This window comes from Moschus berezovskii, chromosome 8 (assembly GCF_049115385.1).
Source record: "Moschus berezovskii isolate FMDL1 chromosome 8, NW_MosBer_1.0, whole genome shotgun sequence".
Lineage (NCBI taxonomy): Eukaryota > Metazoa > Chordata > Mammalia > Artiodactyla > Moschidae > Moschus > Moschus berezovskii.
The window spans coordinates 88,321,839-88,393,927 of record NC_142467.1 but is presented as its reverse complement, the minus strand read 5'-3'; positions in this window follow the sequence as shown (position 1 = coordinate 88,393,927).

Here is a 72,089-nt window from a genome sequence, read left to right as displayed (position 1 = left end):
CTGGAGACTTGGTCTTTTGGAATCAACATCAAGACAAAAACAGCCTTTGAACACTTTGGAAAGAACGTAATTAGCTACTTTGAACAACTGATGCAAGGGTAAGTCTTTAAGATATTGACTCACAGATCTGTGAGTCTGAAATAAAGAGACAAATATCATCTTTGGACTGTTGGAGGGCCAAGTTAAGAGCTCAGTCTTAGACAGGGGAATGAAACAGTCTGTTTCGTGTTTTCACACGAACACTTACGTTATTGGCTGGAAAATAACTTGAAGAGAGGAAAAAGTAGGAAAAGGAAAATTATTATTAAATGGCATTGCAACTGTCTAGGAAGAATTATGTTTTGGATTGGTCACATTCCTTTGTATTCAAGATGGGATAGATTTGAGACATATTATGAAGTGTAGACTCAGATTTAATTGGACCATTATCAAGCAAAATATGATGAAAAAGAAAATTACAGAAGACCAGTAATCATTAAAGAACCTAAATCTCAGTTTCCAAAGTCACAAAGCCTACATTTTGGAAGTGACAGGCTTGACCAAACTCTTAAGGAAGAAGCTGTCTCTGTTGAGTGCAGACTATAGAGAAGCGATACCAACTTCATTTTATAAAAGTTCTAGAACATCTATATGAAAATAGAGCAAAGACTGTCCACGAAGTAGGTGGTTGAATGTTATCCATTAACCCATGTATAAATTTGACATCAACTATTCCCAAATAGATTCCTGAAGATTATGGAAAAAAGACATTATGGCCAAGCAGTGTTTATGCAAGGTATATAAAGACATCTAATGTAATTTATCACCTAAGAAGATTAAAGGAAAAAAATTTACATGATTTTCTCAAAAGGCTTTTTATACATTTGTTTATTTTTTGCTAAGACTTACATAGCCATCACAATAGGTCTTGAAATTATCTCAATGCTTTTGAAATAACTTTCATCAGCAGCTCTTCTCGGCTATATGTGTTTACATGTGAATACATGTTGATAGGTAAAAGTCAAAAGACAGAACACGATGTAAACATTAAATGGCTGAAATGGAGTTACAAGTATTGTCTTTTATATTTTTATTACCTTCTACAGATTGAAATGTGGTCTTGGTGCAGAAGAGTCAGCTTGTGGGATGCAATTAAGGAGAACATCTCCTTAACTGAGAGTTGATAGAATAGTAATAAGGGAAAATTATTTTTCTTGGGCATCTTTTTGTCTTAGAGCCATCTATTTGCCGAAGACCAGTCACCAAATTTTGGATAATTATTGAGAAAAATATAAACTTCTATTTTGTTTGAGCCACTATATTTTTAGTTGCTCCTTTATAGAAGTTTGGCTTTATCTGGAAGCTTAAATTGAAGTGAAAGTCACTCAGTCGTGTCCGACTCTTTGAAACCCCATGGATTATACAGTCCATGGAATTCTCCAGGCCAGAACACTGGAGTGGGTAGCCTATCCCTTCTCCAGGGGATCTTCCCAACCCAGGAATCGGACTGGGGTCTCCCACATTGCAGGCGGGTTCTTTATCAACTGAGCTATTGGGGAAGAAGCTTAGCTTTCTTTAGAAAGTAGCTCCTGAAATGTATGGCTACAGGACAACCTGTGACACTGATTTATTTGTTCTGTGATGGGCAGCAAGAAAATGGATGGTACATCCTGGAAAACTGATGCTCCATGTTACATTATGACAAACATTGGCAAATCTCTACCTGTGGGAGCTCTGAAGGTAAAATTATATGCAAATGGAGGTTGTACCTATAAGACAAGCATTTTTTAAAGATGAAAATATTGATAGGTTGACTGCTCCTTTTATTAAGATGCTACACTATAGGAAATAATTAGCTAGTTTGCAAATAAGTACCACTTTTCTCCTATATAATTATTATAGATGATGGGGTACAATATTGTAAGGCTGTAGTAACACAGAAAGAAGCAAGAGCTCTACTTAGGTTACCTGTGGCCCCAAATCTAAACTGATTGAAGCTTCAATAATTTAGGAAAACGCCAACTGCTTCAATAGCTACAAACAAAAGGATGTAAGAAGATTACTCACAGGAATTCCCATTATTTTTCTCTGTCAGATGTTAGGAACCAGCTCAGCAGTAAAACCCTGACATATCATCCTGATCTACACATTTAGGAAGAGTGAGGAGAATGGTTCAAACACAAAAGGTAAGCAAGGAAACAGGTTAAGGCTTCAAAATAATGAGCAGTCATAATGAGCTATCATTTCACACTCAGTAGGATGGCATTAATCAAAAAATAGATAATAACAAGTGTTGACAAGAATGGTAAAAAAAAAATCAGAATTTTCATGCATTGCAATTCCATGGTTGGAATATAAATTGGAACAGTTATTTGGGGATACAGTTTGGCATTTCTTCAAAATGTTAAATATGGAATTAATATATGATCTATGTGTGTTTGTTAAGTTGCTTCAGTCATGTCCGACTCTTAGAGATCCTATGGACTATTGCCTGCCAGGCTCCTCTGTCCATGGGGATTCTCCAGGCAAGAATACTAGAGTAGGTTGCCATGCCCTCCTCCAGGGGGTATCTTCCCCACCGAGAGATTGAACCCATGTCTCCTGCAGCTCCTGCATTGTAGGTGGATTCTTTACCGTATATTCTAAGACATACATAAGATATATATCCTAGGTATATCAGTGCAGTTCAGTTCAGTCACTCAGTCATGTCCAACTCTTTGAGACCCCATGAATCACAGCACGCCAGGCCTCCCTGTCCACCACCAACTCCCAGAGTTCACGCAAACTCATGTCCATTGAGTCAGTGATGCCATCCAGCCATCTCATTCTCTGTTGTCCCCGTCTCCTCCCGCCCCCAATCCCTCCCAGCATCAGAGTCTTTTCCAGTGAGTCAACTCATCGTATGAGGTGGCCAAAGTATTGGAGTTTCAGCTTTAGCATTAGTCCTTCCAATGAACACCCAGGACTGATCTCATTTAGAATGGACTGGTTGGATCTCCTTGCAGTACAAGGGACTCTCAAGAGTCTTCTCCAGTACCACAGTTCAAAAGCATCAATTCTTCAGCGATCAGCTTTCTTCACAGTCCAACTCTCACATCCATACATTACCACTGGAAAAACCATAGCCTTGACTAGACAGACCTTTGTTGGCAAAGTAATGTCTCTGCTTTTTTATATGCTATCTAGGTTGGTCATAACTTTCTTTCCAAGGAGTAAGCATCTTTTAATTTCATGGCTGCAGTCAGCATCTGCAGTGATTTTGGAGCCCAAATAAATAAAGTCTGACACTGTTTCCACTGTTTCCCCATCTATTTCCCATGAAGTGATGGGACCAGATGCCATGATCTTTGTTTTTTGAATGTTGAGCTTCAAGCCAACCTTGTCACTCTCCTCTTTTACTTTCATCAAGAGGCTTTTGAGTTCCTCTTCACTTTCTGCCATAAGGGTGGTGTCATCTGCATATCTGAGGTTACTGATATTTCTCCCAGCAATCTTGATTCCAGCTTGTGCTTCTTCCAGCCCAGTGCTCCTCATGATGTACTCTGCATAGAAGTTAAATAAGCACGGTGACAATATACAACCTTGACGTACTCCTTTTCCTATTTGGAACCAGTCTGTTGTTCCATGTCCAGTTCTAACTGTTGCTTCCTGACCTGCATACAGGTTTCTCAAGAGGCAGGTCAGGTGGTCTGGTATTTCCATCTCTTTCAGAATTTTCCACAGTTTATTGTGATCCACACAGTCAAAGGCTTTGGCATAGTCCATGAAGCAGAAATAGATGTTTTTCTGGAACTCTCTTGCTTTCTCCATGATCCAGCGGATGTTGGCAATTTGATCTCTGGTGCCTCTGCCTTTTCTAAAACCTGCTTGTACATCTGGAAGTTCACGGTTCACATATTGCTGAAGCCCGGCTTGGAGAACTTTGAGCATGACTTTGCTAGCGTGTGAGATGAGTACAATTGTGCAGTAGTTTGAGCATTCTTTGGCATTGTCTTTCTTTGGGATTGGAATGAAGACTGACCTTTTCCAGTCCTATGGCCACTGCTGAGTTTTCCAAATTTGCTGGCATATTGAGTGCAGCACTTTCACAGCATCATCTTTCAGGATTTGAAATAGCTCAATTGGAATTCCATCACCTCCACTAGCCTAGGTATATACCCAAGAGAAATAATGTATCTACAAAATCTTGTCCTCAGATGTTTACAGTGGCATTGTTCATGGTAACCAAAATCTAGAAACAACCCAAATACCCTTCAAGTGATGAATGGATAAATAAAATGTGTTATACCCATACAATTGAATATATTAAGCAGTGAAAAAGAAATGAGGCACTATTATATCTCATGACACAGATGAACCTTGAAGACAGTATGGTCAGTGAAGGAAAAACAGTCTCAAAAGATCAGAAAGTGAACAATTTCATTTATGTAAAATGCCAGAACAGGCAAATACAGAGAGATAAAAAATAGATTAGTGGTTGCCCAGGACTGGCGGTGTGTGGTGGGAGAGGGGGTTGATGAGAGTGAGGAGAGTGTGTAAAGGGTGTCTTTTGGGTCATTAAAATGCTCTATTGATTATCATGATAGTTGCTCAGCTTTCCGAATATTTTGCATGCATGCATGCTCAGTCGCTTCAATGGTGTCCGACTCTTTGCGATCCTGTGGACTGTAGCTCCCAGCCTCCTCAGTCCATGAGATTTTCCAGGCAAGAACACTGGAGTGGGTTGTCATGTCCTCCTCCAGGGTCTGATTTTGCTAAAAACCATTAAATATTTTTAATACTCTAAAGTGTTTTAAACACTTTACATAAGTCAATTATTTGATATGTGAATTATATCTCCATGAAGCTGTTAAAAAGTATAGCCAGATGGGATGTTAGCTATGCACTCAGTGTGTGCTCAGTCGCTCAGTTGTGTCTGACTCTTTGTGACCCCATAGACTGTAGCCCACCAGGCTCCCTGTCCATGGAATTTTCCAGGCAAGAATACTGGAGTGGGTTGCCATTTCTTCCTCTAGATGATCTTCCCAACCCAAGGATAAAAACCGCATCTCTTGCATTGGCAAATGGATTCTTTACCACTGCTCCACCTGGAAGGTGATAGTAGCTGTAGTTGGTTTCATATGAAGCTCACTGTGAATAAATAGATGGCAACCTACCTGTTTTTTTTTTTTAAAGAATAGTATTGCCAAAGAAATCACAAGCTTGACCTGCAATGCCTGTGATTGCTCAAACCTTATGGCAAACTCCAGGCTTCTAAACCTGCAGAGAGCTAAACTCAAAAGACAAGAAGCCCCAAAGAAGGTATACCTTTCAGTAGCTTCTTCATATTCAAGCAAAAGTCTGTAAGAGAACAAAATCAAGAGCTCAGGAGATTAAGGATGTTCACACAAGCGTGTAGAACCAGGCTCTCAATGAGGAACTTACTCTGTTACCAGGTCTGGGAGGTCTTCACAATTCCTGCCTGCCATGACTTGCTTGGTATGGATCAGCGACTGTGGTGTGTTTCCTATTGCTGACTGACCAATTTCCTTTGCTGACTGAGGCTTTTTTTTTTTTGCTGTTAATCTGCTCCCATCCCAATTCACGTGTGTGTGTGTGTGTGTGTGTGGCCTGCCAATGCAGGAGATGTGGGTTTTCAATCCCTGGGTTGAGAAGATCCCCTGGAGGAGGAAATGGCAATCTACTCCAGTATTCTTGACTGAAGAAGTCCATGGACAGAGGAGAATGGTGGGCTACAGTCTATAGTGTTGCAAAGAGTCTGATATTACTGAAGCAACTTAACACACACACAATGGGGAGGCATATGTGACTTTTAAGAGAGGACTACACCATACCCAGAAATACCAGATTCTGAACTCTGGAAAGAGTAAAAAGGTTTGCCTCCCTTGCGGCTGAAGCAAACGATCACTGTTTATGGCTAAAAATGATATTAATGTTAAAGATGGCATGTAGCTTCCTTCCCATTCTGGGAAGACACGAGGGTTGCAAGAGAAAAAAAAGGACATAATTAAGTTGGCCAGCTGGGAAGAGGCTAATTGCTCAGACTAACCAGACTAAAATCAATGATCACAGAAACACTGATGATTCTAGACTGATCACCCTGAACCCATATCATGCTTGAGACACTGATCACTCCTCCATTTCTTTTAAAATATCGTGTTAGTTAGAACACTATCTCCTTACATTTTAAATAAATTTTATTTCTTTTCTATTTTATAGTTCTTTTTAATTGTCAGTTTTCTTACTTTTGATTTTGCTAGGTATATTTTTTATAACAACTTGAGTTTAGTGTTTAGATTTATTTTTTCTGTGTTATAAATACATGTATACATTATTCTATGTGTTGTTCTCATCAGTGTATACCATACATACCTGTCCTTGGGATTTAGAGAATCTTGGGCTATGCTTTTCCTTTCTTGCCTTTGCACAGACCTCATGCTGATTTCTTTCTGGTTATTACTCATCTGTGAAAGGAAAACCTTTTTCTTGGCCAGGTGTTTGTTAAAAGATGGTGTGAGAAACAGATCATGCAGAGGAACAAGCTGGATCAGTAAACAGCTCACCTATGGACCCAAAACGTCCTATCACTTTTCTACCATATACCTGGGGGCAGTCTGAATCTAACTTAGCTTGGCAAGAAAATGCTGGGCATCCTGGGAAGATGGTGTTTGGTGTGATGGTCGTGTTTGGTGTGATGGTCGTGTTTGGTGTGATGGTCGTGTTTGGCAGATTTGGTAGTAACTTCTCTTGCTTTAATCAAAATCAGCAGCTATAAACTGTTCACCCTGAGTTATTAAAGCATTTGCCCGCAATGAGGGCGACCCTGGTTCGATCCCTGGGTTGGGAAGATCCCCTGGAGAAGGAAATGGCAACCCACTCCAGCATTCTTGTCTGGAAAATCCCATGGACAGAGGAGCCTGGTAGGTTACAGTCCATGGGGTCGCAAAGAGTCAGACAAGACTTCACTTTCACTTTCTGACATATTGTTAACCAGCCCATCGCCCCACTCATCCTTGTCTCATCTTCCACATCTGTATGTCAATTGGGAGTCTGGAGGCTTCCCTCAAGTGCCATTCTAAGCAAGGGGTCATTAGATCAGATACTCAGAGTGTGGAACATGTTGTGAAGGGTTTCATGTGATAATAACAATCTGCAAGTGTTACTGAATTCATATTATACAATGATCCCATTTTTCATTACATTTATAGGTTTTCTTCAATGAGTGTGGCTCCTAACTGTGGCAGATTTCCAGTTTCATCAGAAATGATAATTGTTTTATTATTACAACATATTCAGTTCAGTCACTCAGTCGTGTCCGACTCTGTGCAGAACTGTGGACTGCAGCATACCAGGCTTCCCTGTCTATCACCAACTCCCGGAGTTGGCTCAAATTCATGTCCATCAAATCAGTTATGCCTTCCAACCATCTCTTCCTCTGTCATCCCCTTCTCCTCCTGCCTTCAATCTCTCCCAGCATCAGAGTCTCTTCCAATGAGTCAGTTCTTCACATCAGGTGGTTAAAGTATTGGAATTTCAGCTTCAGCATCGGTCGTACCAAAGAATATTCAGGACTGATTTCATTTAGGAGTGACTGGCTGGATCTCCTTGCAGTCCAAGGGACTCTCAAGAGTGTTCTCTTACACCACAGTTCAAAAGCATCAATTTTTTGGTGCTTAGCTTTCTTTATGGTTCAACTCTCACATCCGTACATGACTACTGGAAAAAACATAGCTTTGACTAGACAGACATTTGATGGCAAATAAAACCCTGGTGGCTCAGAGGTTAAAGCGTCTGCCTCCAATGCGGGAGACCCGGGTTTGATCCCTGGGTCGGGAAGATCCCCTGGAGAAGGAAATGGTAACCCACTCCGGTATTCTTGCCTGGAGAATCCCATCGACGGAGAAGCCTGGTAGGCTACAGTCCACAGGGTCGCAAAGAGTCGGACATGACTGAGCGACGGAACGGAATGTCTCTGCTTTTTAATGTGCTGTCTAGGTTTGTCAGAGCTTTTCTTCCTAGGAACAAGTGGCTTTTAATGTCATGGCTGCAGTCACCATCTGCACTGATTTTGGAGACTAAGAAAATAAAGTCTCTCACTGTTTCTATTGTTTCCCTATATATTTGCCATGAAGTGCTGGGACAAGATGCCATGATCTTGGTTTTTTGAATGTTGAGTTTTAAGCCAACTTTTTCACTGTCTTCTTTCATTTTCATCAAGAGGCTGTTTAGTTTCTCTTTGCTTTCTGCCGTAAGGGTGGTGTCATCTGTATATCTGAGATTATTGATATTTCTCCTGGCACTCTTGATTCCAGCTTGTGCTTCATCCATCCTGGTATTTTGCATGAAGTACTCTGTACATAAGTTAAATAAGCAGGGTGACAGTATACAGCCTTGACATACTCCTTTCCCAATTTGGAACCAGTCTGTTGTTCCATGTCTGGTTCTAACTGTTGCTTCTTGACCTGCATACAAATTTCTCAGGAGGCAGATATGGTGGCCTGGTATTCTCATTTCTTTAAGAATTTTCCACAGTTTGTTGCGATCCACATAGTCTTAGGTTTTGGTGTAATCAGTAAAGAAGATGTAAATGTTTTTCTGGAATTCTCTTGCTTTTTTCTATGATCCAATGGATGTTGGCAATTTGATCTCTGGTTCCTCTGCCTTTTCTAAATCCAGATTGAACATCTGAAAGTTCTCAGTTCATCTACTGTTGAAGCCTCTCTTGGAGAATTTTGAGCATTACTTTGCTACTGTGTGAGATAAGTGTAATTGTTTGGTAGTTTGAACATACTTTTGCATTGCCTTTCTTAAGGATTGGGGTGAAAACTGACATTTTCCAGTCCTGTGGCCACTGCTGAGTTTTCCAAATGTGCCGGCATATTGACTGCAGCACTTTCACAGCATCAGTTTTTAGGACTTGAAATAGTTCAGCTGGAATTCCATCGCCTCACTACTTTATTCATAGTGATGCTTCCTAATGCCCACTTGACTTCACATTCCAGGATGTCTGACTCTAGGTGAGTGATCACACCATCGTGATTATCTGGGACATTAAGATTTTTTTTGTAAAGTTCTTCTGTGTATTCTTGCCACCTATTCTGAATATCTTCTGCTTCTGTTAGGTCCATACTGTTTCTCTCCTTTTTGTGCCCATCTTTGCATGAAATGTTCCCTTGGTATCTCTAATTTTCTTGAAGAGATCTCTAGTCTTTTCCATTCTATTGTTTTCCTCTCCTTCTTTGCATTGATCACTTAGGAAGGCTTTCTTATCTCTCCTTCTTGTTTTTGGAACTCTGCATTCAAATGGTATATCTTTCTTTTTCTCCTTTGCCTTTTGCTTCTCTTCTTTTCTCAGCTACTTGTAAGGCCTCCTCAGACAACCATTTTGCCTTTTTGCATTTCTTTTTCTTGGGATGGTCTTGATCACCACCTCCTATACAATGTCACGAACCTCCGTCCATAGTTCTTCAGGCACTCTATCAGATCTAATCCCTTGAATCTATTTGTCACTTCCGCTGTACAATCATAGGGGATTTGATTTAGGTCATACCTGAATAGTCTAGTGGTTTTCCCTACTTTCTTCAATCTAAGTCTGAATTTTGCAATAAGGAGTTCATAACTGCTCATATAATATCAAGTCAATCTTCTGAGCTTTAAGAAAAACCTCTATAAGGTAAAGACATAGTCAGTCTCAATTTACAAATGAACGCAATAAGATACAGAGAGATTAAGGAATCTGCTAAAGATCATACAGCTAGTAAAGGATGAATTCAGAAATTAAACTCGGGCAGTCTGGTTCAAGAGCCCCTGATTTTAACAACTATAGCTTTCATATAGTTTCACTTGCTGCTGTTTGTTAATTTCAAATGGAAGACCAGGACATACATGTCTTTACTTCAGACAATGTTATTGGAAATCTCTATGTTTCAATGAATGAAAGTGTTTTGAAAGTGACTGGGTAAGAACAAACATATAAGACATTTATAATTTTGTTCAGAATTATATTCTACTTATTTACACAACCCTGGGAGCTGAGTCTGAGGGTAAACTCTAGACTATGAAGATTTCAGTAGTTCTGTGACATTTAGTTATTTTTTTAGCTCTAAAATTTTTAATATTTTCTTTATTTTATAAAAGAACTGGATAGTTTCATAATGACAATTCAACTATAAAAGTCAAAAAAAGATTACGAAAAAGAAAAGAAGTTAAAAATACACACACAACTTAAATATATATATATATATATTTTTTTTTTTTTTACTAAATCATAATATTAACAGAGGGCTTCCTTGGTGGCTCAATGGTAAAGAATCTGCCTGTTAAGCAGGGGACACGGGTTCAATCTCTGGGTCAGGAATATCCCCTGGAGAAGGAAATGGAAACCCACTGTAGTATTCTTGCCTGGGAAATCCCATTGACAGAGAAGCCTTGTGGACTACAGCCCATGGGGTCGCAGAAGAGTTGGACATGACTTAGTGACTAAACAAGATGGATAGAGGATTAAAAAGATGAATTATGGCCCTTTTATGAACTGGGATATAGTATACCTTTGAAAAAAGTCTTTCTATATTCATTAATAGACAAAATCTCTAAGAATTGTTGTGACATTAAAGAAATCATTTACAAAAATATATGGGTAGTACGATCTTATCTGTATAAAATTGCACAGATATAATACAGCCAAATGACAAATATATTCATAGAAAAACTTTGAGAATTGTGTGCAATATTGATTGTAGTTACCTGGGAGAGATTTCATAATATTTTCAGCTCTGATATTTAATATATTTAATTTTTTTCTGTGAATTATGAGATATCTATGTTAGCAGAAAATACAGATGTAATAATTTGAAAATATTGTGTTTAACTCAAGTCACAAAGAAAACTCACTATATCAAACAGGAAAGTCCCACCTATTCATAAAAATGGAGTAAATGGAAATATCTCCAAGGGCAATAAAACAGAGCTGTCCAGAGAGAGAAATGTGAGGAGTGAACCATCAGCTCAAACCAGACTGAAAATCTGGTTTGAGAGAGGGTAATGGTTGGGAAAAAACAAAAAACTTAAGACAGTCCCAAGCAGTGAGTCTTATTTTGGCTTGCTTAAGTACTGAGTGGAAAAATTTAAATCTGTTTAATGAAGTCTGTGTACAACATGTGCTACCAGATAGCGAGTTATGAATGGTTGAGAGAGAGTTTGCCTACCAATTTCTCAGAAATTTTCATGTGTTTTCAGTAGGAAGAAAAGACAGATGAGGACTGGGCCAGCAGTTCTGCCATAAGCCTGCTGGGATGAGGGATACGGGCATTCAATTTCATTTGCCCCTTGAAATTTCAGGTAAAATCTAGGGGTGGTCTGTTTTAAGAGACAGAACCAAGCTGGGTCAAAGGTGTGCATGAAGGACCAGTGAAATCCATACAAGTGAACTGGTCTGGAGTTTATCAGCAGCACACATCAACAGGAAGTGTCAGTAGGGTGTCCAGTGGTGTAGCAGAGAGGAAAGTGCCACAGAGAACAATGTAGATCCTGAAGTTCGCACAAGATGAAAAATAATTACAGAAATTAGTAAAACATGCTTTATTCATAAGCAAATAGTAGGAAATAAATGAATTATTGACAATGGTGCAATCTTAGAAAACCATCTCTTGTTAAGAGAATATTCAAGCCATGGGTGATTGAGCAAGTCTGGTCATCTGAAGTTAAATCCTTTCAAATTAGTTTAGAGTTTTAAGTATCTCAGAGGTAAAGATCATTGACATTCTAAAAAATGACCATAGGCTTTGAAATAGGAAGGAATTAGAGTCAGTCTCTGGTTTCCTGGAAGACCTAATCAAGAATGGTTAGCATCTTGGTCCATTCTGGCTGCTATAATAAAACACCATTGAGTAGGTGGCTTCATAAAAAGAGAAATTTACTGATCATAGTCCTAGAGACTGGCACTTAAAGATCAAGGTGCCAACATGATGTGTTCTGGTGAGGGATTCTCTTCCCAGTTCACAGATGATATCTTTGTCCTGTATCTTTCCATAGTGGAAGGGACCAGGATCCCCCTGGAACCTCTTTCATAAGTCACTAATCCCATTCGGAAGAGCTCTGCCTTCAAGGCACCTCCCAAAGGCCCCATTTCCTGATACTGACATCTATGGAGGTTAGGATTTTAAAATATGAATTTTGAGGTGACACAAACATTCAGATCTCAGTAGTCAGCTCTAGAAAATGATGATGCTTGTCAGGGAGAACTAAGTAGTCCTATGGCTATAGAGAAGAGTTAGAGAAAATCATTTCACCAGGCCTCAAAACTGGGTAATCAGCAATTTCAGAGGCTGTAATATGACTGAGCGTCATAGCTAGGACTCACAGTAAGTCTTCAGAAAACAAAGACCAGAAGATCTCAAACAAACAAAAAAGAAGAAATTCAGGTTAACAAAGGAACAGGTTAAAATAATGTATAGAACTTCCCTGGTGGTCCAGAGGTTAAGAATTCACCTGCCAATGCAGGGGACATGGGTTTGATCCCTCGTCCAGGAAGATTCCACATGCCGCATGGCAAGTAAGCCTGTATGCCACAACTACTGAAGCTTGTGCACCTAGAGCCTGTGCTTTGCAGCAAAAGAAGACACAACGAGAAGCCCACAGTTGTCCTTGCTTACCACAAACTAGAGACAGCCTGTGGGCAGCAACAGAGACCCAGCGCAGCCAAAAATTTAAAAATGAATAAAAATTTAAAAATAATATACAGAAAAATATTTGTGGGGGGAACCCAGAAATAAGGATAGGCTTCTTAAGTTTAAAAAAAAATCAGCAAAAGAGTCAAGATATAACCAGAGTTCCCAGGGATGTAAGAACAGAAATATGGTGAATTTGCACAAGATTTAACTAAGAAAATTCATAGTTTCTCAGATGGAATGATGTTTCTAGTAGACCTAAACACTGTGTACTCTGAATTTGGATTTATATCTTTATCTAACATCAAGGCCAATTAAGGAATATTTGTCCAGTCAAACTCTCCTTTGCTTGTTTCATGTTATTTGATCTACCTCATTTTCAACTCTCTAAATGCTTCCATTGTTTTGTTTGGTTTTACTGAAATTCCTCTTTCAATTAGTTCTTTAGAGTATATTTCAATTTGTCCATGCTGTTTTGAAAATGTTAGTATAGAGAAGAGCCACAAGTCAAGGCAGCCATGGCCATCTGTTTGTTTGTCCCTGGGTGATTCAGGAATCTGGTGTGGGAACTGGCGGTAGAAGTCAAAGCAGAATGTAATCTAGAATAATGCTGACCCCTACCTTCAGAATTCTTGTCTGGCATGGACATAAATGAGACTGTAACTGAGGTGGTAGAGTTCCTCTATCATGGATGCTTCCCTTCTTCCATTAATTACAGGACCCTCACTTGTTACCTGTGTGCGTCGCTACCAAATTAAAGACTATAATTTCCACTCTCCACTGCAGAAAGTAAAGGTCAAGGAAAAGTGACCCAGAAGGACATGTGCAACTTTGACAGAATGTCCTAAAAGGATCATGCCCTTCTCTCTGTCCCACTTTACTACCTAGAGTGAAACATAATAGCAGAGCTGGGGCAACTTTTATGGACTACGAAAATCCCATGGATGGAGGAGCCTGGTAGGCTGCAGTCCGTGGGGTCGCTAAGGGTCGGACACGACTGAGCAACTTCACTTTCACTTTTCACTTTCACACATTGGAGAAGGAAATGGCAACCCACTCCAGTGTTCTTGCCTGGAGAATCCCAGGGACGGGGGAGCCTGGTGGGCTTCCGTCTATGGGGTCACACAGAGTCGGACACGACTGAAGTGACTTAGCAGCAGCAGCAGCAGATGGAAGATTCTTGTTACACATGGCAGAGCAACCCAGTGGGAAGATTCTGGGTTTCTCCTAATTGTGACGCATCCCTGTAGTCCTGGACCAACTCCTGTAATTTTACACAGGAGAGAAAGAAATGTCTGTTTCTAAAGTTCTTATTTACTTAGTCTGTTACAGCAGTAAAATCAGCTCTGTAGGTCACAGACTAATCTACAAAACCCAATATTTTTACATGTACCATTTGTGGAGTCAAGCAGCTCCATACTAAATCTTCTCATTTCCAATGCATATGGAGAAAATCTAAAATCATAACATCAAGATAATAAAATTTTTATGAAAATACTGTCATTGTCTATTAGTATTTGCCAAGGTAAATATGAGATATCCCTCTGTCAGTTTTGCTAGATGGGTCATATCCTAGATTTGAGTTCTTATCTGTTCTGCTCCAAAGTCTATGGTTTAATCACCACCTTTTATTGCATCCTTTTCTTATGATGGAGCTAAATATAAAATTAGCATCAATTTTAAAATGAAAACTTAATAATTTTAATGTATGCTTCTAATTATCAGGAATTTTTCTCTTTTGTAAACAGAACCTCACAGAAAAATTTGAGAAGCAGTGTCTTTGGCAATTTCACTTGACAAATTTAAGGAGTTGTAATATTGAAACCTAGTCCGTTGACTGTCCAGAATAAACAGTGAATGACATTTTTTTCCTCCATCACTTTTCTATTTTAAGTTTAGTACCTATGACTGGTCCTTGTCAAGAATGGTCATTTCCATTCATTGAGCATGTAAGTATAAGGCATTATATATACTTAAGTAGATATTTTATTTCAGTTTCATGGCAAGCTATATGATGTGTTATTCTCTTTTTACAGAAAAGAAATTGAGTTTCAGAGAACTAAAATAATTGACTAGAGAATAGGTGAAGTATTTAACAGTATATATTTGGAAATACTAAAGCTTCAGAATTATATGTTACTTGGATAAAATAAAAATGTTTATTTCAAATGAAAATAGTATTTTTCCTTAAATTTTCCCCAAAGGGAGTGAACTACTATTATAGCCATCCAACTTAAGAAACATCAAAACTGGTAAAAAAAAATTTCAACATCAGCAATCTATTGAAAATTAGTGACTTATGAAACTACTTTTCAAAGTTTTATGTATAGTCCTTGGAAGAGTTCATGGAATTCTCTGGGCCAGAATACTGGAGTGGGTAGCCTTTCTCTTCTCCAGGGGATCTTCCCAACCCAGGGGTCAAACCCAGGTCTCCCGCACTGCAGAGGGATTCTTTACCAGCTGAGCCACAAGGAAAGCCCAAGAATGTAGGAGCGGATAGCCTATTCCTTCTCCAGCGGATCTTCCTGACCCAGGAATCAAACCAGGATCACCTGCATTGCAGGCAGATTCTTTACCAACTGAGCTATCAGGGAAGCCAAAGTTTTGTGTAAGTTTACTTTAATATATGAACATATGCATTATAGAAATAGTAAGTAAAATACATAACCATTCCCAGAAATGTATACATACTTATAAACATTCTTGATGTCTTATATTTTCTCAACTATCATAAAGATTCAAAATATACAAAAATTTGGTCTAGTTTTTAGATTGACATCATATGTCAAGTCATTTAAAGTCATAAAATGTCAGAATCTTGCTAAAAAGCCCGTGAAGGTAGAACTGAGATGGAAATAGATCCCAAGCCAGTTTAATTTGAAAGTCAATATTAAAACTGCATAACTCCCAAAATAAAGAATTGTGGTCTATTCTTGACAACATGCAGGAATTAACTGTGTTGGCTTAGACTTAATTTACATCTCAAAATCATTTTACCCAAAGATACAGATGAGAGGTATTTTGTATCTTTGGGTAAAATATTTAGGTTTTCTAAATGTAACATCTCTAAACTAGAAACCCACTTCTGACCAATTAAGGTTGTAGGCAGTGACAAATGTGATATGCAAAGTAGAGGCACTTGCACATACCAATAAATGGTTAAAAGGTTGTTAATATTTTATTATTATTTAGATATCACTTTTGGACTGATGATTTAGTTTTCCATTTGAAAATATAGACAATTTTTCCAAGGAAAAATGTCAAGGGAAAGATGATACTTTTAAATGAACTGTAAATCTTATAGATCCATGGATGAGAACCTAGGAATGCAGCTCTTGTGCTTGTTTTGTTAAGTGTATCCCATTTCATCGTTTACCACAATATCTGGCCCTTTGTAAGCACTCAATAAATATTTACTATTGGCTATTTTATTTCATGGGAAGACAGAAAAAATATCTGTGAATAAAATTTTTAATAAATTTTGTATATTTAGAAATGTTCTTACTGATTTCTCATCTAGGGCATTGTTAAGTCAATGTTGAAGACAAATTAAACAGAAGAGAGCCTCACTAGAAATCTTAAAACCATTTTAATCTATGACACTCCTTTCCTAAGAATATTACTGGGCTAATAAAAGAAAGTTGATTTCAAGGATATCTATGTTCCAAGCTCAGCGAACTGTGAGATGTTCTCAATGCTAATTTTCTGACGTTCTAAACTATTACCTTTCTTAATATTAACACAAAAGCAATGAACTGTATATGTCCTTTAAAAAATAAAAGAAGAGGTAATGTTGTTTTAATCTTAAGGCACAGTATATCCTTCACAAGTAAAATAGAAACCTAAAAGCTATACATAAGGTGCATTTAATTACATAAAAATTAAAATTTTATTACTAACTCAGGAAATCTACCAGAAATAAGTTGAAAAAGATCAAGGAAAAATTTTTACTACAGTATAAGCAAAGGGGTTTTGTTGTTATTGTTTCAGCCCCCAAGAAATTTAATTTCTACAAATTATCCACATAAATAGATTAACAATTCATAGAGATTATCTGCAGCCCCTTTGGAAAGGTGGTAGCCTGGAAACAGGATTAGTTAGATAAATCATATGATCTCTACACCATTTTATACTTCAGTTCAGTTCAGTTCATTTCAGTCACTCAGTCGTGTCCAACTCTTAGCGACCCCATGAATCACAGCACTCTAGGCCTCCCTGTCCATCACCAACTCCCGGAGTTCACTCAAACTCATGTCCATCGAGTCGGTGATGCCATCCAGCCACCTCATTCTCTGTCGTCCCCGCCTCCTCCTACCCCTAGTCACTCCCAGCATCAGTCTTTTCCAGTGAGTCAACTCGTCGCATGAGGTGGCCAAAGTATTGGAGTTTCAGCTTTAGCATAAGTCCTTCCAATGAACACCCAGGATTGATCTCCTCTAGAATGGACTGGTTGGATCTCCTTGCAGTCCAAGGGACTCTCAACAGTCTTCTCCAGCACCACAGTTCAAAAGCATTAATTCTTTGGCGATTAGCTTTCTTCACAGTCCAACTCTCACATCCATACACGACCATGGGAAAAAACATAGCCTTGACTAGACGGAGCTTGGTTGGCAAAGTAATGTCTCTGCTTTTTAATATGCTATCTAGGCTGGTCATAACTTTCCTTCCAAGGAGTAAACGTCTTTTAATCTCATGGCTGCAATCAGCATCTGCAGTGATTTTGGAGCCCAAAAAAATAAAGTCTGACACTGTTTCCACTGTTTCCCCATCTATTTCCCATGAAGTGATGGGACCAGATGCCATGATCTTCCTTTTCTGAATGTTGAGCTTCAAGCCAAACTTTTCACTCTCCTCTTTCACTTTCATCAAGAGGCCTTTGAGTTCCTCTTCACTTTCTGCCATAAGGGTGGTGTCATCTGCATATCTGAGGTTATTGATATTTCTCCCAGCAATCTTGATTCCAGCTTGTGCTTCTTCCAGCCCAGCGCTCCTCATGATGTACTCTACATATAAGTTAAATAAGCAGGGTGACAATATACAACCTTGGCATACTCCTTTTCTTATTTGGAACCAGTCTGTTGTTCCATGTCCAGTTCTAACTGTTGCTTCCTGACCTGCATACAGGTTTCTCAAGAGGCAGGTCAGGTGGTCCGGTATTACCATCTCTTTCAGAATTTTCCACAGTTTATTGTGATCCACACAGTCAATCATTAAAATAATTTTTTTAGCAATGAAAAGAATCATAAGTTATGTCAGGTGAAAAGAGAGAGTTCCTAAACATTATTTATAGTGTAGTTTTACTGACAGGTCTGGAGGGATACAGAAGCAAACACCCTGGGAGAGCAGTTTGAGCTTGGGAAAGAGGATTTGTAATATTTATGTAATACTTTAGAGCATTAACATTTTTTCACAAAAGGCACTTATTGCTTCTATGTATTTTTTAAAAGGATGAAAACCATCTGCCATATTAAATGGAAAAATGGGTCTTATTTGTTAATGGTATCTTATTCTTTTGTAATTTTGAAATGACACTTGTCTCTTTTCAGCCATAGAAAGTTTGTGTGTGTGTGCTCAGTTGTGTCTCGCTCTTTGCGACCCCATGGACTGCAGCCTGCCAGGCTCCTCTGTCCATGGGATTTTCCAGGCAAGAATTTTGGAATGGTTGCCCTTTCTTCTTCCAGGTGATCTTCCTGACCCAGGTATCAAACCCACATCTCCCGCATCTCCTGCATTGGCAGGTGGATTCTTTACTGCTGAGCCAACTGTAAAGCCGCACAGCAAGTTTAACAGGGGTTTCATCTCAAGCCAATGCTATTTTGAAAGTAAATTTATTATTCTGTATTCACACAGTTGCCTGAAAATAGTGAAGACGTTTACAGTAACAATTATTTATGACATTCCATGTAGGAATTTCTTCAAGGGAAATCATTCTTCTTACATGAAAAACTAATTTGGAATATATTCTCTATCCCCTGTCGGAAATCTGAAGTTTAATATTATCTCTCTACCAAGGAAGACCTGAGATCTTCTGAAAACATAGGGAAGAGCTTAATAGAACATTTTCCCTTTGTTCTTAACTGAGTGGATTATTACTTTGTTTAGAACTTGATTGATTTTTCATTCTGTAATAGATACCAATAATCACTGCAGTTTTAAAAATCACTATATATTTTTATCAAAAGTAGGTATAGTTATTATTTCTTCTGTGAAAAGACTATTCTTGTAATAAATTAATTCACCCTAACGTTTGAAGTCAATACTTCTAAAACCCTTGTACTGTTTTTGCTTATTTTGCATTTTCATATTGTAGAAAAAAATTAATTTTGCAAGTGAAAACACATTTCAAATATGTTAATTTAACAGTAATAGTTTGAAACACTTACTTTAAAATGTCAAACATAAATTCATTAGTAGCCATCATCTTCCAAGTTAGTACATAGCAGCACAATATAATATTGTGTTGTAACTCAAATGTATTCTGAAAATTCCACACAAAAGACAAAGAATATGTATTAAGTCAATGACCTGGAAAAATCATTAAGAGTATTTGGTGTTTTGAAGGTTTTGCTCCCAAGCAACATTTTAATTTAAACTTTCAAGATAAGCTGAAAGTATAATATCCAATGTTACTGCTTCATGTTTGCATCTCAGATTTCTAATTATCTAGCACTTATTCCTTTGCACTTTTAGAAAGATGAGAAATGGAGCCAGATTCCGTTTCCTTCTCTTTACTCCACTTGTCTCACTTGCTTGGAGCTCCTTTTGAAGCTAGGAAGGAATAAGTATTTGGCCCTTTGTTTCTGAGTGGATAGTTAATCCCCCTTAAATAAATTCCTCTGATCAACCCGCTTCTAATTAGAATTGAGCGTTTTCTCCTGTTTCAGAACTTTTCTGTGGGACTTAGAAGATCTAGTGAATATTATACACTAAGAATAAACGCACTGTGCTGATGTAATTGGCATCACAAAATAGTTCTTCCAATTAACATAAAATTTTCTTCATTTTTAAAGTAGCCCTTCAACAGGATATTTTTGAGATAAACTGCAGAAAACTTTAAGATCATTTAATTTTAAGACTATGTTTCTTTCTTCCTTTATATGAATGAAGTCTCATCTCTGATAAAGCCCAGTGTCCTTTGATTATCCCGGTGGGAAATTAAGACCAATAGTGTTATACTGGGTTGGTGGATTCACTGGGTGTGACCAAAATCCAATTAAATAAGCTTAAGTCTGATCTGATCCAAAGCATTAATTATGTTAAAAATGTTTACATGTAAAGTAGAATGTCTACATACCAACTATCTTTTCTGGCCACAATGATATGAAAACAGAAATCAACAAAAAGAGGAAAGATGAAAAATCTACAAATACGTGAAAACTAAACAACATACTTTTGGATAACTAATGGATGAAAGAAGAAATCAAGAGGGAAGTTAAAAATTAAAAATAGACGAAAGTAGAAATACAGTGTACCAAAGCTAGGGGATGCTGTAAATGTGGTTCTGAGAGGGAAGTTTATAGCAAAAAAATTGCATATATTAAGATATCAAAAAGATCTCAAACAACCTAATTGTACATCTCATTGAACTAGAAAGAGAAGAATAAATTAAGCCCAAAGTTAGCTGAAGGAAGGAAATAAACAAGATCAGAGGAAAATAAATGCAATAGAGACTAGGGAAAAATAGAATCAATGAAACTAAGAACTGATTTGGGAAAAGATAAAATTGACAAAACAAACTAGACTAAGAAACAAGAGGAGAATCAAATACGTAAAATTAGAAATTAAAGAAACATTGCAAATTATACCACAGAAATACATAGCATTATAAGAGACTACTATGAAGCTTTGCTGTTATTTAGTTTTAAGTTGTGCCCAGCTCTTTGCCACCCCGTGTACTGTAGCCCACCAGGCTTCTCCATCCATGGGACTTCCCAGGCAAAAATACTGGAATGGGTTGCCATTTCTTTCTCCAATCACTGATCCAAGAACATCATACTTGATGCTCAAGAAGAGGTGCAAAATTATTAAAAATATTACTGTGAATCAGTTAGTACTAAATTTGAAATCCTGTTATACAGTAAAAAAAAAAAATATATATGTATATGTATATATACATATACATATATATATATACATAAAGTTCCCTCTACAATCAACTCTTTACAGAAATACTGGAAAATGTAGCTCTTACTCATGTTTGGAGCTTATATTTATCATGTAAAATAATAATAAAAGAATAAATGTTTTAAAATCAGTCTTTTTATTCTTTAATGGAACAGTGTAAAAATATTAATAAAAAGAGTACTAAATTTGAAGTGCATCTGTGTATTTTATCAATTCACTAGATTTTCATTAAATTAAAAGAAACATTAATCCCTATAGTAAGGCATGCCTTGAGCTGTAGTGAAATAAAATTAAAATCAAAGACAATGATTCTCTCTCCAGATTTCAGAAATCAAAGCCCTCAATTATAACTGAAACAGCAGCTGTGGATGTTTTGAAGTAAGTTGACCAGTTTTAGTACCCAGGAATCCTCTTGCCAGAGGTTCTTTCTTATGCTAACATGTGACTTACATTCTCTCCAAGGTGGGCTAAGTCTGAGTCTTAAGAAAAAAGAAAAAGAGAAAAGAGATTGCTTTTAACAAATCTATGGTCTGCTTTAAGTGACTATTTTGATCTTAAATATGAAGCATTCTCTTGGAGTTGAGAAATAAGTCCTAAATGTCATTCTGTTCTTTGAGAAGGACTTATAAGGTGATAATCATAAGCATTTATTTTTAGGTAAATTAATTTGAATGTAAACTTTGAAATGATTTCTTAGTGTGTTTTCTAGAATTTTGTTGGCAAACAATTTCTCTAAGGACACACAGAGTAGAATGATGGTTTTAATCAAGAAAATGTTTTCCTTTTAAAGAACCAGTCAGCTCCTACACAGATGATATGATCTTACCACATAAAAGTATGAATAAAATAAAATATTGAAATAATGTTGCTATAAAAATTATCCTTGAGACGTGTATGTTTTCATATTAAATTCTGTAACTTAAAAAATTCCAATTAGTCTCTTGATCTATTCATGGTTCCATATAATCCACCTAAAGAAATCCCTAAATGATTTCTTATATATAGTATCTAGGAGACTGTGGTATCCCAAGTAATTTAACAGATTAATATTGTTTCTGCCTCCTTCAATTATACACTGTGCACTTAGATTCAAATGGGAAAATGATGGCAATGGTATTGGTGTTTGTGTTTTCCCACATGATAAAAATCAGATGACTTTAAGAGCTAGAGAGACAAATTTCATTTGTTTTATTTATTAAGCACATTTTCGGTTGTGATTCCTCTTTACTTCTCATTTTAAAAGAAGAGAAAATAAAACAAGTCACCCCTGAAGCTATTAGTCAAGTGACCTACTTTCAGGCATCCTTCTCCTGGATTAGGCCAGCGCTGATTTTTCCCAGATGACCATATTCTCTTTTATTCCCATACAGGCATTCTTAGAGTTTTAAAAGGAAATTGTGGAGTTCCTCCAAAATCTGTGGTCAGAACACCAATATTTTTGAAATAGTCTCCTCCCAGCCTGCAACAGCTATCAACAACATCACCATGAGTCCTTTTTAAAAAAGAATCTTGATAGATCATTAAATTAAAAAAAAATTTTTTTTATAACCCAGCCTACATATTTGGATGATAATGACCTTATCATTAAAAGTAAAATATAGGAATGGAAAAACTATTTTAGAAACAATAAACTTGATCAGGTGTAGGAAATAAAGCCCATATTCTCTGCTTAGTAGGGGAGGAAAGAAGAGAACATGTAGGTCATTAAACTTCTGGTGGATGTGACATTATCATGAAGATGACCAGGACTTGTGAAATCATTTTTGTGTGTGTGTGTGTGAAATAAAAAGTGGAAAGGGAAAGAAAATATGGATTTTTCCTATTTAAAAGTCTCCGGGCAAAAATACCTAATGCACCAACTGAATATTATACATACTTATATATAGAATATGCTCTAACTAATGCTCCCTTTTCTCATTTTGTATAGCAAAGGGGTACTAATTAACAAAATAATTTGGTGTTTGCATTAGAGAGAACTGAGATTTTGACTAAAGAGGAATTAATGGTAGAGATAGGTGTCAGGACCACCATCCAAAGATGGACATAAAGACTATTGAGATTTCTGTTTCCCTCCATTTTGAGTTCAGTTCAGTTGCTCAATCATGTCCTACTCTTCACAACACCATGGACCGCAGCACCCCAGGACTCCCTGTCCATCACCAACTCTGGGAGTTTACTCAAACTCATGCCCATTGAGTCAGTGATGCCATCCAACCATCTCACCCTCTGTCATCCCCTTCTCTTCCTGCCTTCAATCTTTCCCAGCATCAGGGTCTTTTCCAATGAGTCAGTTCTTTGCATCAGGTGGCCAAAGTATTGGAGTTTTCAGCTTCAGCATCAGTCCTTCCAATGAATGTAAAGTAAAAGTAAAGTGAAGTCACTCAGTCATGTCTGACACTTTGTGACCCCGTGGACGGTAGCCTACCAGGCTCCTCGGTCCATAGGATTTTCCAGGCAAGAGTACTGGAGTAGGTTGCCATTTCCTTCTTCAGGGGATCTTTCCAACCCAGGGATCGAACCTGGGTCTTCTGCATTGCAGGCAGACACTTTACCATCTGAGCTACCAGGGAAGACCCTTTACAATTTTCTTGAGGATGGACTGGTTGGATCTCCCTGCAGTCCAAAGGACTCTCAAGAGTCTTCTCAACACCACAGTTCAAAAGCATTGATTCCTAGGTGCTCAGTTTTCTTTATAATCCAGCTCTCACATCCATACACGACTACTGGAAAAAACATAGGTTTGACTAGACGGACCTTTGTTGGCAAAGTAATGTCTCTGCTTTTTAATATGCTGTCTAGGTTGGTCATAACTTTTCTTCCAAGGAACAAGCGTCTTAATTTCAAGGCTGCAGGCACCACCTGAACTGATTTTGGAGCCCAAAAAAATAAAGTTTGACACTGTTTCCACTGTTCCCCTATCTATTTCCCATGAAGTGATAGGACCGGACGCCATGATCTTAGTTTTCTGAACGTTGAGCTTCAAGCCAACTTTTTCACTCTCCTCTTTCACTTTCATCAAGAGGCTCTTTAATTCTTCTTTGGTCTGCCATAAGGGTGGTGTCATCTGCATATTTGAGGTTATTGATATTTCTCCCAGGAATTTTGATTCCAGTTTGTGCTTCATCCAGTCCAGCATTTCTCGTGATGTACTCTGCATATAAGTTAAATAAGCAGGGTGACAATATACAACATTCACGTATCCCTTTCCTGGTTTGGAACCAGTCTATTGTTCTATGTCCAGTTCTAACTGTTGTGTCCTGACCTGCACACAGATCTCTCAAGACGCAGATCAGGTGGTCTGGTAGTTCCATCTCTTTCAGAATTTTCCACAGTTTGTTGTGATCCACACAAAGGCTTTGGCATAGTTAATAAAGCAAAAGTAGATGTTTTTCTGGAACTCTTGCTTTTTCAATGATCCAACAGACGTTGGCAATTTGATCTCTGGTTTGTCTGCCTTTTCTAAATCCAGCTTGAATATCTGGAAGTTCATGGTTCATATACTGTTGAAACCTGGCTTGTATAATTTTGAGCATCACTTTACTAGGGTGTGAGATTAATGCAGTTGTGCATTTGAGCATTCTTTGATATCGCCTTTCTTTGAGATTGGAATGAAAACTGACCTTTTGCAGTCCTGTGGCTACTGCTGAGTTTTCCAAATTTGCTGGCATATTGAGTGCAGAACTTTTATTGCATCATCTTTTAGGATTTAAAATAGCTCAATTGGAATTCCATCACCTCCACTAGCTTTGTTCGTAGTGATGCTTCCTAATTCTAAGAGCATCTTTGTGAGAAGGAAAGTCATTAACTGCTTCATATTGAATGGAAGCATGTATTTTGTTTTATGGAAGGTCTGATATGTGTAGAAAGGTATGTAGGGATGACTAACTTGATTTGAAATATTTTGCAAACACATCTACAATGTCATTTTCATATTATACCATCTTAAGTCTTCAATATTTTCCCACCCTTTTCAGGGATAATTTTTAAATATGGCTGCCTCTGCCACTTACATTCAATATTGTTCTTCCTTCACTGGAGTTAACAGTCTTAAGTTCCTATCACAATAATTTGTATATGTGAGCTAGTCTCTGCTTTGAATGCTGGAGACTGATGGCTTTAGAAAAGTCTCACAGTGTCCCCCAACAAGTGGCCATTTAAATTGGTGATGATGTCTTAAAGAAAGAGAACATCTCCAGTCAGAAGAGTGATTTTCTCAGTTGTTTCCTTTAGATGTAGAACCAATTCATGGCCACTGCTGGAAGAAATCCATGGATTCATATTCTGCTGGGAAGGGTATTTGAATGAAGATGTCTATAAGATTTATCCAAGAAGTATCTCTGGAAGGTTCAGAGGAAAGATACCAACCAGCATCCCTTGATGCTGCTAGCTTAAGACTAATTTCATGTGTTTCTATGAATCAGGATGTTGCTTGTTAAGGTGACCACCAGAGTATGAAGTGCAGCATGCGTTGGCACTTGCTCTGTATACTTCTAAAAAGCTTTACTGTGTGTGAATGTATACAAGATGCGCAAAAGGGAGTTTAAAGAATAGATATGCAAAATGGTGACCTTTGCCGTGATATTGCAGTCACACATCACTGGCAATTTGCCCCAGTTCATGTAATAGATTATTCTGGAAGTCTTCTGACAACTATCAAACTGAACAGCAACTGAACACGCTTTACTGTAATCTCAAGGAGTATTTAATATTTGGTGGGATATACAATATACTTGCCACTTTTGTAGACTTTCCCTTTATTTGCTTACATTTCCATCTGTTCTTACATGTTTCTACTTTTCCATTAGCGCCATCAAACATAGTTTCTCTAAATTCATGGTCTAATAATTCCAATATCTTTGTCATATGTAATTGTTTTGATATTTGCCCTCTCTTCAAACTGTGCTTTTTATTGTCTATTAATGTAATTGCAATATTTTGTTGAAAGCTGTGCATTATATAGTGGGTGAAGGAAACTCCAGTAAGTAGACCTTCAGTGATGTAATGGTGAAGGGTTGGGGTAAGGGACTATTCTACTGTCCTATGATTATATCTCAAGTCTTTCAGTGGACCTGTGTTCCTAGGCTGTGAATTTCCCAAGTGGTTTTCAGTCCTGGAGCTAGAGTTGGCTATTTCCCCTTCCCAAGATTGGTTATGCTGTTATAAAATTCTAATTGGTTAGGTTCTAGGCTCTAACTGGTTACTTTTTCCTGAGGGCTGTTAAGAGCAGAATATCCTAATATCCTCCCAAGTGATTATTTTTGCCTTCTCCTGGCTGAAAGCACAGGAGGTTTTTCTCTGTTATTCTCTTAGAGAACCCGATAGAGTGCTCCAAGGTAAAACTTACAAGTGTGGGAATTCCCTTGAAGTTTTTAAGTCTGAGTTGTGTACACTAAGCCTCCAGCAATTCATCAATTACATTGCAAGTTTTCTTACACTGGTACTTATTACAGAGGTTTCTACTCATGGATTTCTACCCTGGGAAGTTGTGATTCACATCTGCCTGTCTGTCTCTGCAGCTGTCCGGACAGTGATCTCACTACTCAACATATATGAGAAGAGTTGTTGATTTTCCAGCTTATTTGGCCTTTTACTGTTCTTTCCATGCTGAATCAGAAACTAGAAGTCCTCCACAATACACCTGAGTTGCACCCAGGCCATAAGTTCAGTTCAGTTCAGTTCAATTGCTCAGTCGTGTCCGACTCTTTGCGACCCCATGAATCACAGCACGCCAGGCCTCCCTGTCTATCACCAACTCCCGGAGTTCACTCAAACTCATGTCCATTGAGTCGGTGATGCCATCCAACCATCTCATCCTCTGTCGTCCCTTTCTCCTCCTGCCCTCAATCTATCCCAGCATCAGGGTCTTTTCAAATGAGTCAGCTCTTCACATCAGGTGGGCAAAGTATTTCAGTTTCAGCTTCAATATGAGTCCTACCAACGAACACCCAGGACTGATCTCCTTTAGAATGGACTGGTTGGATGTCCTTACAGTCCAAGGGACTCTCAAGAGTCTTCTCCAACACCACAGTTCAAAAGCATCAATTCTTTGGTGCTCAGCTTTCTTTATAGTCCAACTCTCACATCCATAACATGACCACTGGAAAAACCATAGCCTTGACTAGACGAACCTTTGTTGACAAAGTAATATCTGCTTTTTAATGTGCTGTCTAGGTTGCTCATAACTTTCCTTCCAAGGAATAAGCGCCTTTTAATTTCATGCCATACATACTCAGAAGCAAACATTTATTGGCATTTCACTCAACACTGACCCCAGTATACCAAGAGAAAAAGCTGGGGTTTGGGAACCCATGTATTAAATCATGGGACTGAATCAAAGCACAAATCCAGTTTTGAAAAAGTTGCACACACAGGTGAATGCCTCAGTACAAACCTTTACAAAGCTACAAATAACTATGGTTAAATGGGGTAAAAGTGTAGTCCAGTTGGTAAAGAAATATCAGAAATTTGTATAATCATAATATACTTTTTCCAGTGAGTCAACTCGTCGCATGAGGTGGCCAAAGTATTGCAGTTTCAGCTTTAGCATCAGTCCTTCCAATGAACACCCAGGATTGATCTCCTTTAGAATGGACTGGTTGGATCTCCTTGCAGTATAAGGGACTCTCAAGAGTCTTCTCCAGCACCACAGTTCAAAAGCATCGATTCTTCGGCGATCAGCTTTCTTCACAGTCCAACTCTCACATCCATACATGACCATGGGAAAAACCATTGCCTTGATTAGACGGACCTTGGTTGGCAAAGTAATGTCTCTGCTTTTTAATATACTATCAAGGTTGGCTGGGAGGAGAAGGGGACGGCGGAGAATGAGATGGCTGGATGGCATCACTGACTCTGTGGACATGAGTTTGAGTGTACTCCGGGAGTTGGTGATGGACAGGGAGGCCTGGCGTGCTGTGATTCATGGGGTCGTGGAGAGTCGGACACGACTGAGCGACTGAACTGAACTGAACTGAATATACTTTTTATCCCAACTCTTCATTAGATACTAATGGTCTGGGTAATTGATGGTTTGATAGGTTAGTATGTTTACTTTCATGCAACAAATACTTTAGAAGTGCTGTACTAAGGATTAAAAGGCAAAGATGGATGAAAAGTAACAAAAATGTTGACAAGGATTGGGAAGGAACTGAAATACAGGTTAATAGATGATTCTGTAGACTTTCTTCTAGCTTCGGGGACACCTGAGTAAGCATTGGCTTAATCTTCCTTGTAACATTAGCTCATAAAATTAATAGGAGTGCACCTATACTTGTGTATGTCTGTGTGTGTGTGTGCACGCACATGCGCGTTCAGTTGCTCAGTCACGTGTGACTTTTTGTGGCCTCATGGAATGCAGCCCTGACAGGATCCTCTGTCCATGGAATTTTCCAGGAAAGTATTCTGGAGTGGGTTGCCATTTCTTACTTAGGGGATCTTCCTGACCCCCATCTCCTGCATACTTCAGTTCAGTCACTCAAATGTGTCTGACTCTTTGTGACCCCATGGATTGCATGCCAGGCTTCCCTGTCCATCACAAACTCCTGAAACTTGCTCAAACTCACATCCATCGAGTCAGTGATGCCATCCAACCATCTCATCCTCTGTCGTCCCCTTCTCCTCGCACCTTTAATCTTTCCCAGAATCAGGGTCTTTTCCAATTAGTCAGTTCTTTGCATCAGGTGGCCAAAGTATTGGAGTTTCAGCTTCAACATCAGTCCTTCCAATGAACACTCAAGACAGATCTCCTTTAGGGTGGACTGGCTGGATCTCCTTGCAGTCCAAGGGACTTAGAGACTTCTCCAACACCACAGTTCAAAACCATCAATTCTTTGGTGCTCACCCTTCTTTCTGGTTCAACTCTCACATCCATACATGACTACTGGAAAAACCATAGCCTTGACTAGACAGACCTTTGTTGGCAAAGTAGTGTCTCTGCTTTTTAATACACTGTCTAGGTTGGTCAGAGCTTTTCTTCCAAGGAGCAAGAGTCTTTTAATTTCAAGGCTGCAGTTACCATCTGCAGTGATTTTGGAGCCCCCAAAATAAAATCTCTCACTGTTTCCCTATCTTGTCCTATGAAGTGATGGGACTGGATGCCATGATCTTAGTTTTCTGAATGTTGAGTTTTAAGCTAACTTTTCCACTCTCCGCTTTCACTTTCATCAAGAGGCTCTTTAGTTCCTTTTAACTTTATGACATAAGGGTGGTGTCATCTGGATCTGAGGTTATTGATACTTCTCCCGGCAATCTTGATTCCAGCTCATGCTTCATCCAGCCTGGCATTTCGCATGATGTACTCTGCATAGAAGTTAAATAAGCGGGGTGACAATATACACCCTTGACGTACTCCTTTCCCTAATTGGAACCAGTTTGTTGTTCCATGTCCAGTTCTAATTGTTGTTTCTTGACCTGCATACAGATTTCTCAGGAGACAGGTAAGGTGCCCTGGTATTCCCATCTCTCTAAGAATTTTCCACAGTTTGTTGTGATCCACACTGTCAAAGGCTTTGGCATAGTTGATAAAGCAGAAGTAGATGTTTTTCTGAAACTCTTGCTTTTTCTATGATCCAATGGATGTTGGAAATTTGATTTCTGGTTCCTCTGTCTTTTCTAAAACCAGCTTGAACATCTGGAAGTTCATGGTTTAGTACCTTATACTTCATCCAAGATAAATCAGAATCAAATTGAGGATAATGTACCAAACTAAGCACCTGCTTCTCATTATTGACATTGCTTTTCAAGTAATGAATAATCAGTATTGAATAAGATTCAACTACAATTAGAGACTGGTCAAGAGCCATGTTCACTTGAAGATGGCATGTGACTAACATTATACAAAAGCTGAAGCAATCCTAGAGTTGGTGGCTTTCCTCAAAAAGAGACTGTCCATCTCCAATCAATCTTATATCTCTAACCACACATACTTCAAGTATGAAAGAGCATGAGACACTATGCCCAGGAGTCATGAGACCCCGGCTGTGTTGTTGCTATGTTTTATTCCACAGTCTTTCTTAAAGCTGAAAAAACTCTGTTGCATGATGTATTTTATGAATGTGATTGTCAGTCCAAATACAAGATGACTATTCCTAAAAGAAAATTTGAGTCAGAAGATGCCAGAATGTGTATACTGAAAATCATTATGTTTCTGAAGATTGGCTGGAGAAAAAGCAACTTCAGATTTGTAGATGTTACCCCTCTAATGGCAGAAAGTGAAGAGGAACTAAAGAGCTTCTTGATGAGGGTGAAAGAGGAGAATGAAAAAGCTGGTTTGAAATTCAACACTAACAAAATGAGGATCACTGCATTCAGTCCCATCACTTCATGGCAAATAGAAGGGGAAAAGTGGAAGCAGTGACAGATTTTATTTTCTTGCGCTCCAAAATCACTGCAGACAGAGTCTGCAGTGATGAAATTAAGACACTTCTCCTTGGAAGGAAAGCTATGACAAACCTAGATAGCATACTAAAAAGCAGAGACATCACTTTGTTGATAAAGGTCAAAACTATGGCTTTTCCAATAGCCATGAATGGATATGAGAGTTAGACCATAAAGAAGGCTGAGCACTAAAGAACTGATGGGTTTGAATTGTGGTGCTGGAGAAGACTCTTCAGAGTACTTGGATAGCAAGAATATCAAACCTGTCAATCCTAAAGAAAATCAAACCTGAATACTCATTGGAAGAACTGATGCTGAAACTAAATCTCCAATACTTCGGCCACCTTAGGTGAAAAGCCAACTCATTGGAAAAGACCTTGATGTTGGGAAAGATTGAAGGCAGGAGGAAAAGGGGTGGCAGAGGATGACATGGTTGGATAGCCTCACTAACTGAAAGGACTTGAATCTGAGCAGACTCCTGGAGATAGTGGAGGACAGAGGGGCCTGGTGTGCTGCAGTCCATGGGGACTCAGAGTCAGACACAACTTAGCAACTCAGCAGTAATAACGAGCATAACATGTACTCTAGCGAGGAATTTTTAAAAATATAAAAACAGATGAGATTATTATATCTCATGATACTGTAATAAACTTTGACCGATAGAAAACCACCACCAACAACAAACAAATGGAGTACAGTCCAGCATAGAACTTACATTGAAATTAAGAAAACCTACTGTACTTAATGGTGATGAAAAATGAGTTAAAATAAGAAAACCAATTAGCCAGAACTGTTTAAATATGCTCATTCTTACCAGAAATTGAACGCTGGGCTGGAAGAAGCACAAGCTGGAATCAAGATTGCCAGGGGAAATATCAATAACCTCAGATATGCAGATGACACCACCCTTATGGCAGAAAGTGAAGAGGAACTAAAAAGCCTCTTGATGAAAATGAAAGAGGAGAGTGAAAAGTCTGGCTTGAAGCTCAAGATTCAGAAAACAAAGATCACGGCATCTGGTCCCATCACTTCATGGGAAATAGATGGAAAAACAGTGGAAACAGTGTCAGACTTTATTTTTGGGGGCTCCAAAAGCACTGCGGATGCTGATTGCAGCCATGAAATTAAAAGACACTCCTTGGAAGGAAAGTTATGACCAACGTAGATAGCATATTAAAAAGCAGAGACATTATTTTGCCAACCAAGGTCCGTCTAGTCAAGGCTATGGTTTTTCCCGTGGTCATGCATGGATGTGAGAGTTGGGCTGTGAAGAAAGCTGATTGCCGAAGAATTGATGCTTTTGAACTGTGGTGTTGGAGAAGACTCTTGAGAGTCCCTTGGACTGCAAGGAGATCCAACCAGTCCATTCTAAAGGAGATCAATCCTGGGTGTTCATTGGAAGGACTGATGTTAAAGCTGAAACTGCAATACTTTGGCCACCTCATGCGACGAGTTGACTCACTGGAAAAGACTCTGATGCTGGGAGGGATTGGGGCAGGAGGAGACGGGGATGACAGAGAATGAAATGGCTGGATGGCATCACCGACTCTGTGGACATGAGTTTGAGTGAACTCCGGGAGTTGGTGATGGACAGGGAGGCCTGGCGTGCTGTGATTCATGGGGTCGCAAAGAGTCGGACATGACTGAGCGACTGAACTGAAGTTTAAAAAAATGGCATTGCTTTTTTCTCTCACAAGTTTGGCAAAAGTTTTTCTTAAAAGCTCGATTTAAGAAAATAAGGGGCTGGAGGTTAATTCGTGTGTCAAGGTCAAGAAAAATGTGACTGATCTAAATATCAGTAGGCTGAAAATTCAGTTTTCTGACTTAGCAGTTCTCTCTATGGGTATAAAACTTAGAAAACTCTCTTATTCAAACATATACTGGGATACAGTCGGATAATGTATTATACTGAACAATATATGTTTGCCAACTTCTGACTCCTTATACTTATATATTTAAAACAAAGGAAGAAAATGGACATGTAGACATAGATAAATATGAAAAAAAACAAACAGTGTGGAAAACATGGTTGCAAAGGAAATACAAAACATTTGCTTTGAATTATTTTGTTTCTGGTATCATGTTTCTTACGGCCATAAATTTTAATTGATTTAATACAACTAAAAAATCATTCTATTTCTTTTCTCTACTTTTGTATATCCATTTAATATTAATACATACTCTACCTGTGTGTGTGTGTTTATGTTTAGTTGCTAAGTCATGTCCAACATTTGGGACCCCACGAACTGTAGCCTGCCAGTCTCCTCTGTTCATGTGATCCTCCAGGCAAGAATACTGGAGTGGTTGCGATTTTCTTCTCCAGGGGATCTTCCCAACCCAGGGATCAAAACTGCAGGTTCTGTCAAGTCTCCTCCATTGCAGGTGGATTCTTTTACCACTGAACCACTGAGTAAGCCCAGACTACATATAGCAACTAGCAAAACAATAAAAAGAGAGAGAGGGTATATACATAATATCAGAGCCATTATGCATTGAAACAGGATTCATCTAAACCAGGTATCTTAGTACTACTTTTGCAACAAACAATAAATTCATCTGGTTTTAGTAAAATCTCAGAATGACTCTGATGACTACTTGCAGATACAATAGGAAATTAAATGTCTTATGAATACAATATTTGTAAAGGATAAAGCTTCACCTAAAAAACACTTAGGAAATTAACAGTATGTTATTCTCATGATGTAGTGTAGCAATAGGCTTTAAAATAAAAGCTCTGAAAAAAAATCACCTTAGCCTTTTATACAAGCTACACATTTAATGAATAAACAAAATTTAGACAGAAATATAGCATTAATGTAAAGGCCATGGTGGATCCTTTTTCAAAACTTTTAAAAATATACATACAGGGTGTGCGTTCAAGAGAAGGAGGGTGTGCTTTAAAAAAATTAAGATTCAGAGGTGTTCTGATGATAAAATAATCACTCCACAGAGGTACTTTATGTTGAGAGAACTTATTTATTTTATTTTTTTCATAAAAATGAGTTAACAAAATTAATCTACAACTAGATTAGAGTTGGGCTTCCCAGGTGGTGCTGGTGATCAAGAACCCACCTGCTAATGCAGGAGACAAGAGACACGGGTTATATCCCTGGGTGGGGGAGATCCCCTGGAGAAATGCATGGCAACCCACTCCAATATTCTTGCTTGGAGAGTCCCATAGAGATAGGAGCCTGGTTGGCTGTAGTCCATGGGTTCACAAAGAGGCAGACACTACTGGTGCAACTTAGCATGCATGAAGTTTAAGGGACGGGGGAGCCTGATGGGCTGCCGTCTATGGAGTCACACAGAGTCGGACACGACTGAAGTGACTTAGCAGCAGCAGCAAACTATAGTATAAGTATATATCGGGTTAGGATACTTGAATTCAGCAGTTTTCTTCTGGTACGTTATAGCTTCATATCAGAAGCTTCCATTTCCACAGTCATAGTTCCTTAATTTGAAAGTATATATTCTTAGCATTTGTTTGATTTAATGTTCTGTACCTGGAAAGGTTCATTTTACATTTAATTTCAAGTAATCAGAAAAGAAGCATTAGAATAACTCTAAATAATTTGTACACGCTCCATTCCAGACTTCTATGAAAAAATAATACAGAAGGGCAAGCTAAATATTTAAAACAAGATATCAAAAAGAAACTTTTTGCAGCTTATAGGCTTGAGCTACTGAGAAGCAATAATAAGTAGGAGGAGTTAATGTTATCCTCGAAGAGGTTGGTGGTGGAGTTCGCACATCCTGTCTGTGACGTTAATTTGTTTGTAAGCAAATTATTTACGACTGCAATATAACAAAGGAGAAGAAGTCATGCTAATCCTGCAATCATGCCTCTGATTTTGATATTCTATTAGACAAAGCCAAAACCAAGCAAAGAAAATCCCTTCAGATTAATGGAAGACTTCAACTATTTTTTATATAGAATATTTCATTGTTTATATTAAGAAAATGAAACTTGTCTGTCTGACTAATTCAGCAGCCGAATTTCTGCAAGCATATTTTTTTGCAAATAAGGGAAAATACATAGTTCTGCACTGACTTTATTTTAACTGGATGAACTTTGGAGAAGTCCTCTGGACTGAAATGGAGAAGGGAACTTCCTGTCTGTAGTAAGCTAGCTACCACTGGCCTTCACAGGGAGTTTTCGATTATTACAGCTATAGTGTGCAAAGTCTCAGGTATGTTGTTGCTGTTGTTCAGTTGCTAAGTCATGTCTAACTCTTCGCGACCCAGGCTCCTCTGTCCTCCACCATCCCCTGGAGTTTGCTCAAATTCACGTCCATTGAGTTGGTTGAGTTGTTTGAATTATATAGAAAGTGATAAAAAATGGTTGTATTTAACTATCATTAACAATTTATTATATCATTTTCATTATGTTTGAAGACACATTTTCTGAGAGTCAGGATATTTGTTCACATATTTTTACTTTGCTTGTAATTTGAGTTCTATTCTTACTAAGAACCTGTAGTTTTCCTAACACATTAGATCAGTTTGACTCCTCATTATTTTACTGACTAGTGTTTCCACATGTTTGTCTATATTTTAACTGATTTTTAATTCCTTATTAAAAAGAACTACTTTGATTTGTTTTTACAATCCTATTCTTTTCCTTTTGTGACTAATTTTGTCACTTTCTTCAATGCAAAAACCATTTTCCCCTTGCTAAATTACATTACTTACCATTTTTCTGCCTGCTACAATCCAATTAGTATCTTTCATCTGCTATTATAGTCCCTTCCCTTACATATGTCCCTTTACTTTTTAAGTTTTTATTGGAAAAAGTAACCTTGAAGAAAGAGTAGCATATTAAACACCCATATATCCATCACTCGGTTTCAACAATTGTTAGTACATTATTAATCTTACTTATTATTCATGTCTTTCTACTTTTAAATTTTCTCATAGGAACTCATTATTATATTTTGTAAACTAGTGGTGGATACAAACTTTATTATTGGTCTCACACAACTTATTTTTACAAATATGCATACTCTCTAATAAGCCACCTGAGAATCTCATGTGTGTATTAAAATATATACCACACATACTGTAAAATCGAAGGTGGAATGGCTTTATTAATAAGGCAAAGTAGAGTTTAGGACAAAAATATAGTCAGGTCTAGAAAGTGACATTTCATAATGATATATCAGTAAGAAGAATTAAAGATTCTGAAAGATATGCAGTTACTAATAGGAATTCAAAGTACTGACAGAACTTTAAAAATGATGAATCCACAATTATACCGTTGTTTCCTGTACACAACTCTCAGTAACAGAGAGCATAAGAATTCTGAAGGTTAGTAAGCTATGGAAGATCCTAATACAGTCTACTAGCTTTTTCTAATTCATACATAAAATCCCACAACAAACAACAGAACACATAATCATTTGAAGTACACATAGAAAGTCCAGAAATAAACACCTTTATGGCCCATAAAACAATTGAAAATAACTTTAAGAGGACTTAGATCATACAAAGTATGTATACTGGTCCAAATGGAATTAAACTGGAAACTGAAAAAGTGTATTTCTAAATAATCCATGGGGTCAAAATATTGCTAAGGAAATGATAAAATATGTTTAACTAAAAGAAAAGGAAAACATATATCAATATTTCATAAACTATGAGTAAAAATCACAATATTAAAAGTTCCATAAGGCTCATCAAAATTCCATATAAAAATACAATGCTGAAAAGTCCCAAAGAGAAAAGCAAAACAAGTTTAATAAAATTTAAATAACCTATGTTAACTAAAGGGGCTTCCCCGGTGGCTCAGCAGTAAACAATCTGCCTGCATTTCAGGAGCTGCAGGAGACATAGTTTCGATTCCTGGGTCGGAAAGATCACATGAAAGACATGGCAACCCACTCCAGGATTCTTGCCTGGAGAATCCCAGTGGACAGAGGAACCTGGCAGGCTACAGTCCATAGGGCTGCACAGAGTTGGACATGACCGAAGCTACTTAGTACGTGCACGCACATGTTGACTAAAAGTGAACAGTGCTAATGAAAATACCATAAGCAGCAAAAACATTTAAAAATCCATTTGGGGGCATTGTCTTATTATTGGTTTTTAGATTTTGATCCCATTAGAAATTTTTACCCATATCAAGGGTCATACAGAGAAGATCTTGTATTTTCTTCTAGTAATTTCAATGTCTAAAAATATAGTCTCTACATTTCCGCATACACTCTGCCTCATATATGTACATTTGAGATCTTTCAATCTAGCTTTTCTGTTTGTTAACTTGTTCTTTTATTCTTTTCCTCTCTTAAGGTCCTTCTGTGGTGTTTCCTATGAATCTTTCTACTGTGTTTTTTATGAATTCTTCAGCGCTGTCTTCAAAATCATAAATCTTTGTGACCAGTATAGGGTTCCTTCCATGTATTAACTTGTAATTCCCAAACCCATAAGTATATATCCATGTGTGTGTATTCATTTTGATGATTTCTAGTGATATGTCTGTGATTGTTTCATTTTTCCCTGTTTATAATTTTTAAAATTGCTTTTATAATGATTCATCCTCTCTTCAAATTAATTTTTAAAACCTGAACAATTTTAAGACATTCAGATTTTTGTGCTACTCTATATTTTATTCATCAGGAGTTCATTCCCTATTGTATAATTTATTTTACTTTTCAGAGTCACACCAGAATTAAGTGGGTTCATTTAAGTTAAACATAGAAAAAATAAGTGATAAAACTAATGAAACCTAACTAAACAAACAAACCTAACCTAACAAAAAACAAGGAGAAGGCAATGGCAAGCCACTCCAGTACTCTTGCCTAGAAATTCCCATGGATGGAGGAGCCTGGTAGGCTGCAGTCCGTGGGGTCGCTAAGGGTCGGACACTACTGAGCGACTTCACTTTCACTTTTCACTTTCACACATTGGAGAAGGAAATGGCAACCCACTCCAGTGTTCTTGCCTGGAGAATCCCAGGGACGGGGGAGCCTGGTGGGCTGCCGTCTATGGGGTCACAAGAGTTGGACACGACTGAAGTGACTTAGCAGCAGCAGCAGCAACAAAAAACAAAAGCAAAACAAACACTCAAATAACCCAACTACATCACTCATTGGGCTTGTACAGCTTTTTCAAGAGGAAACACATAAAAACACAATAGGTTCTATATAACAAAGTCCTAGAAAACAATACTTCAAACCTGAAGTATAAGTGAGCCAGTGGTAGAACCATATCCATTCAACCTTCTCTGGAATTTGCAACATCTCTCATCTGTGACCATGATAGCTGTATTGACTTTCTTTCCCCAAAGTAGAAAAGGGGGTTTTGTACTGCCTTGATTGTGAAATATTCCCCTGACTTGGCAGGAACAACTAGTAAGAGAATAAGAATTTTGGAGCTGTGTCCAATAGTCTGGAGAAACAGCTTGACAGTGTCCATGATGAGACCAGATGTAACAGTTTGATGATATAGAGGGAGTTTCTAAAAAATGAACAACCACAGTCCTTGAACAGCATTCAAGTGAAGCCATATGAGCTTTTATTTTAATGCTTTATTTGCCCAAAGTACACATTTTAAATAGCTGGTGGCTTATCAGATTTTACATTGTTTTAGGCAGAAGAATTTAAAGGAGTCAGTACAATGATGAAGATATTTGCCTGGCTTTAAAATTAATATATTTTACCTTTATGTCTGTAGAAGCTAACTTTTGAATCTGGGGCCATGATGAAATATCAGTTCCTACTGGGTTACAGATTCAGTTGACCTTATTTCATGGTACTCTAAAACTTTGCTTCTACTACAAGTGTAGAATACATAAATAATATATTCCCTGTCTGCCAGACAAATAAAAACTCTATTTTCATTGGCATATTAAGTCATCAAAATACATGATTTAAGTGGATGCAGACTCCCCATGTGATTCTCACATGTTTACCTCATGTTTACCTCTTATATGTTTATCGCAGGTATTGTGATAAACACAGGTATGGTACCACACACAGGCTAAAAAGACGAGGTGAAGACCACTGTTGAAACACTCAATACAAATGAAAAAAATTAGACCTATTTTTTTGTGACTATCTACCTCGTTACTCTGATATGCATCTCTTTCATACACTATTGTGATCCATTTACTATGTTTTTCTAAAGGTTCAAGGCTGTATATTGTCACCCTGCTTATTTAACTTATATGGAGAGTACAACATGAGAAATGCTGGGCTGGAAAAAGCACAAGCTGGAATCAAGATTGCCGGGAGAAATATCAGTAACCTCAGATATGAAGATGACCACCCTTATGGCAGAAAGTGAAGAAGAACTAAAGAGCCTCTTGCTGAAAGTAAAAGAGGAGAGTGAAAAAGTTGGCTCGAAGCGCAACATTCAGAAAAAGAAGATCATGGCATCTGGTCCCATCACTTCATAGCAAATAGATGGATAAACAGTGGAAACAGTTACTGACTTTATTTTTTTGGGCTCCAAAATCACTGCAGATGGTGATTCCAGGCATGAAATTAAAAGACGCTTACTCCTTAGAAGGAAAGTTGTCACCAACCTAGATAGCATATTAAAAAGCAGAGCCATTACTTTGTCAACAAAGGTCTGTCTAGTCAAGGCTATGGTTTTTCCCGTGGTCATGTATGGATGTGAGAGTTGGACTGTGAAGAAAGCTGAGTGCCGAAGAATTGATGCTTTTGAACTGTGGTGTTGGAGAAAACTCTTGAGAGTCCCTTGGACTGCAAGGAGATACAGTCAGTCCATTCTAAAGGAGATCAATCCTGGATGTTCATTGAAAGGACTGATGCTGAAACTGAAATACTTTGGCACCTGATGCGAAGAGCTGACTCATTTGAAAAGACCCTGATGCTGGGAAAGACTCAGGGCAGGAGGAGAAGGGGACGACAGAGGATTAGATGGTTGGATGGCATCACGGACACAATGGACATGAGTTTGAGTGAACTCTGGGAGTTGGTGATGGACAGGGAGGCCTGCCGTGCTACGGTTCATGGGGTTGCAAAGAGTCGGACACAACTGAGTGACTGAACTGAACTGAAAGAAAATAGTTCTTTGATTGCCACTTCGAAGGAGGAAAACACATTATTGCATAATGAAATGCCAATCAAGATCCTTTAATTCAAGGGGTTGCCTACTGTCTTGACTCACCAGCTGGTGTAAATGTAAAGATGTCATTTATAATTTAGAATTCTAAATTCCTTTGTCATTTAGAATTCACGTATATCAAAAATGCAAGCCCAGGGCTTCACTGATGGCTCAGTGGCAAAGAATCCAGCTGACAATGTAGGAGACATGTGTTTGATCCCTGATCAGGGAAGATCCCACATGCTATGGAGCAACTAAACCTGTGTGCCACGACTCGTGAGCCTGTGTTCTGGAGCCCGTGCTTAACAACAAGAGAAGCCATCACAATGAGAAGCCTGCACACTGCAACTAGAGAGTTGCTCCCACTCTCCGCAACTAGAGAAAAGTCTGCAGCAACAAAGACCAAGCACAGCCAAAAATAAATCAATTAAAAAAACAACATATACTAGTGTGTCTCTGCTGGAAACAATTTTCCACCCTTCATGACTATCTGGGCCACAGTTGTGTTTATAGGACTGTTTTCCTCCTTTTCCCTACTAGTATCATCTTCATGGCTAATCCACAATGGTTAAGATTACCAAATGTTGACTAAAAATTTCCTCCCATATACTTGTACCTTTAATCAAGGTTATAAAGAAAGTGAAAATGAAGTCACTCAGTCGTGTCTGACTCTTTGTGACCCCATGGACTGTAGCCTACAAGGCTCCTCCATCCATGGGATTCTCCAGGTAAGAACACTGGAGTGGGTTGCCCCGTCCCTAATCTGATTCCACACAAACCAAGTCATTTTTCTAAGTACAGAGCCTACAATATTTCCTTTAACAACTATCAGATGATGAAAAAAAAAAAAAGGCTTTGAGAGATCAAACAACTTGCCCAAGGACATAAATCTAGTAGTAACTGGTTGATTGCAACTAATAACCAGATCTGTTTTATTCTAGCAGAGTTCTGTATTTATAGAGATAGCCTCGAAGTGCAGTTTTCTGAGTTCTCATACTAACAATCTGAGAAACCCTCAAGACTGTTTTATATAGTGGTTTAGAACAGTTTCCCATCACAGCCACACGCAGGGCATTAACTGTAATGAAATCCTGATTCCAACAAGCCAGATGTGAAATCTACTTAGAGGAAAAGGGTAGAAATTTGAGCACTGGCTGGACATAATATTAAGGAAATATTACTTTTATTAGGTGAGATATTTTATTGTGGAAATGTAAAAGAATGCCATTTGCAGGAAATGCATATTGAAATATGTAGCAATGAAATGTCATGCTGTCCATAATTTCAAATGCTTCAGTTCAGTTCAGTTCAGTTCAGTCACTCAGTCGTGTCTGACTCTCCGCGACCCCATGAATCACAGCATGCCATGGACATACAAATACAACAAATATTGTAACATGTTAACAGGTGGTGAGTAAGTAGTCATTTATTATACAATATTTTCAGTCTCATGTATGAAAATTTTTACCAAAAAAATGATCAAAAGAAAAAAAGAAAGAAAGGATTGTCTCCTGAAAGTCACACTGAGTTTGAGTCCTTCTCTACCATTTACTATCTTGAGTAATGTTATCTTACATTTCTAGGCTTCATTTCCTCATATGTAAAATAGTAATAATACTAATAACTACTTTATGAAGAGTCTAGCACTTAGTGGCTACAAATGTATCTTGTTATTATTCAGCATTCCCGAATTATTCTCAGTATGGGTTTGTCAATAGAGCCCATATATTTCTGTTCATATTATCTGGGATACTTTTGGAAGCTAATCTAGATAGACCTTTAACTGCCAAAGTTAAAACAATAAGAATATATTTAACTATGTATCAATGGCTACAAGGAGTTCTGTTTTTTGTTTTTGTGTGTTTTTAATTTTGTAAGAACTATGAAAGTTGGTGGTTCTTATAATCTGCTGGCTATACTTTGCCAACAAAGTTCTGTATAGTCAAAGCTATGGTTTTTCCAATAGTCATGTATGGATGTGAGAGTTGGACCTTAAAGAAGGCTGAGCACCAAAGAATTAATGCTTTTGAACTGTGGTTTTGGAGAAGACTCTTGACATCAGTCAAGAAGACAAGAAGAAGACATCAGTCTCTCAGACTGCAAGGAGACCCAACCAATCAATCCTAAAGGGAATCAACCCTGAATATTCATTGGAAAGACTGATGCTGAAACTGAAACTCCAATACTTTGGCCACCTGATACAAAGAGTTGGCTCATTGGAAAAGACCCTGATGCTGGGAAAGATCAAAGGTGGGAGGAGAAGGGGACATCAGAGGAGGAGATGGTTGGATGGCATCGCCAACTCCATGGACGAGTTTGAGCAAGCTCCAGGAGAAGAACAGGGAAGCCTGGAGTGCTGCAGTCCATGGGGTCACAAGTGTCAGATTAAAGTCAGAGACTGAACAACAACCCCTAATAAGAAAGAAAATTCTGAACCAGAAAGGCAATTTATGCATAGCTTTGAAGATAATGGAGATGGTGAGTAAACTGAGTATGAAATCTTTCAATTATAGTATAACATTGGCTAATGGTCTCTGAGTAAGTATTTAGAATTATAACTGATAGAGTTTAACCATAATATCAAACAACCTCAGAAGCCAAAAATTAGTTTAGCTCATGCTACAAAAATAAGTACATGGTTTCTGTTTGAAATTTACGACAGTTAAAGCAAACTAAATCCACCTAATCTCACAGTAAATGTAATGTATGATTTGTTCATCAACAACCTTAAAAGTGTTTTGGGGTTTTTTGGCATTCATGTATTTAGTGACATAAATATAAGGGGCTTACCGGGGCTTCCCTTGTGGCTCAGCTGGTAAAGAATCTGCCTGCAATGCGGGAGACCTGGGTTCGATCCCTGGGTTGGGAAGATCCCCTGGAGAAGGGAAAGGCTACCCACTCCAGTATTCTGGCCTGGAGAATTCCATGGACATGAATCACAAAGAGTCGGACACGACTGAGCGACTTTCACCAGGTGGTGTTAGTGGTAAAGAACCCACTTGCCAAGGCAGCAGACCTAAGAGATGCAGGTTCAGTCCTTTGGTCAGGAAGATCCCCTGGAGAAGAGTGTTGCTACCCACTCCAGTATTCTCGCCTAGAGAATCCCATGGACAGAGGAGCCTGGTGGGCTACAGTTCATAGAGCTGCAAAGAGTCGGATACAACTGAAGCGACTTAGCAAGCAAGCATATAAATATGCCCAACTAAAAGTCATCACTAAAAATGTCACCTTCAAAACAGTGTAATTTTATTATCATCTATGTTCTCTGTTTCTTTTAAAATAACAATTTATATAACTTGTACATGGCCTAATTCAGAGCTCTGCATCTTTGTTGCAAAATTTAATAAGAACCCTGAATATCAATAATTGTGGCCAAAATTAAGACTCTTGTAGCAGATACTTTTTTGTTACTTTCTTAGCATTCATTTTCTCTTTCACCTCTTTTTCCTTCTCAACAATCTTTAATTCCTTTTTGGAAACTTTTAAGATAACTTACCGGAGTAAGGTTTACTCCACCCAGTTCATTATCTAATTTAAGCCAATTAACAAACCTCATATCCCTGTAACTGGATGAAAGTTGAGCATGTGACCTGAAGCAGTGCAAGAGGAAAGAATACCAATGATTTTCTGTGAATGCTGGAAAAGCTATTATTGACTTTTTAGTTAATTGCACAATTAGCACACAGAGTTGCTGAAAGCCATTTCAGATCCCCAGAAGTAGTCAGCCAAAGTATATAGCTAAATCATGGAAATCTGAGCACAGAGATGGAAATAAAGGTCTTAGATACCAAGATGTGTGTGTGTGTGCTCAGTCATGTCCGACTCTTTACTACCCCAGGTTCCTCTATCCATGGAATTTTCCAGGGAAGAATACTGGAGTGGGTTGCCTACTCCAGGGGAGCGGATTCCCTACCCAGGGACTGAACACACATCTCCTGCATCTCCTGCATTGGCACATGGATGCTTTACCACTGAACCACCTGGGAAGCCCCAGACACTAAAATAGTACCACCTAATTAGCCTCATCTTAAACCAGCTCTATTTGTGGGTATACTATTTTAAAAAGGCAAAATTTTAAAGTTCTTCATTTTTCTGCTAGTATAATCTGATTTCTGTTATATAAAACTTGAAGCATTCTTATTAACACATGACATTAGGTATCTTCTATACCATGGGAGCTTGCATAAACCACACAAGATTTAGCCTCACATGCAATTTCATGCAACATGGCAATCAGAATGTTATTGAACCTGACTCTTATTTGAAAATTCTTCAGAACTTAAACCGTTCAGGAGTAAGCAAATCACTATAAGGAAAATAGTTTATTTTAAATCTATACTGCAAAAATTCACAAACACGCAAATTTATGATTAGAAAATAAATATTATTCCAATGGTATGCCAGAATTTGCATCACTGCTTGTACCCATTCCCCTTTTGGTTTTGTTTATGTATTTCTCAAACCAGTATTAACACAAGAGACAAGCTTTTGCATAAACCTCCCAATTAGAATTAAGTGAATCAGTGTTTTGTTTTGGCAAGTACCTAATCACTATTTTGGCTGGCTTTATAATTCAGTAGTTGAATCAGAAATCATCAAATGCATTTGACACATGGCTGTGTACCTAACTATCTATCTTAGTACACGTGAAACATCTTTAAGGGATTGGCTGCCTATGTTTTCAGTCCCTCAGTTCTGTTTCTGCTCAGGTCTTCTATAACTTTCTCCTTTACATTTGCTCACATATAATGCAGATGGTAGTTTTCTGATTCTTGGCTGAGAATTCATTAGGATAGCAGTACAGGTTGTGTGATATTGATAAAACATAAGAGGGCTGAGCTGGATGTTGCTTCATTTACTAGCAGGGGAATTCTGTGATTACTTTTAATATGAGGTAAAAGGCTGTTTTGTTCCCTGAACAGCTTCACTGAAGTATCTTTTTCTTTCTCCGTTCCTCTCTCAGCCCCATCCCTTCCAACCCCTTTCCATCCCCTTAACATTTAAATCGGTCTGTAATCTGTCCTGAAACTCTATGTGCTATACGATAAATGTGATAACAACCTTGAGTTCTGTCCAGCTCTTCCTGGCTTCAGATCACAGGAAGCCTTCTTAGAGAGGGAAGAAAGTGGACTTTCAAAGATTAGAATTACCACTTAGCAGATACACAGGAGCCAAAACCCGCAGACCGTTGAGAAGAGATTAAAAAAATAAATACTGACTGGTGGTGCCTTCTACTTTCCAGCTAAACCAAAAGAGGCATTCCCCATCTCTGAGACAGTTGCTGGGCAGCAATCTTGTTTATAGAGTGTGCTTTGAAGTTATTCCTGATCTAGGGTCTTTTCCTTTCTAATCTTAGTTCAGCTTCTTTAGTAAAGGATCGTTAAGTCTAACCTTTGAATTCTAATTAAGCCACGCAGGGATACTGTGCAGTCAAACTGACAGACAAAGAAACAACAAAAGCGGAAATTATTTCATTCACAGTCTAAGTTTACAGAAGGACTCCTAGAATATTAGGGCTTCCCTGGTGACTCAAATGGTAAAGTATCTGTCTGCAATGCAAGAAACCTGGGTTTGATCTCTGGATTGGAAAAATCTCCTAGAAATAGTAATGGCCACCCACTTCAGTATTCTTGCCTTAGAATTCCATGGGCAGAGAAGCCTGGCAGGCTACAGTCCATGGGGTTGCACAGTTGGACCCGACTGAGCGGCTAACACTTTCACTTCCTAGAATATAGATATTCTGAGAGAGACAGGATCTTTGTGATGAGCTGTCAACTGCTGTCCTAAGTTATAGATGTAAGAGGAAAAACAGTAACTTTTTTAAAAAGTCTCTGACAATGAAACTTTTAAGGCTAATAAATCACTTATTTGTGGTATTATTTTTCCTCCATTTGCTTATCAGAGCTTCTCCAAAGATAGTATGCATGTATGTATATACAGATATGTGTACATATATATGTGCATATACATATATATGTATGTATTAATATCTGCTATTCAGCTTGATATCTTGAGCTACAAGTGTGATGGCTTATCCTAAAAATAAAACATTCCATTAGTATTCATTGGAATTGAGTTAATGGTATTTTTACAAAGGTATAAAGTGATTAACTTGTTACTTTTTATTTTAGGATTTCTATTCCTTTATAAATACCCATTACAGGCCAGTTCTGTGCCAGATTTTATACTGAGTGCTACACATAAATGAAATATACTTTTGTAGTATGGATTCATATAATTCCATACATTATATTTTTTAAAGCATTAAGAAGATATCACACATGGAAAAGTGTTTTTTAAGTGTTTTTATTCGAGATTGGAAATCAGTCCTGAATATTCATCGGAGGTACTGATGCTGAAGCTGAAATGCCAATATTTTAGCCACCTGATGCAAAGAACTGCCTCACTGGAAAAGACCCTGGTGCTGGGAAATATTGAAGGCAGGAGAAGGGGACAACAGAGGGTGAGATGGTTGGATGGCATCACCGACTCGATGGACATGAGTTTGAGCAAGCTTCAGGAGTTGGTGATGGACAAGGAAGCCTGGTGTGCTGCAGTCTATGGGGTTGCAGAGAGCTGGGCATGGCTGAGCGACTGAACTGACTGATTCAAGACGGGCAAGTATTCCTAAACTGCTGAATTAGGAAACTAAGACCAAAAAATATAGAGCGACTCGCAGATTGATTAAGATTTCTCAGGATTTCTTGAGAGTAGAGTGCTGACTCAGTACCAGTGTCCCCTTTGGGTGAGAGAACCATCAGAAATGTGGGCTTAAGTAAGGTAAATATTTGTCATGTGTAAATTTGTGTAAAATTACTGAAAAAATAATGGGATCCAAAATTATCCCCTTTGTGAGTTTTCCTTGTCTTTTCTCTCCGCAATGAATATGAGTCTTTGTATATTGGCTTTATTTCTGGAATCCTTTTGTGGTAGAGCGTGAAGCTGAAGGGCCTAACCACACAAGAAAGAGTGGGAGTAGAGATCAGAATGGGAGTAGAGATCAGAATGAGAGGATAAGCAGTGAAATGTTTTGAGCACGCCATGGTGTTAAAGAAAGTCTACAAATAAGATTCTTAAAGAAGCTTTCCATGTGACATGCCGCATAAACTACTCAAGCTATCTCTCTTAAAGAAGCCCCAAATACAGGTCTGTATTTTGAAAACTCCTGGAGCTGGATACATTTCTTCTGAACGTGGCACCACTTCAAGATTGAGCCTCAGGCTTTCCCAGGGTTTCAGTGGTTAAGTATCCACCTTGAAGTGCAGGGGACACCAGCTTGATCCCTAATCCCGGAAATGCCACATGCTGAGAAGCAGCTAAGCCTGTGCGCCACAACGTCTGAGTCAGCACTCTAGAGCCTGAGCGCGGCAACTACTGAGCCCATGTGCCTGGAGAACTGAAGCCCATGTACCTAGAGCCCATGCTCCACATGAGAAACCACTGCAATGGAAGCCTGCCCACCCCAACTGGAGAGTAACTCCTGCTTGCCACAACCAGAAAATACCTATACGCAGCAATGAAGACTCAGCACAGCCAAAAATTAAAAAAAAATTTTTTTAAAAGATTGAACCTCACGGAGCTATGTGTCATTACTGAGTATTAAGTATATGGGAAGATTGTGAAACATTCTGCTAACAAAAGATCACATTGCATTAAGCACAAAATGTCAACTCTGATTTCTAGTAGGGCAGCTATTGCTCCTGGGAGTTGTCAAGCCTTCCTCCATGTTACATATGACCAACAAAAACAAGCCAGTTTCTGACAAGCCAGCTTTGTTTGTGTTTTACTTCTAAACTGCTTGCCCTACATCAACACTTGCTCCTGACCATCTAGGTTTCTGAGGTTGTTTTTCTGGTTTATGGGCTTAGGTATTAACCCTCATAGTATATGCTCAACACCATTTCCTCAGATCCAGGGAATCATTGTCTTAAGTTATAATTTCTCCCACCTACTCTGCCAGCTTCAGGGATTCCCTAATCAGCCTAGGATGTGAAGGACAGGGGCTTATAACTGTATTAACCCCTTTTACATATACAATTATGTTTATAATTGATGTGTTTATAATTGAGGGGTTACTTTTGTACATTTGCTGTTGTTCAATCACTCAGTCATGTCTGACTCTTTGTAACCCCATGGACTGCAGCATGCCAGGCTTCCCTGTCCTTCACCATCTCCCGGAATTTGCTCAAACTCATGTCCATTGAGTCAGTGATGCCATCCAACCATCTCATCCTCTGTCATCCCCTTCTCCTCCTGCCTTCAATCTTTCCCAGCACCAGGGTCTTTTCCAACGTGTCAGCTCATCGCATCAGGTGGCCAGAGTACTGAATCTTCAGCTTCAGTATCAGTCCTTCCAACAAATATTCAGGGTTGATTTCCTTTTGTACATTACAAGATAATTCCTGAAGAACGGACCCTACTCAATTACAGAAAATTTCAAAATTATCATCTTTTACCATTATACCATGTCAGAGCTTGTGAAAAGAATACAGTCATTACTGTCACTAAAAAACCAAGACAAAAGTTAAGACATTGAGTTTGAGAACAATATTTCAACACAGTGAGCCTTTTAAGTAAATAACTCACACACACATAGGAAATTATATACAGATAAATACATAAATATGTATATATAGCGTACATGAATGTAAGATTCTCCTTTTGCTTTGTTTCCTTTTTAAAATATTTGACTCCCTTTCTTTTGCTGAATTCTCTACATTAGAGAAGGAACAGTAATTTTGAATAGTAATTTCTGACATGCTCATGATTTACAGAAAAGTACCCCCTAATTTCTAGAATTACATTCTCAACCCAGAACAGTCATATACCTCACTACTTGTTTCACATTTTTCCTGTACGTCTCAGGGTCACTTCAGCTTTAAGTTTTCCAAATCTGATCTCTAGATTCATTTTCCTTTTTAGTCTTCTCCATCTGAGTCAATGGCACCTTCATGAATCTACTAGCCCAATCAGAAAATTCTGCTCTCTCCCTGTCATCAGCATCATAAACATTTAATTTTACTTCCAAAATGTACTTCACAATTGTTCACTTTTCCCAGTCTCCATCTACTTCAAATCTCTGCCACCTACAGTCTGGACTATGCAAATGTCTCCTTTGCCATCTCTCCTCTTCTACGTACTCTTGCCTCCCTCCATCCCGTTTTCACACAATAGCAAAGATGATCTCAAAATTTAATGGTATTCAATGCTGCAAATTCTTTTCCAGTCCCCTGTCACATATAGGATATGATCCAGATCTTAAAAAGGGTCAGCAAAGTCTTACATAATCAGTCCTTAATCTTTCCATCCTTATTTTATAATATGCTTCCAGTAGCCTGCCAGAATCCACCAAGCTGATCTTTCAGTTTTTCAAGATAGCCAACATCTTCCATCTATTTGCCTTAGTATATACATTTCCTTCTGCATGGCACACTCTTTCAACATCTTTACCAGGCTAACTTCCCCCATGGCTCAGTGGTAAAGAATATGCCTGCAATGTAGGAGACGCAGGTTCGATCCCTGGGTGGGGAAGATGCCCTGGAGGAAGAAATGGCAGCCTACTCCAGTATTCTTATCTGGAAAATCCTATGGATAGAGGAGTCTGGCAGGGTCACAAAGAGTCGGACATAACTGAGGGACTGAGCATGATCAGGCTGACTTAAAATACCACTTCCTGCCCTATATCCCAAGATTTTTTTGCTATTTTTGACCAGAAATTCTTGTCTGAAGATATTCTCTGGACATCACAGGCCATGCAAGAGACAGGTCACAAGTCATAGGCTTTTTGTCCTGAGAAATGAATTCTCTCCCCCTTCATTCTAGGAACAACCTTCAAGCAAGGGCTGATGGGAGTTTGTCCACTCACCCCAGCATCCCCACCCTCAGTTGGGATAAGAAGTGGTGGTGGTGGTGGTTTAGTCACTAAGTCATGTCCAACTCTTGTGACCCTATAGACCATTGCCTGCCAGGCTCCTCTGTCCATGGAATTTCTCAGGCAAGAATACTGGAGTGGGTTGCCATTTTATTCTCCAAGAAATAAGGGATATTGCACACCATCTCTTGGCATTCCTAGAAGGATTAAGTCCTAGTTGCCCAAGGGGTAACCTGCTTAAAAAAAAAATCTTTAAAAGATTGTTTTATATCTCCAATCTCCTACAGGTACATCTCTCATAAACCTCGTGTACCTTCACCCCTGCCTTGGGTCAGCTTTTGGAGACTCTAACCTAAGGCACAGAATATTTTGTCACAAAAACAGAATCATTTATTTGACTAAGCCATGCATATACAAAGCATAACTAGGAAACATTTTACTCATTTTGCTTGTTTTGAGACCAAAAAAAAAAAAAAAAAAAAGAATTGACAATCCTGGAATTATTCAGTAGTAATATCCCTGAAATCTGGAGCTATTTATATCTGTGTGTGCACTAAATAGGAGAAGGAAATGGCAACCGACTTGAGTGTTCTTGCCTGGAGAATCCCAGGGACAGAGGAGCCTGGTGGGCTGCCATCTGTGGGGTCGCACAGAGTCGGACACGACTGAAGTGACTTAGCAGCAGCACTAAATGCATGTTTATGGTATTTAAATGTTTGACTTTTAACCAATTATTTATGAGTTAAATAAATATGTTTGAGTCAAATAGAGCTATTTCATCTAATTTTTGATGAGTATCCATGTATAAACATGTTTGCATGAGTTACCTGTGTGATTGTGTTAACCAGCAGCCCACTCCAGTACTCTTGCCTGGAAAATCCCATGGACAGAGGAGCATGGTAGGCTAAAATCCATGGGGTTGCAAAGAGTCGGACACGACTGAGCGAAATCAGTATCAGTATGTGGCTAGTTACATGGAGAGTTTTTTTGAAGAATATTATTTTGATTATTTCATGTTGAGAAAACAGAGTTTGAAGAGCATACTAATATACTTTTATTAAGAATGTACCTTACAGAATAAAAAATCAGATGCAATGTTGAACTACTGAGAACCAGGTGGCCAAACAGACTTCGATGGCTTGTATGACTAAATTTTGTCTCCCTAAAGCAACAGTTAGAACTGTACATGGAACAACAGACTGGTTCCAAATAGGAAAAGGAGTACGTCAAGGTTATATATTGTCACCCTGCTTATTTAACTTCTATGCAGAGTACATCATGAGGAACGCTGGGCTAGAAGAAGAAGCACTAGCTGGAATCAAGATTGCCGGGAGAAATATCAGTAACCTCAGATATGCAGATGACACTACCCTTATGGCAGAAAGTGAAGAGGAACTCAAAAGCCTCTTGATGAAAGTGAAAGAGGAGAGTGAAAAGGTTGGCTTGAAGCTCAACATTCAGAAAACAAAGATCATGGCATCTGGTCCCATCACTTCATGGGAAATAGATGGGGAAACAGTGGAAACAGTGTCAGACTTTAATTTTTTGGTCTCCAGAATCACTGCAGATGCTGATTGCAGCCATGAAATTAAAAGACGCTTACTCCTTGGAAGGAAAGTTATGACCAACCTACATAGCATATTAAAAAGCAGAGACATTACTTTGCCAACAAAGGTCCATCTAGTCAAGGCCATGGTTTTTCCCGTGGTCATGTATGGATGTGAGAGTTGGACTGTAAAGAAAACTGATCGCCGAAGAATTGATGCTTTTGAACTGTGGTGTTGGAGAGACTCTTGAAAGTCCCTTGGATTGCAAGGAGATCCAACTAGTCCATCCTAAAGGAGATCAATCCTGGGTGTTCATTGGAAGGACTGATGTTAAAGCTGAAACTCCAATACTTTGGCCACCTCATGCGACAAGTTGACTCACTGGAAAAGACTCTGATGCTGGGAAGGATTGGGGGCAGAAGGAGACGGGGACGACAGAGAATGATTTGGCTGGATGGCATCACCGACTCAATGGACATGAGTTTGAGTGAACTCCAGGAGTTGGTGATGGACAGGGAGGCCTGGCGTGCTGTGATTCATGGGGTCGCAAAGAGTCGGACACGACTGAGCGACTGAACTGAACTGAACTGAACTGAAGTAAGGGGAAGCAGTTGATTCAACTAAGTTCAGAGGCAGCAGCTGCAGAGGAAATACTTGAGTAGAAGGGGCCAAAATGCTATGTGAGTGTTTGCGGCTGTTACTCACACCCTTGCTTAGCAGCCAAGCTGGCCTCCAAAAATACTTCCAGGTCAGCCTTTACTGCTACAAGGAAACTCTGTGTTTCTAACACTCATCTTCAGAAGTTTGTTGACACTGAAGAAGCTGAGTATGGTCATTTGTAAATTAACTAGTGATACAAAGAAAATTAATAGGTCACCTTTTAATTTGGAATTAGCAAAATGTAATCTTTGGGGCCATTAGGAGAGCTCCCATTCCACAAAGATGGTATTTTATTGCTTATTTTGTTTCTAATTAAATATCTACCATTAGAGACGCACTATTTTACTATTTGATTCTCTCTCCTCTCAAAGGGCTCACTCCCCACCTCTTTTCATCCAAGACTGAATGTTGGGAAGCTTATGTGTGGCTGGGGAAGGAACCCTGGTACATGTGCTATGCTTTCCTGGTGATCACAAGTGCCCTGAGACACATACAAGTCCTGGATTTCATGAGTGACTCATGTGACTCATCTACCTGGCCTTTTGGACTGTCAAACCATGATGAAGTTTGTAGTGCACAAAATTTTTGTCTCTTGATGGTTTTCTAACATTGGATACAAACTTCAGTTTTTCCACTGATATTCTTAGCACTGCCATGTCTCTACAATAGACAAATGGGAATTCCTGGGCCTGGCACACTAATTGTAGGCTATGGATGTTAGGCCATCTGCCCTGGTTCTTCCACTCCCACATTGTGTTGGACAAGACAGTGAAGCAGAGCAACAATTAAATATTCTTAGAGTCTTCCTCAACTTCTCCAGCATTTCTTTCTTCCTATGATGGCTCAGGCTTCCCAGGTGGTTCACTGGTTAGGGTTCAGTCCCTGGGTCAAGAAGATTTCCTGGAGGAGGAAATGGCAACCCACTGCAGTATTCTTGCCAGGATAATCCCACAAACAGAGGAGCCTGGCAGGCTATAGTCCAGGCGGTCGCAAAGAGTCAGACATGACTGAGCACACATCCATTTACCATCTGTGCATCTAGTTTTTCCTAATATCTCCTTTGTACTATTCTTCACTGGAATAGTTCTCAGAGGAGAACTTCCCATATGAAATTTTCTTTGTTTACCCTATGCTTTGTGTTATTGTTAAACACTATACTTATATTACTCAAGGGTTGGTGTTTAAAATGCAAATATGATTCAAAGGTCACTTGGGAAATCAAACATTGAGCATAGTCTCTTTATGTTGCTTTATTACAACAAAAACAAAATGTTATCTGTATTATTTTGGCAATAAATGCCAAAAAGATTCACATTTCCATAGCCCTGCTAAGTCACTTCAGTCGTGTCCAACTCTGTGTGACCCCATAGACGGAAGCCCACCAGGCTCCCCCGTCCCTGGGATTCTCCAGGCAAGAACACTGGAGTGGGTTGCCATTTCCTTCTCCAATGTGTGAAAGTGAAAATTGAAAGTGAAGTCGCCCAGTCATGTCCGACCCATAGCGACCCCACGGACTGCAGCCTACCAGGCTCCTCCATCCATGGGATTTTCTAGGCAATAGTATTGGAGTGGCTTGCCATTGCCTTCTCCGTTCCATAGCCCTGCTGCTGCTGCTGCTAAGTCACTTCAGTCGTGTCCGACTCTGTGTGACCCCATAGACGGAAGCCCACCAGGCTCCCCCGTCCCTGGGATTCTCCAGGCAAGAACACTGGAGTGGGTTGCCATTTCCTTCTCCAATGTGTGAAAGTGAAAAGTGAAAGTGAAGTCGCTCAGTCGTGTCCGACCTTTAGCGACCCCACGGACTGCAGCCTACTAGATTTTAAATGTTGGTAACTTTTGGATGAAATAGTGTTTCTGAAAATCTTTTAGTTATTCCAACTCTTCTTTTCCTTCTCAGTTGATAATAACTGATCAAATCCTACTTTCAAAAATTACAAATGAAGTGCTGGGCCTTCCCTTTGGTCATTGAGCACTTTGGTAGAAGATCAGGGATTGTCCTTTCCATTAATTACTTAAAGCCACCCACCTACCAAAGAGAATCTACTAGAGAAATTTTACAAGAAAAAAAATAGCAACCATGATTTTGTCCTAGTCTTTAGTAAGTAGTGGCTGGTTATAAGAGGAACTATTTGGTCAGTGGTGTGATTTGGAAAGGTGAAATTGAAAAATTGAGAGAGTTGCTTTAGTATTAATAACATATCCAAATGTTAAGAAAATGTAGAACAGATTGTAAGGACTAGCCACTAAAAATTTTTAGAGGAACAAGACATTAAATTTGTGGGGGACCAAAATGAAAACCTGAAATGACTTCATGGTTACTCAATAAATATGTTTTCTATGAGCTTATGGATTATGACCACATGAAAAAAGTATACCATTCCTCTAGAAAATAATCTCTTTCCCTTGCCAAACTAGTTTATTAGCCTTCCTATCCCTGGTTAACCTTTTTCCTTAAACAGATAAGAAATACAGAGACCAAAGATGCTTTTTAATATTTGTTATTATTATGAAGAAATACATTTTGATATGAATTTCTCATATTCATTTAGGCCTCATGGATTTCTAATTTCACCTCAAAGCAAAGTAACTCAAAATGAATGGTTCTTTTCATTAAACAATAGAAGAGTATCATGTTTCTCATAATGTCAAAAACAAATAAAAAGCCAGCAGTTGTGTACTGATGAATAACAGATCACAGAGTCCTTTTAATCATGTCATCTTAAAAAAGAAAAAAAGCCTTTACGTTCTTGTTACATCACAACTATAAAATTACTTTATAAAATCCAAATGCCTATATTCCAGAATAAAAGCTACTACATTAGGTTACCCAGGCCATAATTTAAGCCAAATGTTTCTCAAATTATAGATTCTAATTTACCTTTCTAAATCAAATCTTGCATGAACAGTGTGCCCCAAACATAAAATTTTGTTTTGGCACAGACTCAAATTTGAAGAAATTTAATTGAATTTCATTGATATTATGCCCTGAGCCTGAAAAAGGCAACTAATGTTCCTATTTATATTATCTTCTATACAGTGGAAGTGAGGAATAGATTTAAGGGACTAGATCTGATAGATAGAGTGCCTGATGAACTCTGGACGGAGGTTCGTGACATTGTACAGGAGAAAGGGACCAAGACCATCCCCATGGAAAAGAAATGCAAAAAAGCAAAATGGCTGTCTGAGGAGGCCTTACAAATAGCTGTGAAAAGAAGAGAAGTAAAAAGCAAAGGAGAAAAGGAAAGATATAAGCATCTGAATGCAGAGTTCCAAAGAATAGCAAGGAGAGATAAGAAAGCCTTCCTCAGTGATCAATGCAAAGAAATAGAGAAAAACAACAGAATAGGAGAAACAAGAGATCTCTTCAAGAAAATTAGAGATTCCAAGGGAACATTTCATGCAAAGATGGGCTCGATAAAGGACAGGAATGGTATGGACCTAATAGAAGCAGAAGATATTAAGAAGAGGTGGCAAGAATACACAGAAGAACTGTACAAAAAAGATCTTCATGACCAAGATAGTCACGATAACGTGATCACTGACCTACAGCCAGACATATTGGAATGTGAAGTCAAGTGGGCCTTGGAAAGCATCTCTACGAACAAAGCTAGTGGTGGTGATGGAATTCCAGTTGAGCTATTTCAAATCTTGAAAGATGATGCTGTGAAAGTGCTGCACTCAATATGCCAGCCAATTTGGAAAACTCAGCAGTGGCCACAGGACTGGAAAAGGTCAGTCTTCATTCCAATCCCAAAGAAAGGCAATGCCAAAGAATGCTCAAACTAGCTCACAATTGCACTCATCTCACACGCGAGTAAAGTCATGCTCAAAATTCTCCAAGCCAGGCTCAGCAATATGTGAACTGTGAACTCCCAGATGTTCGAGCAGGTTTTAGAAAAGGCAGAGGCACCAGAGATGAAATTGCCAACATCCGCTGGATCATGGAGAAAGCAAGAGAGTTCCAGAAAAACATCTATTTCTGCTTCATTGACTATGCCAAAGCCTTTGACAGTGTGGATCACAATAAACTGTGGAACATTCTGAAGGAGATGGGAATACCAGACCACCTGACCTGCCTCTTGAGAAACCTGTATGCAGGTCAGGAAGCAACAATCAGAACTTTACATGGAACAACAGACTGGTTCCAAATAGGAAAGGAAGTGCGTCAAGGCTGTATTTTGTCACCTTGCTTATTTAACTTCTATGCAGAGTACATCATGAGGAACGCTGGGCTCAAAGAAGCACAAGCTGGAATCAAGATTTCCGGGAGAAATATCAATAACCTCAGATATGCAGATGACACTACCCTTATGGCAGAAAGTGAAGAGGAACTCAAAAGCCTCTTGATGAAAGTGAAAGAGGAGAGTGAAAAGGTTGGCTTGAAGCTCAACATTCAGAAAACAAAGATCATGGCATCTGGTCCCATCACTTCATGGGAAATAGATGGGGAAACAGTGGAAACAGTGTCAGACTTTATTTTTTTGGGCTCCAAAATCACTGCAGATGCTGATTGCAGCCATGAAATTAAAAGACGCTTACTCCTTGGAAGGAAAGTTATGATCAACCTTGATAATATATTAAAAAGCAGAGACATTACTTTGCCAACCAAAGTCCGTCTAGTCAAGGCTATGGTTTTTCCCGTGGTCACGTATGGATGTGAGAGTTGGACTGTGAAGAAAGCTGATCGCCGAAGAATTGATGCTTTTGAACTGTGGTGTTGGAGAAGACTCTTGAGAGTCCCTTGTACAGCAAGGAGATCCAACCAGTCCATTCTAAGGGAGATCGATCCTGGGTGTTCATTGGAAGGACTGATGCTAAAGCTGAAACTGCAATACTTTGGCCACCTCATGCGACGAGTTGACTCACTGGAAAAGACTCTGATGCTGGGAAAGGTTGGGGGTGGGAGGAGAAGGGGACGACCGAGAATGAGATGGCTGGATGGCATCACCGACTCTGTGGACATGAGTTTGAGTGAACTCTGGGAGTTGGTGATGGACAGGGAGGCCTGGCGTGCTGTGATTCATGGGGTCGCGGCGAGTCGGACACAACTGAGCGACTGAACTGAACTGAACTGAACTGATAAAAGGCATATCTATAAAAGATATACTGTGTTATCTTAAAATGAAAATAAGATAATGGCACTGGTATATAGGACTTCCCCTGTTGCTCAGTGGTAAGGTATCTGCCTGCCAGTGCAAGGAGATGAAGGAGGTTTAGGTTTGATCCCTGGGCTGGGAGGATACCCTGGAAGATGAAATGGAAACCCACTCTAGTATTCTTGCCTGGATAATCCCATGGACAGAGGAACCTGGCTGACTACAGTCCACAGGGTTGCACAGTAAGATACGATTGAGCATACACATACAACTGGTATACTAGGGGTACAGAGGCCTTCACTCTAAAGTCATTAGTCCTGGAAGGGTTCAGGACAGTCAGACAGAATCATCCTATATTTAGCATTTCTAAGACAATTTATAACACAGACATCATTAGATTTTTTTCATGGAGGCATTTAGGTAAATCGATTTTTTATGGGCTAGTATAGACAGTTTAGGGAAAAAACAGAAATTAACATCAGTTTTGTCCAATTGTTCTAGCTGTGCCTTTAAAACCATCTGGAGATGAAATAGCTGGGTACACCACCAAAGCAACCCTGTTCAAACACTGTGAAATAATACATCCTGTCATGTCCTCCTTTTTTCTTTTCACATAAAACTGGGGCAGACCAGGGGGTCCTAAATGGGAAGACAAATGAGAGGAAAAAGTATAAATGGTTCAATGTTTAGGAGAACTTCTTAAGTAACTTCACTTGCCTATTGAAGTGCTTAAGCAGTAAATGCATAAAATTGCTGATGATCATGGTGGCCATGGTATGCAGGCACAAAAGCACAGCAGCAAGATCTGGGTGGTCTTGAGGGGAAGAGACTTGATGGCAAATTTTGCAAGGAAAATCTTGACTCAAACTGCCTCAGGAGCTGAAGAGCCACATCATAAAACCAATTTGAGCCCATAATAAAGTCAGAAGGCAAGTCTATCCTATAGCACTTAACTTCTGTATTATGTTGGAAAAAAACTGTTACTGAAATAAAACCCAAATCTTGCAGGTTAGAAATAAAGTCCAAGCAACCAGATGCAAATTGCCTATGGCTAGAGAAAAGGGTAAATTAGGTAAACTCTCTTGAACAAACACCACACTATTTAATGTATGGTACTGACAGCCAAGATAATTTTGATCATTCATTCATTCAACAAATATTTATTTAGTGAGTGCCTACTATGTACTCTGGTACTATTCTAAGGCTCTGGGAATATATCAGTGATGAAAAATAACAAAGAACTTTGTCTTCATGTACATTACATTTTAGTGGCAGGGGATAGAAAACAAATAGCAGAAAGTAAGTTATACAGTTTGTTAGATAATGGCAAGTGCAATGGAAGAAACAAAGCAAGTTAAAGCTGATATGAAGTGTTGTGGAAAGGGAGTAGGATCAAGAAAGTCTCCATTGACATAACAGAAGTAAGCAATCCATGTAGACCTCTGTGGGAAGAGTGGTCCAGACAGAGAGAAGGGCAAGGTGAAATCTTGATCCAGGAAAGTGTCTGACTGGTTTGAGGAAGAACAAGGAAACCAATGTGGCTGGAATGTTGTAAAAAGTAGGAGAGAGAGTAGGGTTCAAATGATGGAGAGCCTTGTAGATGACTTTGTCTTTTGGGAATTCCCTGATTGTCCAGTGGTTAGGACTCTGTGCTTTCACTGCCAGGGACCAGGTTCAATTGCTAGTGGGGGAAATATGAGCCTGTAAGCTGCATGGTACAGCTAAAAACAAGAAAAAGACTCTGACTTTTATTCTGAATGAGTTGGGTGACCACTATAAGATTATAAATATGTGAGATGATAATTTCTAGCAGGCCACTTGGCTGCTATAGTGAATAGATTATAAGGAGTGAGAGTGAAAATAGGAACTCTCAGTTAAAACCCAGCAATAAAGGGTGAGAAAAGATGGCAGCAGGAAGTAGGAAAAGAGGTGATGAGAAGTGATCCCATTGTAGAGCAAGATTTCTTTAGCTTGGTACTACTGACGTTTTGGGCCAGATAATTTTGTTTTGTGAGGATTGTCCTATGCACTGTAGGATGGTTAGTGGCCTCTCTGATCTCTAATGAGATGCCAGTAACAAACTCTCAACTGATTTGTGACAACTAAATATGTCTCCCAACATTTCCAGGAGTGGAAAGTTGATCCTCAGTTCAGTTCAGTTCAGTTCAGTCACTCAGTCGTGTCCGACTCTTTGCAACCCCATGAATCGCAGCACGCCAGGCCTCCCTGTCCATCACCAACTCCCAAAGTTTACCCAAATTCATGCAAGGAGATCCAATCAGTCCATCCTAAAGGAGATCAGTCCTGGGTGTTCATTGGAACAACTGATGCTAAAGCTGAAACTCCAACACTTTGGCTACTTCATGCAAAGAGTTGACTCATTGGAAAAGGCCCTAATGCTGGGAGGGATTGGGGGCAGGAGGAGAAGGGGTCGACAGAGGATGAGATGGCTGGATGGCATCACTGCCTCGATGGACGTGAGTTTGGGTAAACTCCGGGAGTTGGTGATGGACAAGATTATTTCTAGATGTATTTCATAAGCAAAGTCAAAAAGACTGGAAAGATTTGACTCAAGTATGGTATGTTAGCTTAAGGACAGTTAGCTTTTATTACCATAAGATAAAAAAGAGTTGCACAAATAAAACAAATAATCCAGAGAGTGTCGGTGAGCACTGTTCAAATGGGTCAACCTGGGACTAGCTTGGAAGGGGGCTCTGCCTTCCTAAATATTTCTAATCTATTAGGTAGCTCAGAAGAACTAAAGTCAATTTTCAACTTGTAGAAAAATAGGGAAAATACAGAGGTCAAACAAAAACAATGTTAAGAACATGAAGTAAAAATTGCATGCTTCACGTTAATTCATGTCTCATTGGAAGAATGGCTAGCCATATGGCTATTTACAGCTACAAAAAATCTGGAATGTAGTCTCTAGCTGGGAATATATACAGCTAAATAAAACATGGGTAGAGAAGAATCCATAAGTAAATGGAAGATTTAAAATGGTAGATAGTTAGGTGTCTCTGCAAATAGTGTCTCCAAAGCTTCTTGGTCAGATTAACTAGAAGGATCATGTTGCATTAACCTTATTAGGAAAAACTACTGGTGGAACTTGTTTGTCAAAAGCTGGGGGGTGGGAGGGTGAGGGGAGGAGTTCTTTCTGAGCATATTAAGTTTAAGATGTTTATTTGACAGTCAAGTAGAGATTTTCACTAGGTCAGAAGAGAGTTTTGGAAAAGAGATACAAATTTGGGGATTCAAGCTTGTAAAATGGATAAGATCACAGAGGGAGTATATATATAAGAATAAAGAATTCTAGAAATTAAGTCTTACAGTTTCTGATGCTTGCAATTTAGGAAGAAAAAGAAAAATCAACAGATGAGACCAAGAAGTGGCAGTAAGTGGAAAGAAAATCAATGGATATCCCAGAAGCTAATGAAAAAGTGCCTTAAGGAAAACAAGATGATCAGTTATGTAAAACACTGATAAGTCAGTAAGATGAAGATGGAATATTAATCATGATGATCTTCGAAAGAGCAATTTGGGTGGGAGAGAGGATGTGAAAGTGTTCAAGAAAAAATGAGAGAGGGAATTGGAAATAAGTATTATGGAAACTTTTTCAAGGAATTTTACTCTGAAGCAGAGCAGAGAGATGGAGCAGATGCTGGGGAGTGTGGGGTGGGGGATGGCAGAGAGTTTTTAATAAGGGGATACGTTCATAGCATGTTTGAATGCTAATCTAAAATATCCAGAAGAGAAGGGGAAATCAACATTAACTTTTGATAATTTTTTTCTAGTACCTCAAAACTTAACTAGCTTTCAGTTCATTTCAGTTCAGTTCAGTCGCTCAGTCATGTCCGACTTTGCGACCCCATGAATCACAGCACGCCAGGCCTCCCTGTCCATCTCCAACTCCTGGAGTTCACTCAAACTCATGTCCACAGAGTCGGTGATGCCATCCAGCCATCTCATTCTCTGTCATCCCCTTCTCCTCCTGCCCCCAATCCTTCCCAGCATCAGAGTCTTTTCCAGTGAGTCAACTCGTTGCATGAGGTGGCCAAAGTATTGGAGTTTCAGCTTTAGCATCAGTCCTTCCAATGAACACCCAGGATTGATCTCCTTTAGAATGGACTGGTTGGATCTCCTTGCAGTCCAAGGGACTCTCAAGAGTCTTCTCCAACACCACAGTTCAAAAGCATCAATTCTTCAGAGATCAGCTTTCTTCACAGTCCAACTCTCACATCTATACATGACCACGGGAAAAACCATAGCCTTGACTAGATGGACCTTGGTTTAGCTCTACTATTAAATTCTATTAATTATTTTCTGTTTAAAAAGTGATGTATCATGGAAAGTCTGTATTTTGATTCGGAAATGAAATATAATGTAAGACATAAAGTCTTTATATGTTGAAACTTATACAAGAATATTTCTTATACAAGAAATATTATTTGGAATATTAAGGTTGACATGCAGTCATTATGGGTTAGCATGACCATCTACTAGACATTTCCTCCAAATCTGATAATCTTTATCTAGCCATATGCTGCTCACAACAGACAAAGCTAAATCATTAAGACAAGAGAAAGGGTGAATGTCAAATTATTGAAAAAGAGACAGCATGCAAATATTAACAAATTAAAGACTGATATGACTATTAATGTAAAAGCATGCTGGCATATATAGGGAGTTAATACATAATAAAAGCAATTCAAATCATTTGGAAGATAAAACACTACTAAAATTATATATACTTAATAACGCAACCTCAAAAAATAAAAGTTGACCAAAATCTGATAAACAGATCATCATAGTAAGAATTTTAAAGTAATTACTAAAACTTGGGCATATACACGAGCCAAATAAGCTTGACGTAAAGACTGTAAATACAACATCAAACCTAATAAATGAGGAAGATATATTTTTTTCAAGCACAAATGGAACTTTGGCAAACATGTACCATGTACCAAAGTTAAGTCTCAACAATTGTTAAACTCTGCCCACAACAAAATTAAGTGGGTTCTCAATATAAAGGCAACATTCAAAATAGTCCATTTGGGGAAAATTTTAAGATGCACTTCTAAATAACACATGAGTCAAAGTGTCTTTTGTTATTAATTGGCATATATGATATGCAAAATATTTTTAAAGTCCTCCTAGGAAAGACTAACATAAGAATGAAACTTTGGCATGATTCAATAAGAAATTAAAAAGAGAAGGCAAATAATATATGGAATAAAAAATACTTTACTGAAGATACATGCATATTTTTTAAATTAATGGAATAACAAACATAGGTAATAAACATTAAAATGAGTACAAATAGATTTTAAATCTAAAATTTATCTTACAATGATATGATCTATTAAAACTAGTTCAAACGGACAGCAAAAAAGAGTATATCATAACTACTAAGGAAAACAACTCAAAATGTACACTATTTCCCCTTCCTCCTAAAAGAAAACATGGAACCAAATAATTTTAGAGGTGAGTACCCATATTCAATCAAGGAATAAATAATCCTAAAATATAAGCTCATCTACAGAATGCAGAATTAAGGAACACAGAATTAATGGGCTAATATATCTTGTTTTTGCATCTTCCAAAGAATCTAAGTAGAAATAGTATTAAATTTGAAATCAAACAGCTCTTAGAGATATAAGTTCCTTTGATATCCAAACTGGACAAGGTAATAAGGGAGTATAAAATTATAAGTGAATCTTTTTAAAGAACACAAATAGAAAAAATTCTATATAAAACATCACACAATATATTTAAAATATATAATATATTTTAAAAATCATAATGACCAAATGAATATTTTCCCAGGAAGGCAGGGATTACTTAATATTTAGAAAATTGATTAATGCTACTTGCCTTTAAGCGACATAGTAAGAAGATGCTTTAATAAGCTTAATGGACTTCAAAATCATACAAATGACAGATTACACATAGAAAGATAATACTCAGAAGTGTTAATTAGAAAAAAGAAAAGTACTAACTAATTGCTCTGTACGGCATGATGAGTTATACTAATACAATTTTATGATTTTTCAATATCTTTACATTACTGGGATAAACTCTTGGTATATTAGTTATTGAAGGTATATTGTAATTTGTGTAGAATTTTTATCACTATGGTTATTTATGAAAAGAAACGACTTTATTTCACGTAATTCTGTTTTCAAATATTCTCTAATATCACAGAAATATTAGATATCCTGTGTTCAGAAAAGCTTTTATAAGTGTTATCCTATAAATGTATAAATTTAACATCTGCTAAAACTCATCTGTAATCTGTTTGCCTGGTTCTGTCTTGGAAAGGCTCCCGATTACCAATCCAAGATTTTCAAGAACTATTGGTCTATTTGTGTTTTCTTCTTGTGCCAATCTGGCATTTCATATTTCCCCCTTTAAAATTTCTCACCCAGGATTTTAATCATTCTTATATGGTTTCTTATACTATTCTTTTATTATTTTTTTTGTAAATAGAAAGCCAATGGGAATTTGCTGTATACTATTATATATACTATATTATACTGTATCAGTTCAGTCAGTTCAGTTCAGTTGCTCAATCGTGTCCGACTCTCTGCGACCCCATGAATCACAGCACACCAGGCCTCCCTGTCCATCACCAACTCCCGGAGTTCACTCAAACTCACCTCCATTGAGTCGGTGATACCATCCAGCCATCTCATTCTCTGTCGTCCCCTTCTCCTCCTGCCCCCATCCCTCCCAGCATCAGAGTCTTTTCCAGTGAGTCAACTCGTCGCATGAGGTGGCCAAAGTATTGGAGCTTCAGCTTTAGCATCAGTCCTTCCAATGAACACCCAGGATTGATCTCCTTTAGAATGGACTGGTTGGATCTCCTTGCAGTCCAAGGGACTCTCAGGAGTCTTCTCCAACACCACAGTTCAAAAGCATCAATTCTTTGGAGATCAGCTTTCTTCACAGTCCAACTCTCACATCCATACATGACCACTGGAAAAACCATTGCCTTGACTAGACGGACTTTGGTTGGAAAAGTAATGTCTCTGCTTTTTAATATGCTGTCTAGGTTGGTCATAACTTTCCTTCCAAGGAGTAAGCATACTATATTATAAATAATTTGTACTTTCTGCTCTTTGTAGCTATTCCTTTTCACTTTGAATTTAAAATTTTCTCTTTCTCAACTTCAGAGAAAATTTGTCTATTTGTATTAATCTTTTAAAAAAGTACCAATAATTTCCTTTGTCAAGACACAAAGTTAATATTTCTCAAATCTTTTACTGTAAGTCCTTCAGTATCTTTATTTAAAAATTGGTTGAAATGATTAATAAATAGATAAATCCCCAGGATATGCTTAACTAAAAAAACAAAACAATATTAATACCATAAAAATGAACAAAATATAAAATTAAAACCATGAAAATGGTCATCAGAAAACTATTATTTAATCAGGAAAATGATCAGTCATACAACTTGAGCCATGTAACATCAAAGTTTTAAAATATCTAAAGCTAAAACTGAGATTCTACTGGAAGAAATTAGAAATCATATTGAGAAAATGTTATATAAATCATATCAAGAAATTATAAATCAAATAGATCCAAATTAAGCAAGTATAAAGCAGATTAAATAATATACTTAAGATTTATCTGATATAAAGATAGCTCTGCATAAAACAGGAAATACACTCTCATTTAAAACATGTATTGAATATTGATAAAAATTGACCAAGTAATAAGCTATCACAAAGTAAATAAAAAATTCTAAAAAGCTGACCCCTATAGGAAGCATTTATGTGACAAAATGGAATAACATCAGAAGTCCACAAAACAATAAGCTTACTCACATTGATAGGAATAAGTGGCTCATTGGCTAACCTAGGCTGGCCCTCTTTGGGATAACTGAGATGACTTGGTTTTGCTATTTCGCTCTCCAGGCAGCTAAACCACACATGTTCTCACAGTAATGGCAAAGTGTGTGAGTCAGAGGAAAGCATGCAATACCTCTTGAGTTAGGCTTGGCACTGACACAGTCATTTCCAGCTCACACTATAGGCCACAGTCAGCAAGGGAAAGCCCAGACTCAAGGGTTAGGGAATTAGATTGCATCTCTTTATTTAGAGGAGGTGGGAGTGCACATGGCAGAGTGGTTTCAGGGAAGTGTGAAGAATTGAGACCAGTGATGCAATCTACCACCTGAGAGTCTAGAAAGAGGGCCTACAGAGAGCTTAGCGACCAGAAGAGTGCCCACAACGCTTGTCAAAATATTGAGAGAGGAGAAAGATCATCTACTTGTATTCCAAACTGAATATGATACAGTATAACAGGGTGGAAGAATATGGGAAAACATTTTCTCTTGTGGGCAAATAATACTCATGTATTTTTTATAATGTGAAAGAAGAGAAACAAATACAGGGTTTGTTCCACGTTACAGTAATACCTTGATAAAGCATTAATACATTAGTATTAATACAATTTCTAGTTGCTCTGCTAATATTTTTCTTTTCCTTTCTGCTTTCCACTTCTCTCTCAAAGAACAGTGAAGGAACTTTAAATTTTCTGTGGTATTTTAGTCTTTATAGGAGGAAAAGTATTTAAACCACTTCAGAGTCTTCCACAAGGAGTAAGGTTTTCATCTTTGACAATTTAAGACTTATTAATAACAATATTTCCCCTTTTGGGGGAAAGGATAATGGCTTTTAGCTTAGTTTCCTTATCACTTAATTAAAATCTCACAGGGAAAGCTTTGTACATAAAATGATGAAAAGAGGGGAAGTACTGAATGTCCTCAAAAGCACTGCAAATGGGTGAAGAATTTTAATAATGAGTGATGAATATGATACTATCATATAATAATAGCTTCATTATGTTTCATGATACTGCCACCTAATGTATTTTGAGCAGTTTTCATTTAACTATACTTCAATTCAAAAAGGATTTGAGGTTTTGAATAGTCTTGACTCTGTGGACATGAGTTTGAGTGAACTCCGGGAGTTGGTGATGGACAGGGAGGCCTGGCGTGCTGTGATTCATGGGGTCGCGGAGAGTCGGACACGACTGAGCGACTGAACTGAACTGACTCATTAAAGTATCTTTTAATATTGAGTCCATTGTTTTATGATTAACTCCCGATATGCAACACTAGAATGAAGAAAAAAGAGACTTATTTCTACTTATTATCATGCCCTGTTGTAGTAGAAGTACAGGACTGCACCATTAAAGTGAGGCTGTGAAAAAAAATAGTTTCCTAAGAGTAATCTGAGGGAGTATATTTTAATTAATACTGGAACACTCTGTACAAGAGGATTTGAATGTTATTTTTGATTAGAAATAGCCCCTAGAAATATCAAAATAAATGAATCATACTCTAGTTACATGTAAAGAATGTTTTATTTTTAGTAAATTTTTAAGTACCCTGCATAAAAGATTAATAGATGCAACAAGATGCATTAGACAGATGTGGCTATAATACCTGCTCCAAATGCCATCTGGATTTGTAATTATAGACTGAAGACCTGAAGGGCTGCACTCAATGTAGTATATATTATTTCCTGATGGTCAATGATGCTTATCACTGTTTTTTAATGAAAAAGAATGCATAAATATATTTAACATATAATATATTCTATTATTTGTGTTTTATAAATTAAAGCTAAAATAAATAATTAAATATTAGTATATATGTCCTTATATAAAAAAAGGAGATAGGTAGATACATATAATTTTTACTATAATATTTGATTTCTATCACACTGCCATTAACCAGACATAGAGAACAATTCCTAGGAAAGGTAAAGAGAAACAGCTCATAGATTAAAAAAATTTTAACATTGCTTGATCTGTAGCTCTGCTATTTCTCTTATCAGCACAGATACTAAACCAATTAATCTGCTATTTAGATAAGTTCATAACTGAGAGATGAGAGTGCTTTGAATAGACAGGTGAGAAAGGACAATCAATTCAAAGTTAAATGCAAAAGAAATCCCTTCAAAACCAGCATGCTAGTTTTTCATATTGTTAGTTAAAAGATTGCAGGTTGTAGATCTGCATAAATTAAAGGCCAAAAGACAATGATTTGCAAGTACCAAGATGTAACTAAGGAAGTCACTTTTTAAGGGGAGTGACAGTGAAAGGAATTTTAAGCACCAGAATATTCTCCTTGCTACTCTCCTTTCCTGCTGTCAGGGGTCATCGTCTATGGTGCACTATTTGAGAAAGAAGAGCCTATCTCACAGGCACTCACCAGTTACTCCATTTATTGCTCTACAACGATCCCCACTGCTCCCATTTCTCTGATCCATGATCGCTGCATAGTTCACTGATAGAGTTCATGGTCAAATCCCAGGAGGGCTCTCCTTGACACTGGGCTGCTTCTGCTATGCCCACGTCAGTTAAAGAGGATGGGAACATGGCGCCATTTCTCTCTTAACCTCTGAATTTCATTCTCCACATATTGAAACCGCCACTCTAATAAAATATCGGGAACAACTAGAAAGTATTATAACAAAGATGCATGTTGGGCGGATGAGATACCTTTACAAGTATATGCTAAATATGATACTATGGGGAGTCCTAGAAAAAAAGCCCATCTTTCACGCAAGATGGGCTCAATAAAGGACGGAAATTGTAGGGACAGGAGCAAAAGGTAGTAAGAAGAGGTGGCAAGAATACACAGAACTGTACAAAAAAGATCTTCACGACCCAGATAATCATGACGGTATGATCACTCACCTAGAGTAAGATATTATGGAATGTGAAGTCAACTGGGCCTTAGGAATCACTCAGAACAAAGCTAGTGGAGGTGATGGAATTCCAGTTGAACTATTTTAAGTCCTAAAAGATGATGCTGAGAAAGTGCTTGCACTCAATATGCCAACAAATTTGGAAAACTCAGCAGTGGCCACAGGACTGGAAAGGTCAGTTTTAATTCCAATACCAAAGAAAGGCAATGCCAAAGAATGCTCAAGCTACCACACAATTGCACTCATTTCACATGCTAGTAAAGTAATGCTCAAAATTCTCCAAGCCAGACTTCAGCAATACGTGAACCTTGAACTTCCAGATAGTCAAGCTAGTTTTAGAAAAGGCAAAGGAACCAGAGATCAAATTGCCAACATCTGCTGGATCATCAAAAAAGCAACAGAGTTCCAGGAAACATCTATTTCTGCTTTATTGACTATGCCAAAGACTTTGACTGTGCGGATCACAGTAAACTATGGAAAATTCTGAAAGAGATGGGAACACCTGACCTGCCTATTAAGAAATCTGTATGCAGGTTAGGAAGCAACAATTAGAACTGGACATGGAACAACAAACTGGTTCCAAATAGGAAAAGGAGTACATCAAGTCTGTATATTGTCACCCTGCTTATTTAACTTATATGCAGAGTTCAGTTCAGTTCAGTCACTCAGTCATGTCTGACTCTCCATGACCCCATGAATCACAGCACGCCAGGCTTCCCTGTCCATCACCAACTCCCGGAGTTCACTCAAACTCATGTCCACAGAGTTGGTGATGCCATCCAGCCATCTCATTCTCTGTCGTCCCCTTCTCCTCCCGCCCCCAACCTTTCCCAGCATCAGAGTCTTTTCCAGTGGGTGAACTCATCGCATGAGGTAGCCAAAGTATTGCAGTTTCAGCTTTAGCATCAGTCCTTCCAATGAAAACCCAGGATTGATCTCCTTTAGAATGGACTGGTTGTATCTCCTTGCAGTACAAGGGACTCTCAAGAGTCTTTTCCAAGACCACAGTTCAAAAGCATCAATTCTTTGGCGGTCAGCTTTCATCACAGTCCAACTCTCACATCCATACATGACCACGGGAAAAACCATAGCCTTGACTAGATGGACTTTTGTTGGCAAAGGAATGTCTCTGCTTTTTAATATACTATCAAGGTTGGTCATAACTTTCCTTCCAAGGAGTAAGCGCCTTTTAATTTCATGGCTGCAATCAGCATCTGCAGTGATTTTGGAGCCCGAAAAAATAAAGTCTGACACTGTTTCCACTGTTTCCCCATCGATTTCCCATGAAGTGATGGGACCAGATGCCATGATCTTTGTTTTCTGAATGTTGAGCTTCAAGCCAACCTTTTCACTCTCCTCTTTCACTTTCATCAAGAGGCTTTTGAGTTCCTCTTCACTTTCTGCCATAAGGGTAGTGTCATCTGCATATCTGAGGTTATTGATATTTCTCCCAGCAATCTTGATTCCAATTTGTGCTTCTTCCAGCCCAGCGTTCCTCATGATGTACTCTGCATAGAAGTTAAATAAGCAAGGTGATAATATACAGCCTTGACGTACTCCTTTTCCTATTTGGAACCAGTCTGTTGTTCCACGTACAGTTCTGACTGTTGCTTCCTGACCTGCATACAGGTTTCTCAAGAGGCAGGTCAGGTGGTCTGGTATCCCCATCTCTTTCAGAATGTTCCACAGTTTATTGTGATCCACACAGTCAAAGGCTTTGGCATAGTCAATGAAGCAGAAATAGATATTTTTCTGGAACTCTCTTGCTTTCTCCATGATCCAGCGGATGTTGACAATTTGATCTCTGGTGCCTCTGCCTTTTCTAAAACCTGCTTGTACATCTGGAAGTTCACAGTTCACATATTGCTGAAGCCTGGCTTGGAGAATTTTGAGCATGACTTTACTCGCGTGTGAGATGAGTGCAATTGTGAGCTAGTTTGAGCATTCTTTGGCATTGCCTTTCTTTGGGATTGGAATGAAGACTGACCTTTTCCAGTCCTGTGGCCACTGCTGAGTTTTCCAAATTGGCTGGCATATTGAGTGCAGCACTTTCACAGCATCATCTTTCAAGATTTGAAATAGCTCAACTGGAATTCCATCACCTCCACTAGCTTTGTTCATAGTGATGCTTTCTAAGGCCCACTTGACTTCACATTCCAAGATGTCTGGCTCTAGGTCAGTGATCACATTATCGTGACTATCTTGGTTGTGGAGATCTTTTTTGTACAGTTCTTCTGTGTATTCTTGCCACCTCTTCTTAATATCTTTTTCTGTTAGGTCCATACCATTCCTGTCGTTTATCGAGCCCATCTTTGCATGAAATGTTCCCTTGGAATCTCTAATTTTCTTGAAGAGATCTCTTGTTTTTCCTATTCTGTTGTTTTCCTCTATTTCTTTGCATTGATCACTGAGGAAGGCTTTCTTATCTCTCCTTGCTATTCTTTGGAACTCTGCATTCAGATGCTTATATCTTTCCTTTTCTCCTTTGCTTTTCGCTTCTCTTCTTTTCACAGCTATTTGTAAGGCCTTCTCAGACAGCCATTTCACTTTTTTGCATTTCTTTTCCATGGGGATGGTCTTGGTCCCTGTCTCCTGTACAATGTCATGAACCTCCGTCCAGAGTTCATCAGGCACTCTATCAGATCTAGTCCCTTAAATCTATTTCTTACTTCCACTGTATAATCATAAGGGATTTGATTTAGGTCATATCTGAATGGTCTAGTGGTTTTCCCTACTTTCTTCAATTTCAGTCTGAATTTGGCAATAAGGAGTTGATGATCTGAGCCACAGTCAGCTCCTGGTCTTGTTTTTGCTAATTGTATAGAGCTTCTCCATCTTTGGCTGCAAAGAATATAATCAATCTGATTTCTGTGTTGACCATCTGGTGATGTCCATGTGTAGAGTCTTCTCTTGTGTTGTTGGAAGAGGGTGTTTGCTATGACCAGTGCATTCTCTTGACAAAACTCTACATCATGAGAAACGCTGGGCTGTAAGAAGCACAAGCTGTAGTCAAGATTGCCAGGAGAAATATCAAGAACCTCAGATATGCAGATAACACCACCCTTATGGCAGAAAGTGAAGAGGAACTAAAGAGCCTCTTGATGAAAGTGAAAGAAGAGAGTGAATAAGTTGGCTTAAAGCTCAACATTCAGAAAACTAAGATCACGGCATCTGATCCCATCACTTCATGGCAAATAGATAGGGAAACAGTGGAAACAGTGACAGACTTTATTTTGGGGGCTCCAAAATCACTGCAGATGGTGACTGCAGCCATGAAATTAAAAGACACTTATTCCTTGGAAGAAAAGTTATGACCAAACTAGACAGTTTATCAAAAAAAGCAGAGACATTACTTTGCCAACAAAGGTCTGTCTAGTTAAGGCTATGGTTTTTCCAGTAGTCATGTATGGATGTGAGAGTTGGACTTTAAAGAAAGTTGAGGGCTGAAGAATTGGTGCTTTTCAACTGTGGTGTTGGAGAAAACTCTTGAGAGTCCCTTGGACTGGAAGAAGTTCCAACTAGTCCATCCTAAGGGAAATCAGTCCTGAATATTCATTGGAAGGACTGATGTTGAAGCTGAAACTCAAATACTCTGGCCACCTGATGTGAAAAGCTGACTTTGCATCACGTCTGAAAAGACCCTGACGCTGGGAAAGATTGAAGGTGGGAGAGAAGGGGATGACAGAGGATGAGATGGTTGGATGGCATCACCGACTCATTGGACATTAGTTTGAGTAAATTCTGGGAGTGGGTGATCAACAGGGAGGCCTGGTGTGCTGCAGTCCATGGGGTCGCAAAGGGTCGGACATGACTGAGCAACTAAACTGAACTGAAGAGTTCAGTTCAGTTCAGTCATTCAGTCGTGTCCGACTCTTTGCTACCCCATGAATCACAGCACGCCAGGCCTCCCTGTCCATCACCAACTCCCAGAGTTCACTCAAACTCATGTCCATTTGCACAAAGGAGCTCTTTATGGCAAACTTCCATCTTCTAGCTTTTACCTTTCTGTATAACAGTCTACCCTCCACTCTGTGAAAAGTAAATTCTATTTTTAATCTTCTCTGTGAAAATCTCTATCCCTCTTCAAGAGATATTAGTCTCTGAATTATCTTCAGAGGAAATTCTGACCTGGGAATCTAGTCCTTTCTGCAAGTCCTACACTTTATTCATTCTCCCAAGTTGAATTCCTGAATACAGAATAGTAATACTTCAGGGTGTATCAGCAACAGAGTACAGTTTGAATGAGGCGCTCCATACTCAGGGGCCCAAACCCTGGTCTGCTGAAGAGTGTTCACTTCTATGAGGTAAAGATATGCTTGTTTGTCTTCCTGAAATATGTTTGTTGTGTTGCTATTTTTTCCTACTTCACACGCACACACGCATTTCTCATATGAATGTAAAATGTTTTTCCATAAATGAAATATACTATTTTTGCAATAAAGATAATAAACCATATTGATAAATCCAATAAAGTCAACATCCTTTTGCTCAAATATCATTTTCCAAACAAGGTACCAAACAGTGTTTTTCAAAGTAGTGGTTTGGGAACCCCTTGAGTAGGTGATGGACAGGGAGGCCTGGTGTGCCGCAGTCCGTAGGGGTGCAAGGAGTCAGACACGACTGAAAGACTAAACTGACTGACTGACTGAGCTTCCCCAGTGGCTCAGTGGTAAAGAATCCATCTGCAATTCAGGAGCCACAGGAGATGCAAGTTACATTCCTGGGTCGGGAAGATTCCCTGGAGGCCATGGCCACCCACTCCAGTATTCTTGTCTGGAGAATCCCGTGGACAGAGGAGCCTGGCAGGCTGTGGTCCATGGGGTCACAAAGAGCTGGACACAGCTGAAGTGACTATGTCTATGTTAGTTACTCAGTCATGTCCAACTCCTTGCAATTAAGAACAAAAAAGGGAGAAAATGTATATCAATAAAATCAGAAATGAAAAGGAGAAGTTACAACTAACATCACAGAAAAACA